Source organism: Paramormyrops kingsleyae, chromosome 10, assembly GCF_048594095.1.
Source record: "Paramormyrops kingsleyae isolate MSU_618 chromosome 10, PKINGS_0.4, whole genome shotgun sequence".
Taxonomy (NCBI): Eukaryota; Metazoa; Chordata; class Actinopteri; order Osteoglossiformes; family Mormyridae; genus Paramormyrops; species Paramormyrops kingsleyae.
In genome coordinates, this window is record NC_132806.1 from 5333444 (window position 1) to 5405532 (window position 72089).

Genomic DNA, 72089 nt, shown 5'->3' on the forward strand with positions numbered 1-72089 from the left:
CCATTGTTGTTTTTAAGAAAAACATAGAACAAAGCGGGCATTTATACAGATTTTCATATTCAAATATACATAATTATGGGCGGGTCGGGGGGGTGGCTGTGAGCTCGTTCACGTACGTAAAATTTCATGCTCATTGGGATTTATAAAGGGAATGTGCGTAGATCTGTGCTTACGCACAGTTTTATGCATCTGGATTTTGTCTTGCTTACGCACATTCCTAGTTTTGTCCGTACGCCATGTTTTAGTGTGAATTCTCTGGCAGAAAGGCTCTGGATGTTGCGGGGCTGTCTTGGTTGACACGCATCTGCGGCATTGCGTGGACATCGGGGGCGGTGCCTCTGGATTGGCAGACCGGGGTGGTGGTCCCCATCTTTAAGATGGGATACCGGAGGGTGTGTTCCAACTATAGGGGGATCACACTCCTCAGCCTCCCTGGTAAGGTCTATTCGGGGGTGCTGGAGAGGAGGGTCCGTCGGATAGTCGAACCTCGGATTCAGGAGGAGCAGTGTGGTTTTCGCCCTGGCCGTGGAACAGTGGACCAGCTCTATACTCTCGGCAGGGTCCTGGAGGGTGCGTGGGAGTTTGCCCAACCAGTCTACATGTGCTTTGTGGACTTGGAGAAGGCATTCGACCGCATCCCTCGGGGAGTCCTGTGGGGAGTGCTCCGGGAGTACGGGGTGCCGGACTGCCTTATAAGGGCTGTTCGGTCCCTGTACGACCGGTGTCAGAGCTTGGTCCGCATTGCCGGCAGTAAGTCGGACTCGTTCCCGGTGAGGGTTGGACTCCGCCAGGGCTGCCCTTTATCACCGATTCTGTTCATAACCTTTATGGACAGAATTTCTAGGCGCAGCCAGGGTGTTGAGGGTGTCCGGTTTGGTGACCTCAGGATTAGGTCTCTGCTTTTTGCAGATGATGTGGTTCTGTTGGCCTCATCAGACCGTGACCTTTGGCTCTCACTGGAACAGTTCGCAGCCGAGTGTGAAGCGGCTGGAATGAAAATCAGCACCTCCAAATCCGAGACCAGGGTCCTCAGCCGGAAAAGGGTGGAGTGCTCTCTCCAGGTCGGGGAGGAGGTCCTTTAAGTATCTCGGGGTCTTGTTCACGAGTGAGGGAAGGATGGAGCGGGAGATCGACAGGCGGATCAGTGCGGCGTCAGCAGTGATGCGGGCGCTGCATCGGTCTGTCGTGGTGAAGAAGGAGCTGAGCCAAAGGGCAAAGCTCTCGATTTACTGGTTGATCTATGTTCCTACCCTCACCTATGGTCATGAGCTGTGGGTAGTGACCGAAAGAACGAGATCGCGATTGCAAGCGGCCGAAATGAGTTTTCTCCGCAGGGTGGCTGGACTCTCCCTTAGAGATAGGGTGAGGAGCTCGGTCATTCGGGAGAGACTCAGAGTAGAGCCGCTGCTCCTCCACATTGAGAGGAGCCAGATGAGGTGGCTCGGGCATCTGCTTAGGATGCCTCCTGGATGCCTCCCTGGTGAGGTGTTCCGGGCATGTCCCACTGGGAGGAGGCCCCGGGGAACACCCAGGACACGCTGGAGGGACTATGTCTCTCTGCTGGCCTGGGAATGCCTCGGGATCCCCCCAGAGGAGCTGGAGGAAGTGGCCGAAGAGAGGGAAGTCTGGGTTTCCCTGCTGAGACTGCTGCCCCCGCGACCCAACCTCGGATAAGCAGAAGTAAATGGATGGATGGATGGATGGTTATAAGGGTGGCACACAAAACACTAAGATTGTCTATGGACACATACAAACATAACCTGTCTGTATATTGAGACTAGTTATCGTGAGTAAATCAATATACAGGGTATACAAAATCCAAACTTAAATGAACTTCCTTTAGGGTGTTCGTCTGTTGGGTGAGTGATATGTATGGCAAGATGTATGGGGAGGGGGTTGTGTGCCAAGTCGAGGGACCCTTGTCCATTAGGTCCACTCTGCTGTCTGTAGGTTCCTAAATCTTTAGGCAATAAAAGTTGGAGTGCTGGCCTCCCTTGTTATCTGTGTGTGTTTGTGTGTGTTTATGTGTGTAACCCCCCTTTGGTGCCTCTCGTACCAGGCTCGGCCTTGTCTCAGGCCACCTGGAATTTAGGCCCTGTGATATGTACATGTGTGATCCTACATATCCCCCCTTTCGGCTGATGATGGCATTGCCATCATTCAGGCGACGAAAGTTGAAACAGGATCACCACCATGCAACGAGGCATTGTTGACATCCCATTTTTTGGCACTCTGGGTGGCACAGTGACAAGATGGACAGGGAGGAGGCGCAGGGGCTGGCGCCTGGCTTCTGGGACCACGAGGAGTGGTGAACCCTATGTCGAACAGGGTGCCAACAGCTGCTGCAGCTCCCAGCAGGGTGCTCAGGAGCCTCTTAGGCCGTCAATTGGACTCAGCTTCGGTCTGCTCCAACCTGTGGGTAGTGTCTGTGGCAGCATGATGCAGGGCATCCAGGGTCCATCAGACACCTGTCCCACTAGTTTGGGGTCTCTCATGCAGGTAATGGGCTCGGTTGATGTCGTCAGACGAATTCTCTCTCTGTGTGGGTACAACAGTTGGTAATCAAGAGACCGGGCTGTCCCCGGAAGGCGGTGCCGGGTGGAGGCCCAGGGAATGCCGTGTTGGACTGGGGCCTCACCCCTTCTAGCTAGAGCAAACGCTAGTGGCAGGGGCAGCATCATCCTAGTGGTAGGGGGATAGAAAGTACAGACCAGATTAGGAGCATTATGTTGGGACGAAGTCGTCATTGAGCCACGGAATGCTAGCTCTAGCTTTCAGGGTCCCCTGACGTTTGAATACGTACCCATCTACATAAACGGTGATCATGTCTTGACAGACATTTTCCTCACAGTAGTGGTGTTGCGACAGTTCCATTGGTGTCGGCATGTCCAAAATGCTGGGTGCTGCTGGTTCCTCCTGAGAATGGTTGTGGCAGCTGGGTGGCTGTACTGCATCAGGCTGGGATGTTATGGCATGGATTGTTAGGTGTTAGTCATCCGCAAGCTCCACGTGACATACAGTTCCTTTTGTCACTGGTGACTCTTCTACTTCCATGGTCATTACCACATCTGTGACTTCCATGCCTTGGGGCCACATGCCTTTCCTGATCTTGGGGCAGAAGGATCCCAGGTTAGGGTACTGCCTGCACAGGAAGGAGTCATGATGCTGGCATGGGTCTCTTGCGTCAAGACACTGATCTCCAGCTGCGTTCTCTCCATGGTGTGGAGTGAGGTCTGAGGAGACAGTGAGGGTTTGACATTCCCATGTGGCTGTGTCAGGTGTCCACAGTGGCAGCGCTTCTCTAACTTGAGCCCAAATTTTCTGACGTTGGAAGTCTAACAATGGCTCGAACCGGTTCAGCAAATCTTTCCCAATGAAGAAAGGAATGGACTCAAGTTGGGAAATGTATACAGGGTACATTACATTCATGGGGCCGATGGACAAATTGAGAGGGATCATGTGATCCATCCTGGTGCCCACTGCTGAATATGCCTGCACATCCAAATCATTTCTTTGGCTGGAGGGTTTTGTTTTTCTGGGCGGCTAGGTGCTGCATCTGGTAGAAGAGACTGGCTGACATGAGGGTGATGTCTGCTGCAGTGTCGATGAGGGCCTTGAGGGTGAGAACATCTTCCAGGGTGATGGAGAGGTAGAATTTCTTGGCTACCCCCCTTTCCGCCAGGTCACCCAGGAGCTGTGGCACAGGGGCCTGGCCAGGAATTGGTGAGGTGTTGCCACAGTTGGGTTGGTGCTCTGAGTCAAGGCACACAACCAGGACAGTGCTGTTAGGCACCGGCGGGGGCTCATTCCCTTGATCAAGCTCTGTATTGGTGACGGCAACATCAGATGTTCTTACTGGGCATGAGTCAGTAGCACTTTCTAATTGAGGTGGGACTTCTTCAGTTGTTCCAATATCTCTGGTAGGGAAGGCCGATGACTGTTGAGTGTCATTTGCGGCTGACCTCTGAGGGAGTTTGTAGGCATTGTCTGGTGTGGGTTCAGGTGAGGGTTGTGGGGTCCTGCGTGATTTGTGCTTCTGTCCTAGTCATTTTGGATCTTTCTTCCGAAAGTCCTCTTAACCCTTGAGGGGATGCTGAGTAAAGAAATCATGCAGCAACTGTATTAGATTAGACTGCTCTTCTTCCTTGGTTCGTCCAGACCTCGAGTCTAGATGGTAACCTCTCCTTCTGTTTTGCCAGTTCTGTGGTGGATTCCGTCGGGAACTTGGGGGAGAGCTTGGCTTAGGGAACTGGTTTCCCTGACGGTCTCTCCGCTTGTTCCATGGTTCCATTTGTCTTAGCTTACCCTTGATAAGATAGCGCCATGTCTCCCACCAGTCTGGCTGAGTCTTTGACTGCTGTGGGGGCGCACCAGGGTAACGCTCACTGTGGCTTGCTGCTCTCCAACCTCGGTAGTGGATTGGTGGTTGCGGATGAGGGTACCCACCTTCCAACGCCAGGTTGGGGTCTGTACTGCTAAGGTTCAGCACTGCTGGAGCTTTGGTTGCTTTCTTGGCTGCTGGTCTTTGCTTGTGGTATGCCTTGATTGCCAGGTCTCGCAGTTGTTGACTTGTCATGGTGTGGGGACAAGCCATGAGGCCAAGGTAGTGATTTATGGTTGGGTGGAGATTCCGAAGGAAGAGAGCCTTGAAGGTCGCATCTTCTTCCATGTCTGGCTCATTTCTGGACCCAAAATATGCCCGACGAAGGTGATTGTAGTAGGCTTGGGGAGCTTCTTGTCTGCTCTGTTTGACATCAAAGGCGACAGCGATACCTTGTTCTGACTCAGGATCAGCGAACTCTCGAATCAGGGCTTCGTGTGGCAGCTTGGAGTCGGCCTTGATTCGACTGGGCTGTCGATCCAGGAAGCTGCGGACCTCCGGACTAGATGTGATCCTGATGAGGTAGACTCTGTCCTCGTTAGTCACATCATCCAGTCTTTGGAGGTGGAAGTCGATGTCCTGGAGGTAGGCGTGAATGTCATGGCCTCCTCTGGGATTCAGGGTAAATGTGTTGATATTCCGAGCCACTTTATCAAGCTCCTTTGTGGTAACCCAGTGCTGGTGTAGCGTTCGCTTTGGTAGGTCTGTTCCATCTGGGGTGTCTTCTCTGAGAGAGACCTTCCAGGTGATTGGTTCCTCAAGGTCTGGTGATCAGCAAGGCAGTACCTTGTCCTGATGAGAGGTCCCTTGAGCGCGGTCTGAGTGCCTTGGGGGAGACAGCATTGTTGGAGAGGAAGTCGGTGCCATCGCTGAATTGTAGGAGGCTCCAAATTCTGACTTCACCTCATATGCTTGCTTCAGTTCCCGTCTCACTCGGTCAGTCTCTTCTGCATCGGCCCAATGTTTCGTTCTGCCATCGGTGAGCTGTTCTTGGGAGCTGATCAGTTGGTGATTCAGCTTGTGCAAGCGTCTCTGTGCCTCAGCCAGATGGTTTTCCAGGGCCTGGATCTGACTATTCTTGTCTTTTAGCTCTGTGTGGGCTCTTTCCAAGAGTGTTTCAGCCTGATCCAGTCTGGCTTCGAGGTTTTCTCTGGTGGCTCTGGCTTGCTGTTCTTGCTGGTCAGCTTCAACTCTGAGCTCTTCCAGGGCATGATGAAGTTTTTCCTTTCTTTTAGGCGTCTCACCACCTTCTGTCTCCTCCACCTTATGGGACGGAGACCTTCTCAGTTGAAGTTCTTGCTCCAAGTTCTCAATGCAGTGTTGAGCTTGGGCTTCATCTCATTGTGTCTCAGCCAGAAGTTGTTGGGTGTCTCTCTCCTGCTGTTGGAGTGCTTGCACCATGTGCTGGAGACGGGAAGTTTGCTCTTCATTTATCTTCAGCCTGGCTAGAAGTTTGTGTGCGAGGGAGCTGAGTACTTTGGTTAGCCTTTTACTCCTGCATTTCTGAGTGGGTGGCATATCCATAAGTTCAGCAATGTCGTCCTAAATTTGGTCAGCTTCTTTGGACCATGTGAGATCGACATGACTGGGCAGCAAGTTGGGAGTCACATCTTCAGACCAGATACCAAAATCTTTCCACTGGTCAAGGGGGCTTTCCATGTGGGTCATTGTGACTCGGTCAACTGGAGGGTGGCCGCAGAAATCTGTTACACTCAGGTTGGGTGTTGCCTAGGTGGGTGGCCTGACACCTAAATCTGGGCGAACAAATAAAACCAACAAAATAAAATAAAGTAGAACTGGGGCCTGTCAATGGGTAACTGGAAGGGTGTAGTGAACTACGGGAATAGTTACCCATGACAAAATAAACAAACAAAAATTGTTCTCTGGGAGAAGTTGTTGCAGGTTAGAACAGTTACTCCAGGGCCTGAGATAAAACCTTATCCTGAAAATTGCAGGCCTGTGACTACTGACAGTGTCAGAAGACAACAAGAGAAGTTGGGAACGGGAAATGAGAAATAACAGCTTCAGAAGCAATGGGACTGCATACAAACGTAGCTTGCTGATGCAGATCAGATTACCCCTGGGTTGGGCTCTGTTGTACAACTCCGCTTTGACCAGAAGGGGGACCACTAGTAGGTTCTGCTTTACTTGTCCCTATGTGAGGTGTTGCAGTGTTAAGCTAGTCATGCAGTTGGAGAGGTTTGAATATTGTCAGGTGTCCCTCCTGAACAGGGCCCGTCCCACAAGCTCAATCCCAGCCAAGCAGGCCTGAGTCCGGCTTCCACTCCCCCGATCCCCAGCAATGTCAACTTGGAAGGGGGTGTTATGCACGCACAACTGAGACAACCCAGGTGGGGCTCAGCTTATTGGCTGCACTACCTGAGACCTGACTCAACCAAAGCCGGCAAAATAGCCTTCAGGTGTCACCCACCCTAGTGAGAGTCCAAGCTAGGGCCGTTCTCAGAACTCACCCTAGACGAGGTCCTGCTCAAAAGTTGTAATGACCGCCTGAGGTACATGTCAGGCTTGCCCTTAATGAGTCAGCGGGTGCAGCTGGGCTGGCGCGCTTTTGGGCGTCCAATTGCTGAGAACTCCCCTTCGGTTCTGACAAACTGTACGATCGTAAGCAGTGACAGCAGAGCCACAGGCAAGCTCAACCAACGGAGAGCGAATGGTAAGCACCTAGTACAGGAAGAGCTCAACCAATTATGTCCAAAACCTCAACGGCTCCCTGATGTGATTGCGTATTGTGGTTTACTGTTATTAATAGTGATTTAACGTCTCCTTGTTGGGGGAGAGGGAGTGAATAAAAGCATAAAATGAAATAAAACCTAAAATAAATCAAAAAGGTAAAACAAAAATCAAACCAAATTAATTGTTTCTTATTTAATTGTAAAAATCAATTAGTTATGTAGCAATAACCTAATTAGATGTTAATGTGTTGTGATCAAATTGATTTGGTTCTTGAAGCTCATTCTTGTTTTCAGGCAAGAACCTGTGTGTCCAATTATATGTGTTGGTATTACCGGTGTTGACCACTATAAACCCAACTCAGATGCTCTTATACTACTATGGCTGACCACTAGAGACGCAATTTCAAAATGAAGTGGTAGTCCTATGCCTGACCACTAGAGGCGCAATTTCAAAATGGAGTGGTAGTTCTATACCTGACCACTAGAGGCTAAATGGGGCGTTGCTTTAGTGAGCCTAAGGGGTGGGGTCACTGGTTACCCAGGAGAAACAAATGGCGTCAGGCAGGCCCTCAGGGCTCTGACCTTTAAGTGGTTAGGGTTGCGTTCGCTGACTGCACTCGCAACCAAGGAGGTAGCTAGGTGGTTGCCGATGCTAGATGAGTGACACACACTTTTAATGTATGCCCACGCCGCTTGCGGCTAACTTCTGCCTCTTGCGCAGTTTAAAACCCCTTAAAACAATTACAGAAGCGAGACAGCGCTCGCGTTATGGCGACGGATCTAAATAGCGAGTGCACTATATCTCGTCCAAGCGCACCTGAGCCAACTCATCACCAGGTGGTGATCAGTTGACAGCTCTGCCCCTCTCTTTACCCGAGTGTCCAAGACGGAAGATCAGATAGTGAGGGTATGCTGGGAACGTCTGGCAGAGGCTCCTGTTCACTGGAGCTTTAACTCGTGTCTCCGGCAGAATTCCAACTGCATGCCGGGGGAGGTTGGGGACATTGAGTCTGAATGGACACTGTTCCGGACCTCCATTGTGGAAGCGGCCGTACGGAGCTGTGGCTGCAGGGTGGTAGGTGCCAGTCGTGGCGGTAACCCCCGTACCCGATGGTGAACACCAGAGGTGAGGGGGGCCGTGAAGCTGAAGAAGGAGGCTTACCGGGAATTATTAGCTTGGGGGTCTCCGGAGGCAGCTGATGGGTACCTGCGGGCCAGGCGGAACGCAGCTCAGGCGGTCACAGATGCAAAAACCCGGGCGTGGGAGGAGTTCAGTGAGGCCATGGAAAGTGACTTTCGGTTGGCCTCAAAAAGGTTCTGGCAAACCATCCGGAGTATCAGGAGGGGGAAGCAGCTGTTGACCTCACCTGGGGACATCACCCGGAGGTGGAAGGAGTACTTTGAGGACCTCCTCAACCCTGCCTCAGATACATCTACGCACACTGCCTTTGAGACATCTGAGGGCACAGAGCCCGAGGGTGCTGGGGGGGGCTTGCACATCACTGGGGCTGAGGTGGCCAGGGTGGTTAAAGAGCTCCGTGGTGGCCGGGCCCCGGGGGTGGACGAGATCCGCCCGGAGTACCTGAAGGCTCTGGATGTTGTGGGGCTGTCGTGGCTGACACGCCTTCTCAACAGTGCGTGGAGTTTAGGGACGGTGCCGCTGGATTGGCAGACCGGGGTGGTGGTCCCCTGATTTAAGAAAGGGGACCGGAGGGTGTGTTCCAACTACAGGGGGATCACACTTCTCAGCCTCCCTGGGAAAGTCTATTCCAGGGTACTGGAGAGGAGGGTGAGCTTTATAACCTTGCAAGGGTACTGGAGGGGGCCTAGGAGTTTGCCTATCCAGTCTACATGTGTTTTGTGGATTTGGAAAAGGCTTACGACCGGGTTCCCCGAGGTGCTCTTTGGGGGGTGCTTCGAGAGTATGGGGTCAGGGGTCCGCTGTTGTGGGCGATCCGGTCCCTGTACGAACGGAGCAGAAGCTTGGTCGGCATTGCCGATAATAAGTCGGACGTGTTCCCGGTGCGTGTTGGGCTCCGCCAGGGCTGCCCTTTGTCATCGGTCCTGTTTATAATATTTATGGACAGGATTTCTAGGTGCAGCCAGGGTGTGGAGGGTGTCCAGTTTGGTGGCCTCAGGATTGCCTCGCTGCTTTTTGCAGACGATGTCGTCCTGTTGGCCTCATCTGCTGGGAATCTCCAGCATGCACTGGGGCAGTTCGCAGCCGAGTGCGAAGCGGCAGGGATGAGGATTAGCGCCTCCAAGTCCCAGACCATGGTTCTCAGCCAGAAACGGGTGGTTTGCGCTCTTCGCGTTGGGGATGGCGTACTGCCTCAAGTGGAGGAGTTTAAGTGTTTCGGGGTCTTGTTCACGAGTGAGGGTAGGCGAGATCGGGAGCTGGATAGACGAATCGGAGCGGCGTCTACAGTTTTGCAGGCGCTTAACCGGTCCGTCGTGGCTAAGAAAGAACTGAGCCAAAAAGCAAAGCTCTCGATCTATTGGCCCATCTTTGTCCCTACCCTCACCTATGGTCATGAGCTATGGGTAATGACCGAAAGAATGAGATCGCGAATACAGGCGGCCGAAATGAGGTTTCTCCGCAGGGTGTCTGGGCTCTCCCTTAGGGATAGGGTGAGAAGTTCGGATATCCGGGAGGGCCTCAGAGTAGAACCGCTGCTTCTTCACGTCGAAAGGAGCCAGTTGAGGTGGTTTGGACATCTGGTGCGGATGCCTCCTGGGCGGCTACCCGGAGAGGTTTTCCGTGCATGTCCTACAGGGAGGAGGTCCCGGGGCAGGCCCAGGACTCGCTGGAGGGATTATATCTCTCGGCTGGCCTGGGAACCCCTCAGTGTCCCCCCCGAAGAGCTGGTGGAGGTAGCTGGGGAGAGGGAGGTCTGGGTGCCTCTCCTGAAGCTGCTGCCCCTGCGACCCGAACCCCAGACAAGCGGTAGATGATGGAAGGATGGATGGACTATATCTCGTCGCAAATGGTGCTTAACCACAGCGGGTCTCAAGCACTGGAGACTCCCAATTTCTAAATTACACACACATTTAGCTCACAGCGCAAAGCGGGGTTAGACTTGCTTTGTCTAAAGCAGGCACACACATACGAGTAAGATACTGATAGGTAGCTAAGCTATCGGTCTTATCTCAGAGAGTTTAAGCGCAACAGAATTCAGGTTAGAAGCTCGTAACAAGAATTCCTGTTCGCCAATAGAGAGATCTCTGCCAGGATATATAGAAACGGAGAAACTCGTCCGAATCGATCCTGGAAACAACGCGCTATATCTGAGAATCTCGTCAGATATAGGGTTTAAGTTTACTGCAGTTTAAAACGAAAGAAAACTAAAATAAAATAACCGAAAATAAAACAAAACAAAAGAACTACTATTAATAGAAATAAAAATAACAATAATAAGCCCGTATAATCCCGCTTAAATGCCCTCGGACTGCCGCAAGTGCAATTGATCATCAACCTTTGCAACCAGTTCACAGTAGCGCTTATTCAACTGCACGTTCGGTCATAAAAAGTTTAAATTGTGTGCTCACAAAAAGTTTAAACCTTGTGCCCGCATTCTCCACCAATTATTAGCTCAGGTAAATTTTATTATCTCCACCAATATGTTTGAAATTAATTAAAGTTTAATTAATTATTATTTAATGCTGATTATTAACCAATTGTTATGCCGAATGGTCGGCTCCTCCAAACTCGATTGCGGTATCCCTGTGAGTCTGTTAATGTGAGACTTAAACAGGATTCACTAATTACCAGTATCGCTTAGTAACCTGGGTTAGAAGGCTCCTCCAGCGAGCTGCATCACCAGGTAATGTAAAAGATTGGTAGCGAAGATCTCCTCACGGCCGATGAGAGAAAGTCTCGCGATGTTTCAGGTGAGTTTGAGGTTTCAGAGCATGCAGCAAGATCGCACAGAGGCAGGGACTATTGTGAGCACTCAATGAACGGAGGCTGAAGTTGTGTAAAAGACATGTATTTATTCCTAACACACTACAACTAACATAAGACAGACATTACACTTAAGACAAACAACAAACACGAATTAACGGAATAGAAACAAACAATGTAATTATGGAAATGCAATGACTGGATTTAAATGAGTAACTTTAAAAAGGAAATACTCTTCTGCAAAGCAAGCCCAGTTTGTGGAAACACGACCCTAAAGTCTTATAGCAGGTTAACAGCACAGCTTAGGTTGTTAGAATGAAAGGAAGTTGGTTTACTTGGTTGCAGAGCAGGTGGGGGTCTTGGCAGTTGGTTGCAGAGTTGATGAGCTGGGTTTTATGGTCTAAAGTTCATGAATAGGGATGACCAGGAATTCGACTCCTGGACCAATGGCTAGCCATCCATTTGGCGGGCTTTCGGAAGGGGGTCTGTATCAGTCCTTTTGGGATTTATGGCCCGACTGATTCTCCCTTTACTGATGATGTTCATTAAGCTGTTATAACTTTTGATACATCCACTTTCATGGTAACCACTGACCAGATTAGGAATTGGGAGTGATTGTCTCTCTATGAAATCGGATCCTGGACTTCCTTACTGAGAGACCTCAGTCAGTCCGGATCGGGAGCAGCACTTCCAACACCACCACACTGAGCACTGGAGCCCCCCAGGGCTGTATGGTCAATCCACTGCTGTTAACTCTGATGACTCATGACTGTGCAGCAATATGCAGTTCAAATCACATCATCAATATCAGGCTGATGACAAGACTGTGATGGGTCTCGTCAATAAAAACGACGAGACCAATGCTGACGACTCCTGGGACCAAGTCAATAGAGCAGCTGACGTCATTGTGACTCCCCCTCATCCCAGGATGCCACAGGAGGCCTGCTACTGACCGGAGGGACAGTTTGTGGTGATCACTCCTCCCCGGGAGCTACCCCACCTGATTTAGAAATTTATAATGAATCTCTTTCCTAGTAGCTACTGGAGCCGCTCATTCCCTACTCTGCACAGACCCCAAGAAATATCCGTTAGGTAAAACTGTTATAGCTACTGGTGTATCAGGAACTCCCCCCTCAAAACCATTTACCAAACCACTTTGGGTAACCTGTAAAGAATTAGTGATTGGAGTATTCACTCATCCAGGGCTGGGAATCTAACCCCATCTTTCGAGGGCTGAGGCTGCACAGAACCACTGAGTGACCTATAATGTGATAGGCCTTTTAATATACAGTACCAGCAGAAGTATGGACACACCTACTGAAAATCATTTGTTTTCCAACAGTGACCGTAAGAACACCTCAAGTTTGTGTAGTAAGTACTATCTTGTGAAAAAGCAAAGAGATGGAGTGCAGCGAAACCTCGCTTTAGAAAAAAAACCTTTGTGGTTATTCTAGTTAGGCAGAGGGACTGAGCTGAGGACCTGATGGTTATGTGGTTTTCGCTCACTGAGACGTGTGACACAAACACCCTGTTTTCAGTTGGTCAGTCTTCCTGTAAAATGCAGAGGTGAGACTGCTAGTGGAAAATTACTGACTGCAGTATCAACAACACACTTAAACTGCAGCACAAAGAAAATGTTCCACAAATGCAAGAAATCCGTATGCTACTGACATGCCTTAATGTTTATATAGAGGTTTATTTATAATATGTTGAGGAAAACTGATATCAGCAGTGAAATCTGCTGCCTCCTTTGTTTTAAAGAAATCAGTATTTCATTTTACATTAAAACTCAATTCAATATGTCTACCAGACCTGCTTTTCCAGTGTTGGGAGGGTGGCATTCTTAGTAACACAGCTAGTCATTTATTTTTGTGGGGGGGGGGCATTCAGGGCCCCCTGTTACATCAGCACTGCTTTATATTTTTGCTATTACACTTTGCACACTCCCATTTCCACCAGCCTGCACCTGCTTACAGAGAGGAGGATGTCAGCAGGGTTTTCAGAGGACAGAAGGTGACAAGAGCTGCTGGCCCAGATCAGGTCTGTCCATCCACCATGTAGCAGTGCAGTGAATAACGTGCACAAGCCTTCACTAGCATCTTTAATAGATTGCTGGACATCTGCTCTGTTCCCTCATGCTTTAAATCATCCATCAACATCCCAGTCCCCAAAACACGAAGGTCACGGGAGGGGCCTAGCTTGAATTTCTGGGCCCCCTGACACAATGCCTCTGTCAAGTTGGGGGGGGGGGGGGTTATGGGTCCCCATGAGTTATTATGTATTTTTTGTATTCAGGGCCCCCTATAAAGTGCAGAGCCCCCTGAATCTGCCAGGGCATCCATTCCCCAGGACTTAATGACTACAGGCTAGTTGACCTGACCGCTGTGGTCATGAATGTGTCTGAACATCTGGTCCTAGTCTGTCTGAGCACAATCACAGGCTGCTGAACCCCGTGCAGTTTGGGTATGGAGTGATATGACATGGTATATTCCGGCATCCCAACAGGCCACACACCAGCACCGGAGGTCTGTTTGTGGCCCTTAGCCCTGCCTTCAATGCCATTGTTCCTGATTTGCTGCAGGTTAAACTCTCCCAGCTTGCTGTGCCAGACTCCATCTGCTGGTGGATAACAGACCTCCTGACAAACAGGAGACAGCATGTCTACCTAGATAGACAGTCTAGTGGTAACAGTGTAAACATTCATTTATACATACTTATTCATGGCCTTGAATTGTCTTGCATGTTGCATGTCACACCGGAGACTCACCCATCAAGACAAATTCCTTGTATGTTTAATATCTTTCTGATTCTAACTCCAGACACACAGAGTGGAGGACAGGGCTGGCCCTGCCTATAGGCGACACAGGCGATGGCCTAATGTGACGTTTAATTAAGGGACGCAAAACAGCAAGTAAAAAAAAATTGAAGAAATACCTCTGATTATAGATGTGAGCTCGCTAGTTAGCAGCCAGATTCCCTGTGCTACTGAAATTATTTTTAATGTAAATGAATTGACAAAATTTAAAACTGAAGGTATAACAAACCACTTTTGCCTGCTTGTGAGCTAAGAGGGAAGGTCTGCTCTGAAAATCCTTGCTTAGATGGTCACTTTTAAAGCCTTGCACAATCCACAACTCCAGAGCCGCTCATACCAACTTATCACTCTCCCACCGGTATACAGGAAATGACGCATAACCTACACATATGAAACAGTTAAAATAGAGGCAAAATACTCAAAGGAAACAACCCTTAATCAAATAAAATTCTTTTGCATTCTCAAATGTAAACAATATTAAATATAACTTAATGTTACAAAGGAAATTAATGAACAACAGATTAAATCTATTGAAAATGAAGCACTAGCCAATGGTAATAAAAATGGAACCAAATTACAATTCAAACAAAGTTTTTCAACTGGCAGCACAGATACATAGGTGGTGTTTGGCCTTTGTGATAATGGGGAAACGTGATTCTGCATTTGCCAGCAGGCAAGTGGGTTTTCGCTGGCAGTAATCTCTGCCACGCCCTTGTGCCTCTGCACTTCATGGGAAAGTTTTTCATCAGGTATCTTTCATTTGGTCTCCCCCAGCGTCGCTCCCATTCCTCCCTGCCACACCTGACCCTCTTCTCTCACTTTAATGCTTAAAAGGAGGTTGCCCAAGTCTGTTTTTCGCTGTTTGGCACCTGCTTGTTCTTCAGGATGACTGTACTCCACTGGTGGAGGGAGGAATTTAAAAAGATGTTAAAAGTTCAGTTTGTTTAGGAACTGTTCTTAGTGTTCAGGGATACACACATACACACGTGTGCAAAGGTCATCTTGGAGAGAAGTACCTTCCTGAAACTAAACCGAGATAAATAACCTGACACATAACACACAGAATCTTAATGCTTAGTCCTAAATGACACACTAATGTCCCGTTTGTGCTGTTTCAGCAGTTTTACTGTATTATGTACTTTCTGTTTTTGAAGAAGGGTTATTGTAAATTGTGAAGTCAGGTTTTGCACACACTTTGATAGGTGTTTCATAGGTATTTTCATGCCCTAATAACAAAATTATTACAGTATAAAATGGCCGTACAGTTAAATTTGATGGGTGTTTTAATGCCCTAAGAACATAAATGAAACAGGGAAAAGAATAAGTCTGTGTTGTTGATGTATAAAGTCTGCTTGCTTCTCAAGGAGAAATATCCTTCAACAAAATCCATTTCATTTTTTTATTTTTTTTTCATGTTTGGCAGATTTGCAAGCAGGATGGGAGCTTTATTGTGCCGACACTTTTATTTTGCAAAGTGGAGCTTCGGATTTAAGCTCCTCTTGTTACTTGAGATATACGCTTTAGTCACCTTTTTAGATTATTGCGCCATTAAGCCAGAGCCAACAGAGAAAGTTTACTGAAATAGGAGAGATAAAGAGAGGAAGAGAGGAGGGAGAGAAAGAGGAGAGGGAAAAAGAGAGAAAGAAGAGAGGGAAAAAGAGAGAAAGAGAAGAGCGACAGAACAAAGAAAAAGAAGAAAAAAAAGGGGGGGTCAGATAGAGAGAGAAAAACAGGGAAAGAACAGTAATACATGACAACTTAAGAAAAAGTGGAGCAAAAGGAAAGAGTGACAAAAGGAAGCTTCTGCATCTTAGTGCTGGACACTGTGTCATCACACCAGCTGCTGTATCTGAAAAACAAGATCAAGGTGCATAAAAAGTATACAGACAAAGAAACCAGTGGTACCATTATGACAGAGAATAAGCTTGTGCCAGTATCTGCTTCTGGAATTAAATACATTAATACCAAAGAAAAAACATACATAAGCAGACCAACAGCAACACAGTCTGGATATCGCCATACCAGTGTCTGCATCTGAGAAGAAAGGTTGGAGGCCACACACACACACACACCCCCAGACAAGAAGGGGAGAGAGGGATAGAATAGGGCAAGAAAGCCCTGGGCTTTCTTGTATGTGCGTGTATGTGTGTGTGTGTGTGTGTGTGTATGTGTGTGTGTGCGTGTCTATGTATGTGCGCGTTCTATGTGTATGTGTGTGCGTGTGCATATGTACGTGTGTGTGCATGTGTGTATGTTTGTGTGCTGTGAGTGTGTGTATGAGTGTGCAGGTTAACATGGAATGATTCCCAATGAGTGTGCGAGACCACAACAACGCCGCCCGAGACGGCCAGGAGAGCCCCGAGCGATCATGGACCCAGCCGCCCCACAGCGGACAGGTACCCGGGCCTCCCACCACCGAAGGGCTGCGCGTCCGCCCAAGGAGGCAGAGGGGGGAGGCACCGAGCGCCCCCCACCGGCGAGCACGAGCCAGGAGCCCCACGGCCACAGGCGGCAGCATGCCGGCTCCCCCCTGGGGGCCCCGCCAGCCCCGGGGAGACCTGCACCCCCCCAAGAACCCCCACCCGGGGGACCAGGGGGACGCCCTGAGGGTCACCAGGCACCCCCGCCCCTGGCTACCCCGACCTCCCCCAAGCCCAGACCCCCCCCAACCCTCCCTCCCCCAAATCCCCTCACTATCACCCCTGCACTGCCCCATCATCCACGTGCATCCTCAGATGATGTTCCCCACCCCCCCAGATCGTAGGTGAGCGGGCACCCCACCGGAGGCCAGCAGCACCCCAGAGATGCGATCCTCCCCCACCAGCCCCCACAAGCCCTCAATGTCTAAGGTGGAGTTAAAATAGAGGGGAAGGGAGCCGCGCCGTCCAGCTGTGGGCTGCCAGGGCAGCCGACCCAGGACTTACACAGCTCCCCTTCGCCCGCCAAGGCCCTATGTGAAAGAGTGGTGTGACATGGATGTATGTCTAAAGTGCAATTAAAATAATAAATGGGGGGTGAGTGGCTAGTCACCCTCCCCCTTCCCTCTGTGTGCTGCAGTGTGATGTCGTAGGTGTGGTGCCTAAAGTGGAATTAAAAGAGTTGGGGGGTGACCAGCTGGTCACCCCCCAGTACCTATATGTAGTCTGGTGTAGGTGGGTGTGGGCTGGGGGGGGGGCAGTGGGGAAACGCAGCAGGGCAGCGGGCATCAGGCACGACATGCCCGGATGCGCAGCACCAACACCCACGGGGGCATCACCCCCCCGCCGCATCACCCCCGCCCAAACCCGAGGGGGGTATCCGGAGTCTCATCTGTGCAGGCCTCGCCGATGAGCCACTCTCACACAGACACCCACATTCACCAGACAGACTGACCTGGGACCTGCACCCTCTGTGCCCTGCCCCGGTGCCCACCCCCAAGAGGCCAGCATGCCCAGGGGCTCCCAGAGCGACACCCTAGCCAGTCCCACATGGGAAGGGGTGCCCAGGAGGACACAGGCCCCCCCGGCACAGACGAGGCCCCCACCCCAGCAGCGGGCCACCCGGAACCCCACCCTGCACCTGCGAGGCCCTGGCCACCCGCCCCCCCCCCCCCCCCATGCCCACCAGGTAGACGACCGCAGCCCCCCCACCCCGCCAACCCAGGACCGACCCACAACCCCTAGCTTAGGAACCTCATTGAGAACAAATAGTTAATTTTGGGTAGAACCATCATTTTAATAGTGGCCACCCTCCCCATGAGTGATATGGGCTGGGTTTTCCACCGTATAAGATCGTCTTCTATTGTTTTAAGAAGTGGAGTATAGTTTAATTTTTGCAGGTCTGACAGTCTGGGGGAAATATTTATACCTAAATATTTGATATTTCCTGATTGTAATGTAGTAGTGGGTGCATTTTGAAAATCGCAGTTTATAGGCAGAACTGTGGATTTTGACCAGTTGATGGAATACTCAGAAATTGATGAACATCTTTCTATGACTGAAATTGTATGAGATAGGGAGGATTGAGAGTTAAGGAAGATTAATACATCATCTGCATAAAGACTGATCTTATGAAGCTCATTTTTCATTTCAATACCTTTAATATCTCTGTTTTGTCTGATTTTCTAGTTTAGCTTGATGGCCCGAATGGCCTCCTCTCGTTTGTAAATTTCTTATGTTATTATTTTCTTATAGCGGCTGCTAGAGGTTCAATAAAAATAGCGAAGAGAGAGGGGGAGAGTGGGCAGCCTTGTCTAGTACCCCTCTGGAGAAGAAAGCTTGGTGAAGTTTGGTCGTTTGTCCTGACTGATGCATTAGGAGAGCTGTATAGAATTTTAATCCAGTTAATGAAAGATGATCCAAACCCAAATTTATTTAGTGTTGCTAAAAGAAATTTCCAATTTACCCTGTCGAACGCCTTTTCTGCGTCTAAAGAGATAATTGTAGTTTCTAGTTTAGTGATGGTAAAGTAGGCTATACATGAATATACCCTCTTCTACACTAGTTTATGCATACTATGACAAATGCAGATCCTGTGAATAGCTAAAATAAAATAGAATAATTGTACCTTAAAACAGCAAAAGTTCATATTGTTTTAATACAATAACTCTAAACACACAAAATGAGTAGCTGCTTCCAAAAATATAACCATAAGCTTACAGATTGTAAAACCTTTTTCTCTTTGAACTATATAATTTTGCACACAATTATCCAAAGCAATGAATGATTTCTACCAGTTTACCCACACTTCCGAAATTAAGCTGTTTCATTAACATACACAAAATATAATAGATTATTATTTACAATTCATTCCCTAACATTGATAAATGTATCAATTTAAATGAAAAGTTGCATAGTATATATTACATTAAGTAATGGAAAAACAGAATTATAAAAATAATTTTGAGTATGGTTTGACCCACTTGTTTCATTTCACATGCTTTGAGTGAACTGTCAGGCTTAAAAACCAATGGAAAAGGCATTCCTGAACAGTTTATATGCAGAAAGTATCATTGTATCATTCTTTGTTGCTAAGTAAGAAGTGACAAATTAATAGATAAAACATCACAGACTCTATTCTATTGCTACATGACAGAATTAGTTTAATGGCAGATATTAGATTGTAGAAATCATGCAAATATTTTTTTCAGACTGAACATATTGATTAAAAAGTATTTAAAATTGATTTAAAGTAAAATGTGAAAATTGTCTTTTGCAAGGTATCAGTTTCTACGATAACAGCTTAAGCTGAATGAAAATTCCACCAAAGGAATTTGTAAAGTACACATTGGCTAGGATACCTTGACTGCGCCATAGCAGAGGGTGAATATCAGCAGAGCACAGAGGAGAATTCCAGCTCTTATAATGGAGAGACAGATAAGCACCATCATCTCTGAAGAACAATGGAATCCTGGAGAAAAAAAAAGCCTAATGTAACTGGCATGATGAAACTGAGATGATGTCACACTGCAACGATAATAATGGATTTACACTCTCATTTCTGACTGCTGGATCTTTTTGCATTTGGATTTTTAAATGATTTCATTGACTCTTTTTAATGCTTACCGTCTATATCCAGCTGTGTGCCGTTCCCAAACAGCACCTCCCCACACATGGCCACAGCGCAGTAGTAAGTCCCAGCATCAGAGAAGCTGAGGTTCCTCTTGGGGAGGCTGTAGACACAGCTCCGTGTAGGAGATCCAGCCTCAGGGCTCTTCTCACACTCATCACTCCTGTTTCCGTGGCTGTAAATGACTCCTGGAAGGGATTCTCCTGATCCATGTCTGAACCAGTAAACACTGTGTTCTCCTGCACAGCTCCCAGTCTCTATTGTACACTGCAGGCTCACAGAGTCTCCTGGCTGCACTGTGTCAGACACAGGCTGCTGTACCACAGTCCTGCTGTTGGAGTCTTTACCTGAAAAGCAAAATGTGGATGATGACAGGTTTTTGAGAGAAAGGATGGAAAATACAGATCCTCAAAGATTATTGTTATTGATTTTGTTGAGGTAGTCATCCAACAAATCACCAATTTCTTAGAGAAAAAAAATAATTCTTGTCTTTTTTTCTAATTGTATTACCCTTTATTAATATATATTCTTATCAGGATCATGCAAAATTCAGAATTTATGAACTGTGCCCCATTCCATTCATGAATTGGAATATGAATTGTAAGAAGAACAATTTAATCGTTTCCACTTCAAAAAATTAATTGTCTAAAGTGTAGATTATATTTGCATAATTTTCATGATTCTATCAATATCCATTTGGTTTATGTTGCCCCTTTTCCACAGGAAGGTATTTATTGTTTTTGCATATTTAGCTGTTGATGTGTGTTAGTATTTTTGAGGATTCTGCTCTAGTACCTGCATGGTTTGATTCAAGAGCCAAATGTATTATCTTTGCTTGTTACTGTTTCCTGATTAATAGTTTGTCTCTTTTTTTAACATTAAATAAAAAGTATACATAGCAAAAGGAATTACTTGGTTTCATGTAGTTCCTCCTATTTATTTTCTATGCGTAGAAAAGTAAGTTTTTCTGTTCAACCATAGCATTACAGCAAAAAGTCATTATTCCAATACATATGCCTGATTTTTCATTATTATTTTATTTAGTCAGCATAATATCTGCAAAGGATTTACAATTTAATTTGCAATATTCTGTCCTGAAATCTTTTCCTGCTACACTGAAGACTCTCTCAGCATGTGCAGAGGAAGCTGCAGCCAAAGGGTTGGCATCCTCTGATAAACATGGTTGGCTCAGGTAACACTGACATTATGTGAAGCTTTCATGACAGGAACAGGGACTAGTTTGACTTTTGAAGCAGTAAAAGAGTTTGGGACGTTTCTTAGGTTAGAAACTGCAGTCACTGCAGCCAACACTAACGTTTGAGGAGAGACACTCAGCTTTTCCTATGAGCAGATCAACCATGGTACACAAAATGACAGTTTAATTTTTATTTTAGGTGACACTTCAAATGTTGCATTATTTCATCCTGAACAAGATATTTTTATAACAATGATACATAACAATGTTAATGTGCTTATGTGTAATTCATATTTAAATAATAGACTGTATAGTTAAAAGCTACACCTACAGTACATATATGAACTTATTTGAATCCAAATCCTTTTTCATTCTGCTTCCTTAAATTCAAATATGAATTGCAATGCCACATGCTGTTTTCAACCACAATTCAAATTTAATTGAGATTAACAAAATAAACTGAAATTTAAGGGCCATTCTCGAATATGATCTGAATGGTGCACAGTCCTGATTCCTGTGTTAAATCATGTTCTTTTCTGAGCGAATATACACTGTCTGCTCAGACAAATAATGTCAAAAATAATTTTCTGTTGTTGCTGAAGACTTTTTCACAGTCCTATATATAGCAACTCAAACATTTTTTATTACATCTTTTTTAAAGAGGCTGCAATGTGTAACATTAACATCTGTATAAAGAGAAGGTTAGGCTTTTGGCTGAAGAACAAACTGTGTAATAATAATAATAATAATAATAATAAAGATTTTGTTTAATGTTGCTTTGAAAAACATTTATGAAGCAAAGCAGACAATCAGGTATCTTTGCTAATTTTATATTGACACAAAACTCAACTGTCAAAAATATTTTACAGGGAATAATCTTACTGACAGTATAGTAAAGCAAATATGAAAATACCTGGAATCTCATTTACCTGTGATTATGACAAAGGTTCCATTCCCAAAGGTGACCTCATGAAGAAACACAGTAGCACAATAATACACTGCAGAATCTGATGGCTCCACATTGGAAATGGTGAGGTTAAAACTCCCCTTTGCATTCTGTAAGGAGTAACGTTTTATATTTTTATATTCCTTGAAAAATTCACCAGATAAAAGATCAACTGCCTTCGCCATGAGCTGGGGCTTCTGACCAACAGCTTGCTTAAACCAAACAGCAAAAGAACCATCTTCTGGACAGAAGCATGTCAGGGTCACATTGTCTCCAAGCTCAACCCTCATCAGGAGACTGGGCTGAACAACATCCACAGCCAGTGCAGTGTCTGGAAAAACAGAAAAACACAAATAAACGTGACATACATCATAATAGTAAGCAAAATAACCATTAACTATGATGGAGATTAAATGACCACTTATTGCACTGATCACATCGTACAGGATATATCAAAATATTAAAATCCAAAAATAATTTATAATTTAGGATCCTACTAATAAAAATGAGAAGACCAAAGAGTCTGAACATCTTTGTGGTTCCACTTGTTTAGAATAAACTGCTCTGCTGCTAAGTGAGAGGTCATGGTCGTGGTCGGGATGAAAGGGCAGGAAACAGAGAGGTACAAGATACACATCAGGCTGATCTGATTGGCTGTTCACACAGGAATTTAAATAATAGTGAAAAGGCATTCTAACCTACACTTACATGATGTTTATTAATTTACTCCTTAACTGGCAGTTAAAATGAGAACAATTGTGTAGGGACAGAACAGAACCAGAGGAAGGAAAAATAAAACAAAATCAGAATAAGGCACAAGGAACTGGAACCAGAACCGCTCCACCTCTCAGACGAAGAATATCTCACACCGGTAAATGTTCCCTGAAGCTAAAACTGGGAGAAGCAATTAACTGCATGGGCAACAGCTGCGAAGAGGCGAGACCGAAAATAGAAAACACCGGTGAACTAATAATGAGGACCGAACCAGACTGGCTGGGATTTACAGGCGGGGATTCCCTGGAAGGCGTGGCTAATGTGACGCAGATTTTTAACTCAGAACTGGGGCAGGTGTGGGTTGTTACAGACAAGAGACTAGGGGCAATAATTAGTAGGTGAGGTCAAGTAATAGATACAGAAGCTTCAAACACTAAGGGAAAGTAAAACAAGGAACACTGAACATACTACAAATGGAGCAAAAACAAGGAACTGTAACTGAAATACACAAACACATTATAAAAACCACAAAATAAATGTTAAATTACAACTAGTTCAAGCTGGTTTCTGGTCAGCTACAAATTCACAATAAAAGGGGAGTCTGCATGATGGCTGACCGCCGAGCCCGTTAAGTCACACAGCAGCCAGGGGAACAGGAAACACTGGGAGTGAAGGACATGGGATGGCAAGCGACACCTGCTGGTCAAATAGGGAACAGACATACCGAAGGGACAGGACAAGCACTGATCCTGACAATTACATGAAATAAATGGTTTACTTAAAAGTAGTGGTTGTTTCTAATGTGATATATGCCATAAACCGCCGGGACAAAGGAGGTGGGCTATTGTTTTGGCGTATCGGTGTAGTTTCTTATGAAATTATGTGTGAAGTTTAACCTACGAGCTATTTGCTATCTCCCATACTTATTTTGATTACTAACATGTCTAGTGAGAATAGGGAACTTTTTCATAATAAAAAGGATTACTTTTCTATTAATGTCCAATATGTGTGCGAAAAGTATATCAGCATAGGCTATGGACAAAGCAGGGAAGGATTTTAGTCAGATAATGCTGATTCAAGACGAGCGAGGTGTGGTCTTTAGTGAGTATCAGTGACACAATTTACACAAAGTGCTACAGGGCTGACATCATTGTGTAACTTTTGTTAATGCAAGTAGATTCACCAGATTTGTGCCTGTGCTTACATGTCACCAATGTGTTGGACTAGGGCTAAGTGATATGATAAAATTTCTCCAAGTTGAATATAGCCGGTGGGGGGGGGGGAGTAATGTGCCTGCCAACTGGCCTGCACACTACTTCCTTCCCTTTCCCTTTCCTTGTGCAGTTCTTGTACCACCTCAAACTGGAACCAGAACCGCTCCACCTCTCAGACGAAGAATATCTCACACCGGTAAATGTTCCCTGAAGCTAAAACTGGGAGAAGCAACTGGCCTGCACACTACTTCCTTCCCTTTCCCTTTCCTTGTGCAGTTCTTGTACCACCTCAAACTTGTTCTTCACCTGAAGTCCAAACTCTTCCCTGACACTGGAGATCTTTAGACGGCAGACATCTTACTTCACTCTACACTGTGTTGTTTCTTTCCAGTTATTCTTCAACTTCAGCTGCATGCTAGCTACTACTAGGTGGTGGTCGGAAGCCACATCTGCTCCTCTTCTAACTCTAACGTCCTGAAGGGATCTTCTAAACTTCTTGCTAATGCAGATGTGGTCAATCTGGTTCTCTGTCAAGCTGTCCGGTGATACCCAGGTGTTTTTGTGGATCCGCTTGTGAGGAAAGATGCTGCCTCCGATGACCAGTTTGTTGAGTGCACACAGTTCCGTACATCTCTCTCCATTATCGTTCATCACTCCCAGCCCGTGTATCCCCATGACTTGTTCATATCCTGTGTTGTCGGGTCCAATCTTGGCGTTGAAGTCTCCGATAAGGATGACGATGTCTCTGGCTCGAAATGTCTCTACGATTTTCTGCAGTCTGCTGTAGAACTGGTCCTTGTCTTCTTCATCAGAGTCGTTGGTTGGAGCGTAACTCTGGATGACGTTGAGTTTTATCTTCTTGTGTTTGGTTCTGAAGGATGCTGTGATGATTCTGGGGCCGTGCACCTCCCATCCAATCAGTGCCCTCTGTGCTTGTTTGGACAACATGAAGCCTACTCCCTGCGTATGGGATGCGTTACTCTCTTCATGCACGGAGTACAGTAACAGCTCTCCTGTCGTCAGTTTTCTCTGTTCGACTTGTGTCCATCTGGTTTCACTGATGCCCAGAATGGTCAGGTTGTTCTTTTTCATGGCGGCAGCTACCTGTGCTGTCTTGAAGGTCTCGTACATGGTCCTGACATTCCATGTGCCGATGAGGGTTCTCCTGGTCGAAAGAAGGGTGGTCGGCTCGGTGGCTTCCTTTAGGCTTTCACCATGTAGCATCATGCGTCTCCTAGTTGTTGGAGATCCTTTATCTTCCAGGAAGTTAGTCTCTGTTTCTCTTTTTGGCGTTTCTGTAGTGGCTGAGGTTTTACGAGCTGGGGTTGCTAGCCCCACGCCCAACCCTCCTCCTTTTTCATCCGGGCTTGGGACCGGCAATGGCGGACTGAAAATGAAAGCAGCTATAAATCTTCATCTACATAATGTTTCTGCCCTTTTCTTTGCTATTAATATATGGTGCTGCTTCAATTTTGGGGCAATATGTTTCAAAATTGAATCAGTTTTAGTTTGTATGCACAATGCTTTTCTAAAATTAGAAAAAGATCCATCAACCGTTTTCGAGTTGATGTCTTAAAAAGCAAAGCATCTCCTGTGGCAGTGGGAATACCATATGTAATACGCTTTATAGAGATTAACATGTATGTCAAACAAAGTATTTAATGGTACACCAATGACGTCTTAGACATAAAAGCGAATACGACTGGCACCCCCTAGTGGCAAATTGAAGATAGTTCTGTCTGAAGCAGCTCAGCAGGAGACTTGGTGTCAGCTGCTGTTACAAACTTGGTCCTGCTTGGTTTGAAGGCTAAAGGCATAAAAAATTAAAGGGACATCTACTGCACGACCCCCACCCTTGATGATGGTACAAATTATCATGAAACCACCTGGCTGGCCCCAGCAGTACCCCTAAGAAGAAGACAGGACAACTATTAGTCGTGTACTCCACAAATCTGGCCTTTATGGAAGAGTGGCAAGAAGAAAGCCATTGATGAAAGAAAGCCATAAGAAGTCCCGTTTCCAGTTTGCTACAAGCCATGTATGGGACACAGCAAACATGTGGAAGAAGGTGCTCTGGTCAGATAAGACCAAAGTTGTAGTTTGTAGTAAATGCAAAACATTATGTGTGGCGGAAAACTAACACTGCACATCACCCTGAACACACCATCCCACCGTGAAAGATGGTGGTGGCAGCATTATGCTGTGGGGATGCTTTTCTTCAGCAGGGACAGGGAAGCTGGTCAGAGTTGATGGGAAGATGGATGGAGCTAAATACAGGGCAATCCTGGAAGAAAACTTGTTAGAGGCTGCAAAAGACTTAAGACTGGGGCGGATGTTCACCTTCCAGCAGGATAGTGACCCTAAACATACAGCCACAGCTACAATGGAATAGTTTAGATCAAAACATATTTGTGTGTTAGAATGGCCCAGTCAAAGTCCAGACCTAAGTCCCATTGGAAATCTGTGGCAAGACTTGCTGTCTTGCTGTTCACAGACACTCTCCATCCAATCTGACTCAGCTTGAGCTATTTTGCAAAGAAAAATGGGCAAAAATTGCAGTCTCTGTGTGTGCAAAGCTGGCAGAGACATACCCCAAAAGACTAGCAGCTGTAATTGCAGCGAAAGGTGGTTCTACTAAATATTGACTCAGGGGGGTTGAATACAAATGCACACCATACTTTTCAGATTTTTGTTTGTAAGAAATTTTGAAAACCATGTATCATTGTCTTTCCACTTCACAATTGTGCACTACTTTATGTTGGTCTGTCACATAAAATCCCAATAAAATACATTTAAGTTTGTGGTTGTAACATGACAAAATGTGGAAAAGTTCAAGGGGTACAATATGAATACTTTTTCAAGGCACTGTAGATTATTCTGTGTGAGCCTCATTAAACAGTCTGGTTTGTAGAACGTGGTTTGTGCAGTGACCGTGACATATGAATCAGTGGCACAAGACGTCCAGCCATCAGGTGTTACTGCAGCTCTTTAGGCAATGACTCGGCTATCTGTGTCTCACTTTGTCATACAGAACAGGGATTCATTTCTCGGTGACCAGCTTCCTATTTGCAGAGGTGGAGCTTTCAGGTCCAGAGAGTACAAATCCAGACCAAGATTTTGTTTCAACCAACCAGTTGAGTACTCTGTGACTGCAACTCTTTATACTCAACTGGATTTGTACTCTCTGGAACTGAAATCTTGTACTCTCTGGAACTGAAACCTCTGCCTATTTGGTATGTGATACCTTACTCCATGATTTGGAATAAGTATTGGAAGTCCTCAACACTATAAGGCTGGATATCTTTACAAATAAAGACAGCAATGGCATTGGTTATTGCCTTAGAACGTGCAGAGCTGTTAGCCACCAGGGTGTGAAAAAAGTCTTCTTGTTAGGGATACCGCTAGTACTTAACTCCCTGGGGTCGGCGGTCCCGCAGGCGGGATCTGACAGAAATTTCGCCAAATCGTTTAAATAACTCTGCGAGTTTTTGTCATACTGTATACATATTTTAAAAACACCCTCAGAAACCTTGGATGGTCTACTTTTCAAATATATATAGGTAGAAACTAAATATATTTTACAGCTTCGTGATACGAATAGAAAGAACAAGAGTGACTGACTTAACCCTCCCACACCCTTTAAAAGCGATAGGTGAAAACACGCGGTATAGAAAGACCATATAAATAATCATTTTTTTTTTAATATAGCTTGAGCCTTAGTGTTCATTGTGCCCCAGCAGGCTTTCTGTGCTGGAGACGCTACTAATGGTGGTGTTTTGAAAGAAAGTGGGGCTGGACGAGATCTTAATCTTGGATCTGGAACAAGCAACCACATTACAGATGGCTATTTTATCCATCCATCCATCCATCCATCCCTCATCCAGCTGCATGCATAAATATTGTGAATAACAGTATTAATTGTTAAAATAATAATTATTTAGAATTTCAGCCTAATTCCTCAGCCAAATCGCCATTTAAACCAAAAATAATTTCTATAACTTTGATAGAATCATTAAATACTTTGTTTGACATACATGTTAATCTCTATAGAGTGTATTACACATGGTATTCCCCGGACCCCACTACCACAGCAGATGCTTTGCTTGTTAAGACATTAACTCAAAAACGGTTGATGGATCTCTTTCAAATTTTAGAAAAACATCCCACGTACAAATTAAAACTGATTAAATTTTGAATCATACCACCCCAAAATTGAAGCAGCACCATATATTATTAGCAAAGAAAATGGCAGTTTTTACACTTTAAATATCATTCATTTTTAATCTATATTAATCGCATTTCATTTTGCATGAGCAAACAGACTCAAGAAAAAAGGGAATATATATGCTTTACATATAAAACTTTGTAGCAACACGTCCACAGATAAGTTGGACGGTATAGTGTGTGCGACCGATTTAATGAGCCACAAATGAGAAGTAGTGCTTAAACAGTATAAAACTACAATTTTCCCTTCTGTTGATAAAGGGGCGCAGCCATCTTGGATTCTGAACTCGGGATCCTCTGTGCTGCTCCAAGATATTTCTCGGATCTCCGAGAAACAGGAGCATGCATGTCGTCACTTCCGGCTTCAAAACTGGAATCCGACTCGAGGGCAAATGGAACGCACCAAAACTGCCCGAAATGGGTTGACAGAGACATTTCAGGGATTTTGAGTCATGCAGATGGGTTAATTGCGTTAAAAATTTTAATCAGATTAATCATGATGATGGATTAATCTGCGTTAACCCGTTCATTTTGACAGCCCTAATTTAAATGCATTTCTGTGAATGTTTCCCCAGTCTGGTCATTAACATCATTACTTCATTTCTTTCTGTTATTCCATGTCCCGGAGTGTATCCACCCCGAATAAACCCCGTGTTCACCCAACTCCCTGGACTCCTGTGCCTGCTTCCCTGCTCTGTGCCTCCGAGAACGTGACAGGTATTGTACGAATGCTGATTTAGAAAACATTACATTCTGAGACAGACGCCCCCAAAACTGAAGCGATGCAGTAAGTTAAAATATATTTGGTGGATCTTATTAATACTTCACAGAAATATTTTGTGGATGAAGATTTATAGCTGGTTTCATTTTCAGACAAATGGTCAGAAAATGAAGCAGCAGTACTGTGTGACTGCAAAGAAAGTAAATGGCAGCTGTGGAAGACACTTGGTCTTGTGAACACAATAACTCTAAAAGTATTTTACAGATCTATTTCAAACTATGCAGGTACATTTTAAGTGTAAAAGACAGATTTCCTCAGGACTGAAGCAGCACCTCATAGTGATAGCAAAAAAGGGCAGCTTCAGACATTTGAGCCCGTTAGTGTGATAACCCAAAAAGCATTTTACTTTTTCAACCATGTCAGACATGTTGTAATGGTGAAGATCTGGACTGATTCAAATTTTGAGATTTACTGCACCAAAATTGAAGCAAGAGTGCATAATTCAGCAGCACCGGTAAACTGCTGAAGACCTTGGTCTGTAATGATATACCTTCAGATTTTGTAATTTAAGTAACTTTTTATTTTCAGAATTAAAACCAGTTTTATCCAAATTACCAAGAATCGTGAGGTGCAACATCAGGCCGGGGGACCTGGGGAACATTGCTGCTGGCCGCAACACCTGGCGACAGCTGTGCTCAGAGGGGACCCAAACACTGGAGGAGGAAAGGATGGCTAGGAGACAACAGAGGAGGCTGAGGAGGGGTAACACATCCATGGCTACCAGCAACACCACCACCACTTTCACATGTCCCTCCTGCAATAGGACCTGTGGATCCAGGATAGGGCTATACAGCCATCAGAGAACTCCCCGCTGAAGGTCAGAAGTGGACGTCATCATCGGATTCGATGGACAGCCACAAGCAAGCATATTTTACTTAGAAACAAAATGTTCATGATTCTTACCAAATCTGGCCTTCAAATCGATCTTTCATTTTCCACAGAATAATAAAAACGGTCACCACCGGTACCGGCAATATTAGACAAAAATACATCTGATTTTCTGATGCAGAAATATGAATATGCAAGCAAAAATGTATCAGCTGATGCATTAAATTTTGGGTACAACAATAATTTTGTCTGCTCAGTTTTTGCTCTGCTACATCTCATTTTCTATACTTCCGCGTAACTTCCCCATTGGCGCCAGTGCTTGTGTTCAACCAATCAACCAGCTATCGCGGTGTGAAAGCACTTATTTCTGCAGACTCTTATCTAGATCCAATCTTCTCCAGATTGATCCCCCTGATCCGGTTTATTTCCGGTTTTGTTCGGTTATATTGTATCTTCGAAATAAATTATTGTCCACAACCTTGAAATACCTTTAACAACTTTTACTGGTAGAATCCATACACACGCTACAAGATCTCCGGCACGGCAACTGGATTCTTCCTAACCACAAAAATCTCCCTCTCTGCTCTACGTCTACGTCACTGCCGGCCCACTGTTTACCATGCATTGACAATGTAGGAGTGCCATCTGCTAGACAGTATATTTCTTACACTTAACTGTTAAAGCACACAAGAACTCCATGTTAACAGGTATGATATCACAGGTTCAATAAATCCTCTTTTGTTTCTTTCCTACACCTGCTCCCCAAGTCTTTTGTCCCAGCGGTTTATGGAACATATTACATTAGAAACATCCAGTAATTTTAAATAAAGCATTACTTTCATGTAATGGTCAGGATCGGTCCTTGTCCTGTCCCTTCGGTATATCTGTTCCCTATTTGGCCAGCAGGTGTCGCTTGCCATCCCATGTCCTTCACTCCTAGTGTTTCCTGTTCCCCTGGCTGCTGTGTGACTTAACGGGCTCGGCGGTCGGCCATCATGCAGACTCCCCTTTTGTTGTGGATTCGAGGCTGGTCAGAAACCAGCTTGAACTAGTTGTTATTTCACATTTATTTTGTGGTTTTTCATGGCTTATAATTTGTTTGTGTATTTCAGTTACAGTCCCCTGTTTTTGCTCTATTTGTAGTATGTTCAGTTTTCCTAGTTTTATTTTCCCTTACTTTCCCTGATCACCATGCGTGATCCGCATCTGAGTCCTTTTTCCCGCACCCTATCCTCACAATTAGCTGATTAGAATACTTGCAAAATATCAACTCTGCATTATAGTAGGTTACACTGTCTTGGACGCTATGGGTGCGAGGCTTGGGAACAACCCAGGATGCCATCGCAGGGCACATACACCATTCACACCTACAATGGCATAAAACGTCTCTTTAATTGCCTGCACTCGCAAGTGCCTGGGGAAAACAATTGCGAATTGCCTGGCAAACTGTACTCTATATATTTTCTGCATCACCTACAGAATACAAAAAAGTGCCGCTTGCAAAAGGTGATGCACATTGTCTGTGTGGCTGTGAGAGCCAGACTTCACCTAGTTGGACTTCTACTATATAGAGCTAATAAATCTTTAAGATATAATATTCCATCTCGGCTGAAGCGGCATCTTTCGAAAAGAATATCATCCAGCAACAATAAAGAATCTTGCCGATCTCGCAAAACCCTCTGAATTTGAAATTCCCTTCTTATTATTTGTGCACCGATTGCAATTAGCCGCTCATCTAGGAACGGCGAGCCCATGACTGATTGGCTTTCCATGCACGGACACTGATTATGTGTGCGAGCTAATCCTTGCTTACACAAAACAAACCTGCTCTGAGCAGGTTTGACGATTAGGATGTGACTGTTATGACAATACACCCAGCAAGAGTTTCGAAAAACCGACAGATCCAGGATCATGCCAAATCGTCAATAATTACAGTACATCTGGCTAAACGAGTAATCCACGTATGAAAAATACCGCCCTGGTGTTTATTTCTGTAGCCCCATCTTATTTTCCTTTTGTCCCTTTTGGTAGGATGTTATCCCTGTAGCTGGTGGGGAAAGGTAGTTTCCAATTAAAGGGGTTGGGACAAGGCTTTATAAGATGGTGGTAGGGGTTAGTTTTTTTGGCCCATCTACCTGTGCACTCTAGGAGTTGGAGATCCTCAGATGTGTGAGGACTAGAGGCCACAGTTTTTTTTTTTTTTTCCCCCTTGTCGTGTCCGGCAGTTTAGCAAGCAGGATGTTAGTCTGGGTGCTTTATTGTGCCAACACTTTTATTTTGCCAAGTGGAGCTTCGGATTTAAGCTCCTCTTGTTACTTGAGGTATACTCTTTATTAATCGGTTATATGTCATTGCGCCACAAAGCCGGAGCTGACAGGGGGGGTTAGTGGGAAAAAAATAGAGAGAGAAAGTGAGAAAGGAGAGAAAGGGGTGAGAGACAGAGGAAGTAGAAAAATAAATAAATGCATAATAAAAATAAAATAAGGAGGGGGGTCAGAGAGAGAGACAGGGAAAGAGAAATATACATAAACAGTAGAACAAAAAAGAAAGAGTAATAAAAGGACAGCTTCTGCATCTTACTGCTGGACACTATCATCACACCAGCTGCTGTATCTGAAAGATAAGATCCAGGGACACACACAAACAGTGTACACACAAAGAAACCAGTGGTACTATTATTACATGGGAATATGCTTGTGTCAGTATCTGCTCCTGGAATTAAATACGTTAATACCAGCGGGAAAAAAATAAAATAAAATATATATATATATATATATATATATATATATATATATATACACACATACATACACACACACACACACACACATATATATATGCATACATACATATGCACAAGCAGACCACCAGGAACACTGTCTAAATATTGTCGTACCCGTATCTGCATCTAAGAGGAGGGAGTGGAAGCCACATATCAACTTTCACACATACTCTCACACACACACCCAGAAAAAAGGGGTGAAATAGGGGATGAGAGCCCTAGGCTCTCCTGTGTGTGTGTGTGCGTTCTACAGTAAGTGTATGTGTGTTGATATGAAAGTGTGTGTATGTGTGTGCGTGTGCATATGTACATGTATGTGTGTACGCATACGTGCATGTGTGCGTGTACGCATACGTGTACGTGTGTGTGTACGCATATGTGCACGCGTGTATGCCTGTGTGGTGTGAGTGCATGTATGAGTGTGCAGGTTAACATGGAATGATTCCCAATGAGTGTGCGAGGCCACAACAACGCCGCCCCGGGGCCCCCAGACGGCCGGGAGAGCCCCGACGGGTCATGGACCCAACTGCCCCACAGCGGCCAGGTACCCGGGCCCCCCGCCACCGGAAGGCTGCGCGCCCACCCAAGGCAGGCAGGGAAGGAGGCACCGGGCGCCCCCCACCGGCGAGCACGAGGCAGGAACCCCACGGCCACAGGCCGGGGGCCGGCCACGCAGGCACGGATAGAGCCCGGAGCCCGGAGCACCCGCCACAGTTAAGTCTGATTGTTGCACGTGCTTCCTTTTGCTTAATAGTTATTTATATCAGTTCTCTTTCAAGGTTTTCTTGTTTTTTCCCTTTTTCTTTGTTTCTTGTGTGCTTAATGGGAGGAGTCAGAGCTTAAGATGGCGTAAAAATAAATCACCAATCCCAGATTTTTTGGATGTCTTTTGTTGTCTTTTGCCCGATCCTGAGGCCTCTTCACACTTTATCCTTCAACACAGATTGATAACAAAAGACTGAGACTGTGCTGAGCTTGTCTGAGAGAGATGATTAGCGAAGCCCTCGCACAGTGTCTCAGCACTCCATACAAAGATCTTTATATGCTCAGTATCTGTTCCTGTTTATCTAATTGTTCTCATTTTAAATGGAAGTTAAGGAGTAAATTAATAAACATCATGTAAATGGACTGCATTTATATAGCGATTTTCTACTCCTACGAGTACTCAAAGCGCTTTACAATTTATGCCTCACATTCACCCATCCACACTCACATTCACACACCAGTGACAGAGGCTGCCATGCAAGGTGCCAACCTGCACACCGGGAGCAATTTGGGGTTCAGTGTCTTGCTCAAGGACACTTTGATGGGGTCAGGAGGACCTGGGGCTCGAACCTGCAACCTTCCAGTTACCGAACGATAGCACTACCTCCTGCACCACCACACCACATGTAAGTGTAGGTTAGAATGCCTTTTCACTATTACTTAAATTCCTGTGTGAACAGCCAATCAGATCAGCCTGATGTGTATCTTGTACCTCTCTGTTTCCTGCCCTTTCATCCCGACCACGACCATGACCTCTCACTTACTGTAGCAGCAGAGCAGTTTATTCTAAACAAGTGGAACCACAAAGATGTTCAGACTCTTCGGTCTTCTCATTTTCATTAGTAGGATCCTAAAATATTAAATTATAAATGATTATACTATCATATATCCTGTATGATGTGATCAGTGTAATAAGTATTTGAATTTAATCTTGCTTACTATAGCTTTTTTCTGTTTTTCCAGACACTGCACTGGCTGTGGATGTTGTTCAGCCCAGTCTCCTGATGAGGGTTCAGCTTGGAGACAGTGTGACACTGACATGCTTCTGTCCAGAAGAAACAACTTTTGTTGCTTGGTTGAAGCAAGCTGTTGGTCAGAAGCCTCAGCTCATGGCGAAGGCAATTAACTTTTTGCCTGGTGAATTTTTCAAGGAATATAAAAATATAAAACGTTACTCCTTACAGAATGCAGAGGGGAGTTTTAACGTCACTATTTGCAACACGGAGCCGTCAGATTCTGCAGTGTATTATTGTGCTGCTGTGTTTCTTCATGAGGTCACCTTTGGAAATGGAACCTTTGTCATAATCACAGGTAAATGAGATTCCAGGTATTTTCATATTTGCTTTATTATACTATCACTAAGATAGTTCCCTGTAAAATATTTTTGATAACTGAGCTGTGTATAAAAATAGTAAAGAAACCTCATGTAAAGCGTTTGCTTTGCTCCATAAATGTTTTTCTAAACAACATTAAACAAAAATCATTTTAAAACATTTTGCTGTTGGAATGACAATGTCTTTAGTGTTATTACAGACAGAAATAGCTGAAATATGTAAAAATAAGTATACAAGAATACAAATTAATAGGAGCCATTAAGTATCATTTTACTTATGTGATGTGGATTTTAGTTATGAGTGTGATGTTAAATATAATAATTATTAAACATAAATATATGATATACATACATATACAAAACCTAGAGAAGACTGCGGCATAATGTGACATGTGCCTTTATTTATGAAAACACTGCACAGTAACTGTACTGATGAAACAGCGGGATCCAGGGGTTATGTCAGTGTCTGGCTCAGTGTGGTAACGGCCCTGGGAGAGAAGCTGTTCCCGCCATAAATAGTCCTGTAGCGCCTTCCTGATGGCAGCAGCGCAAAGAGATGGTGGCGGGACTGTGATGGACCCCTCCTGATGCTACCCTAATACATTTATACATGAACATGCACTGCATCACATTAGTATACAGTTTGTTACATCTTGCTTGCTGTCAGTAATCTTCAGCCAAAAGCCTAAACTTCTCTTTATACAGATGTTAATGTTACACATTGCAGTCTCTTTAAAAGAAAAGAAATACAAAAATGTTTGAGACTAAATTTGACCTGCTCACCACTCATTCGACTGAGTACTTACTTCTAAAAAATAAATCTATGTTTTATATACATGGTGACAAATCAGATAAAATGTTGGCTAATCTACTCAAGGGCCCCGAAGCAAACCAGAATATTCCTAAAATTGCAATGTCGAATGGGGTAATGACTTCGGACCATTCACAAATCATTGAAACATTTAGGGACTTTTATTCCATGCTTTATACTTCAGAGACCCATACTGACCACAATGCAATTACAGATTTCTTTAGTAGACTTGACATTCCTAATATTTCATCAGATATAGTGAGGAAATTGGAGGAGCCCATCTCCTAAGAGGAGGTGGCACTTGCCATTTCCATAATGCAGTCCGGCAAGTGTCCAGGTCCTGATGGTTTTCCGGTAGAATTTTTTAAGAAGTGTGGTAGAAAAATTATAAATCAAGCACTTAGAATAAAAGTCTGGACCTCTTAGTTTGGTGAGTAAGGAAAATCTCTTTTATTCCAGCAAGTTCAGCAAAGCGCTCCCATCACACTCTGGCACTTGGTACCAAGTCACACCCGGCACACAGAGCAACCAGTAGATAAACCATAACTACCAGGACTTCTAAGTCCTGATTGGTCACAAAACATCAACAAACTAAGCTGAAACGTATAACAAACACAATTCTCCTGCTCCATTGGTTCACCTTGGTAGCAAGGTAAAGTCCACCCATTCTCTTACTTACTGGAGACAGCCTCGGCTTCTAGACTCTACATGAGATATGTATATAGATATTAATTATATGACATTGAATCACTGTTAATGTTTGGGTGTTCCATTGATTAATGATTAACACATTGACGTATTTTCCCTGAAAATACATGGTTAACATATGATTAGTATGATTAACATAAGTATGATTAACATGATGCGATCAATTGCGTAACATATTATATATTGACTACTACAACTATTTTATTAAGCTATAACTCTTTGTGCACCAGTTGGGGCAGCTTCGAGTCTCTTCCTGCAGGTGGTTTCTCCCCCCCTTTGCTCCACTGTCTGCCTCTCCAAGGTCCGAGCTTCTGCGAAGCCAACTGCAGGCAGCTATCACAAAGCGAGGTAACACAGTATTCAAAACAATCTCTTCTGGCCTAAGGCCTAAGACATAACAGACCCAATATGACTCCCTTCCCGGGCCTACTAATGTCCAATTTTACTTCCACACTCCCCCCTTTTGAACACGCGAAATCCGCGCTGTTCACACAGAATCAGAGTCCACAGCATAGTAATACTCCGGACAAAAGTGCAGCAGGGCGATGGGCGCAAGTGGCGGTTGGATGGACCACGAGTTGGCGTTGTTGGTCATACTAATGACGACTTGGGGCTGTGGGTCGTAGAGCCAGGCAGGGTGGAGAGGATCACCCCCGTATGGATAAGGGGAAGCCCGCTGGAACATGACCGAGTTCGCCTGGGAAGACAGAACACTAGAACAACACCTAAACAGCAAAATGATTAGCAGCAACACTACAAGCAAAATCAATATACCAAAACCTAAAGGTTTAAACACCCCAGATAAACCCGGAATCAGTGAGGAGAACCAATTGTCCCAGGTGATAATTACCTGGGCCGAACAAACCCATCCCTCACCTGTACTATTTACACCTACCAGCAAATGAACTGTAGTGAAACCCCAGTGATTGGACTCACCAGCCTGAGTCAGATAGAAGATTGGATTGATCCCAGCAAATACTTGTTGTAATTGGTCATGTGAGGCCTTAAGGGCCTCATCCACTGCCCGCGACTTAACAGTGATACCGGAAATGCGAAATATAGGTGGTGGCTTGGTCGAGGACAACGACCCTAGCTCGCGGGTCAACAGCCCAGCCATAACAGATATAAGGTCAGAGCATGTCCGATTTAGGACTGCCATATCCTGATAGGTGTATGGAACCCCGAAAAAGGCCACGCCGCAGAAGTGTGGGGCATATAATGACAGACCCAACAGTCAGAAACATTCAGCTCAGCAGTCACTCCTCGGGACAAAAGCTCCACAGCATTGGCATCCATCACCTCCCTTTTCCCTCGATCCAGAACCTGTGGTGGGTTTGGCACTGTCGGAGTACAGTGGGTGACACAGCTAGAAAAAGCGGTTCTCCAAAACATTATAGCATCAATCCCAAATATAACTGTCACAATAAAAACTGTTATAAAAAGGCAACACAGTTGTGACCCTCTCAGGGGCCAGTCTTGAAAGAACCACCAGGGTCGGACACGCGTCTGCAGTGGACCCGATGGACCCAGGCATCGATTCCCTCCACTTTCACTGCGTGAGGGGTCACCATCAGCACCTAGTGTGGTCCCCTCCATCTCGGCGTGTTCCATCTCTTTCTCCTCAGGTCACGAACCAACACCCAGCTCCCTGGGTCAAGTGGTGTCACAGCTCGTAGTGGTTCTCCCTCTGGAGTCCTCCAATTGGCACAAACCCGGTCCCAGGCTGCACCTATCGCTTGCCGCAATCCTGTAAGATAAGTCAGCAAATCCCCATCCACAGTTTCCAGTGTGACATATCGCGAGGGAGAAAAAACACGCATTGGCCTCCCAGTCAACACTTCAAAAGGAGCCAACCCTGTTTGGTGGTGTGTCCTGGCTCGCATGAATAACAAAGCCAGGGGCAGAGCATCAACCCAGGGCAGGCCAGTCGTCTCTGAAATTTTTGCCAATTTCAGTTTCAGTGTTTGATTCGTCCTCTCCACTCGAGGGGTGATAGGCGCAATAATGTTTCAAATCAATTTGCATCCAATGGGACAATTTAGCCAGGGTCTCTGCGACAAACGCAGGACCATTGTCTGTGGTAATTTTAGATGGAATGCCCCATCGAGAAATCACCTCCTTTAGCAGACGTTTAGCCTCTCTGTACCTACACCACTCACTCACTTTCTCAGACTCTCCGACCCAGGGTCCTAAATCCTTCCATTCTAATGACCCCTTTTTCTCATATGATACATGGGGGACCGAACCTCCCACGTACCACTGTTCCTGGCCGGCCGACAAACGGACCGATGCAGCAGACCTGTCTTCTGCCACATAGACCATTTTCCCTGCTTTCTAGCATTGTTTCACAACATTCTATTTCCGGTATGTTTAGAGTGCCCTCCTTTGGCCATCTACCCCCAGTCTGACGATTCCAATTTCTAAAAGCCTTCTTTAGTCTCAGGCCAGTAACCTGTTCCATTATCTGCCTTGGGGACGGTTTCCCCATTTCCCCTTTATTACACTGTCTCATTAACTCTCCCTCTATCTCTGAGTCCCTTTCAGGAGGGTGTGAATGTTTACTTGACGGACTCCCCATATCTACCCTTTAACAAATGGCGTTGAACACAAGACCTATGAAATATCTGTTCTGACCCTGATATCCTACAAACTCCCCTTCTCAAGGCAGCTGCTGTCTGTACAAAGCACGCAGCTGCTAGGTGGTCACTAAACTAAACAAGATACCTTGTTACTGGGTAACGAAAGAATCATAAAGAACTAAGTGTTATTCCAAACATTTAGTGTCCTAAAAGCAAATTAACAAGCTTATCCCAGTATACCAGTACATATGGAAGCCCGTTTCTACGGAGCCCCTAAGGTGACAAGAGAGCAGAAAAAAAAACGGCAGAAGAAAAAAAAAAAAGTAATGTTTTGCGTTATAACCCAAAACTTTTGCGATATAACCCAAAACCTTTGCGTTATAACTCAAAACTTTTGCGATATAACCCAAAACTTTTCCGTAGTAATGCAACAATAAGATCAGGTGACTAGCGTACTTTTGGTCATTCGAGTGCAACTTCCAAAGCCGCAGTTTGCATGACGTGGTTGATCCCCGCTTCGCTTATTAATCTAATTTAACGGTTAAAAAAACTTGAGTTCAGTGTGGTAAGATTTGATTGTGTAATTCATAATTAGTCATTTGTAAAGCAAGCCTTGGTAATGTACGTTTCAGTAACATTGCTAATTAATGCTAATCTGATGAGGTTGATTTAAGCCTAAAGAATTGTTCATTTTTTGTTGTTGTTTCATGTTTATAATAAATTAATATAAATCAAATGCTTTTTTCTCACATGAAGTCCATTTATTCTGCATTTTGCATACATCCATCGATAACCATGAAGCTGCCCAGAGTGCAAAAGCTGCTCACAAATAAAGTTAATTACATCACCCAAGTCGGAGTAGTTTTTCCGTTGGAATAATACCCTTTCACATAAAATCCTATTAATCTGCCTCAGACTTATGTGAACATCATGCCTAGATCCGAGAACAAACTGAATGTCCATATATTGTAGACCAAGATCAAAGTAAAATTCGATTAAACTATAGCCCTATGTTTTCCTATCAATTATGTTCCTTACACTGACTGATTACTCATATTTCCACTTCAAAGTCACAACAGTTTTGCCTTATGCCGCAAAAGTTTTGAGTTATAACGCAAAGGTTTTGGGTTATAACGCAAAGGTTTTGGGTTATATCGCAATGGTTTTGGGTTATAATGCAAAGGTTTCGGGTTATATCGCAAAAGTTTTGGGTTATAACGCAAAGGTTTTGGGTTATATCGCAATGGCTTTGGGTTATAATGCAAAAGTTTTTGACTTTTTTTTTTTTTTCTTCTGCCATTTTTTCTCTCCTCCTTTGTCCCCTTAGGGGCTCCGTACCTTAGGGGCTCCGTACATTTCTGCCACCTGAGAAAAAAATTATATAAAATTTAAGTCGAAATTTCGACTTAGTTAGGCCTATCTCGTTATTTCGAGATAGTATCTCGAAATTTCGACTTAGTATCTCGAAATAATGAGATAACTATCTCGAAATTTTGACTTATTATCTCGAAATAACGAGATAACTATCTCGAAATTTCGACTTAAGACACAGACAACAGGTGAGAGAAAGCTCAGCGTACACAAATGGATGCCCTAATTGAAGAGTACTTCAGACGTGGCTTCACAAATTGTGAAATTGTAGTGGTTTTGAAGGAATCACATGACATCACGCTAAGCCTCCAAACACTAGAGAGAAAGCTACAAAAGAACCAGCTTTGGCGGAGACGAAACAAGACAGGTGAAGATGAAGTGGCATCTTTCATTGAGCAACAGCTACAAACATCCGGCAGACAGCACGGCTACAGATGGATGCACCAGAAATGTTGGATGGCCGGGATCATTACCGACAGAGAAACTGTGCGTCAGTTGATGCGACTGATGGACAGGAATGGGGTAGATCTGCGCGCGCGCAACCGTTTGAGATGCCGTGCGTATGTCAGCCGTGGTCCAAATTATGTTTGGCACGTACTGTAGATGGGTAGGATAAATTAAAGCCTTATAAAATACAATACAGGCAGGGGCGCCGCCAGGGGGGGAAAGGTTAGAACGATTCCAGGGGCCCAGCACTGACATGGGGCCCTGTTAGGGGCTTTACCTTTTCGCAAAAAGGGGGGGGCAAAATTGTAATCTTTCATGGGGCCCAAGATTTCTGGCGGCGCCCCTGAATACATAAACCTATTTCTCATGCTGTGGCTATAGTGTTCCAGGCTCTGAATAAACTAATATAACTTACCTTGCAAACTTACATATTCTATATGTCTATAATCTCTATATGTATATACATATTATACACTCACCTAAAGGATTATTAGGAACACCTGTTCAATTTCTCATTAATGCAATTATCTAATCAACCAATCACATGGAAGTTGCTTCAATGCATTTAGGGGTGTGGTCCTGGTCAAGACAATCTCCTGAACTTCAAACTGAATGTCATAATGGGAAAGAAAGGTGATTTAAGCAATTTTGAGCGTGGCATGCTTGTTGGTGTCAGACGGGTTGGTCTGAGTATTTCACAATCTGCTCAGTTACTGGGATTTTCACGCACAACCATTTCTAGGGTTTACAAAGAATGGTGTGCAAAGGGGAAAACATCCAGTATGCGGCAGTCCTGTGGGCGAAAATGCCTTGTTGATGCTAGAGGTCAGAGGAGAATGGGCCGACTGATTCAAGCTGATAGAAGAGCAACTTTGACTGAAATAACCACTCGCTACAACCGAGGTATGCGGCAAAGCATTTGTGAAGCCACAACACGCACAACCTTGAGGCAGATGGGCTACAACAGCAGAAGACCCCACCAGGTACCACTCATCTCCACTACAAATAGGAAAAAGAGGCTACAATTTGCACGAGCTCACCAAAATTGGGCAGTTGAAGACTGGAAAAATGTTGCCTGGTCTGATGAGTCTCGATTTCTGTTGAGACATTCAAATGGTAGAGTCAGAATTTGGCGTAAATAGAATGAGAACATGGATCCATCATGCCTTGTTACCACTGTGCAGGCTCGTGGTGGTGGTGTAATGGTGTGGGGGATGTTTTCTTGGCACACTTTAGGCCCCTTAGTGCCAATTGGGCATCGTTTAAATGCCACGGCCTACCTGAGCATTGTTTCTGACCATGTCCATCCCTTTATGACCACCATGTACCCATCCTCTGATGGCTACTTCCAGCAGGATAATGCACCATGTCACAAAGCTCAAATCATTTCAAATTGGTTTCTTGAACGTGACAATGAGTTCACTGTACTAAAATGGCCCCCACAGTCACCAGATCTCAACCCAATAGAGGATCTTTGGGATGTGGTGGAACGGGAGCTTCGTGCCCTGGATATGCATCCCACAAATCTCCATCAACTGCAAGATGCTATCCTATCAATATGGGCCAACATTTCTAAAGAATGCTTTCAGCACCTTGTTGAATCAATGCCACGTAGAATTAAGGCAGTTCTGAAGGCAAAAGGGGGTCAAACACCGTATTAGTATGGTGTTCCTAATAATCCTTTAGGTGAGTGTACATGTCCATGCATATTGTCCTGCCCCGATCGTCCGCTCCTTCCGTGTGCCACGCCCCCTCATTAACCCTGCGTGGATTCCCAGTGTTTACCAGCTGTATCTGATCGTTGTCATTAACCCAATGTATTTAGTCCGCGTTTCCGTTTGTTTCCTGAGTCCGGTCATTGTAACGTCAGCCTGCGTTTCTGCCTGTTTCCTGTGTTTCCGCTTCAATTAGGCTATACCCCGTATTTGCCCCCGACTCCTGGCATGCTGCGCTTTTGTCTGCGCTCCGGGCGCTCTCCGATGTGACACATATAAAAATATGCTTAAGGTGAAGCAATGCAACAGTTAAAACAATTAGATCATGTCTCAGTTTGCATAAATTCTATTGGCTGGCTGTGCTCACGGAAGTTTAGTCCATTCAAACGCGAGCAATTCGCTCGGCTGAACTGCTGTCAGTAACATATCTTAATATGTAGCCTAATATTGTTTGCCTGTTTATAGAGCATGTAAAATTATGAACGGTGCCATTTTGCATAAACTTTGTGAATTAGTAATACTGATGTTTAGACCCTAACAGTGATCTCAAACTATTGGAAAATGAATGAATGAAAAAATTATTCTGAGCTGCCAGACTGCTTGGAATGTATAACATATATTGCTTTACATCAGGCTATTCTTTTTGAATAGGCTACAGTCTAAGCTTTAGGTATAGTCTATAGATCTACACGATTCCCCTAAGCGCAACGCTCACCGCTGCATGTGAAAGTTGACAGCGCGAGCAGTCAGTGTACAACGCGTGTGAACAGGTTTTAAAGATCTTCTATGCTATTTTACGATGATCAGGATTATACACGCTCTTGTAATAGTGAAAGCACATTCGACTTTTTTAAATAGCATCTTTTGTAATATATTTTGGTAGTCGTGTAGCTTTGCTGTCCTTTTTAGGAACTGATTACTTAAAGTTTCCGAATTTTTAAAAAATGGTCCGAGAAGGACTTATTCAATGGACAGACAGATACATGATGAGCAGAAACTCCATAAGTAATAATAAAGTCTAGTGTATGCTTGTGAACATGTGTTGGTCCTGTTATGTGTTGGTGACATTCAACAGAGTCTAGGAGGGACAAGACACTTTTGCTGAAGGCATCAGTCTCTATGTCCACATGTATATTGAAGTCTCCAAGTATTTCAATATTCGCTAAGTTAATCACTAAGGTTGCCCCCACGCCCAGAACCACATGGTTTCTGTATAAAACTAAAACCATCAGGTGAGGCTTCAACAAGAGGTATAGTATCTGTAGGTCTGAGCCAGGTTTCAGACCTAAGTGAAATATATTGCCGCAAAGTAGGCCTATTCGCTGTGGCCCATTGTAACCTTGCTGCACACCCTGTTTCTCTCTGATCAGTTTTCTAACCAACATTTTTCACACTTTTACATTTTTTTATGTAGGAGGAGCTTGACGAAATTTCAGCTGTATGGAATGACCATCGTATAAGATGTTCCAACAACCCTTGCACTCCAAATGGTCGCCCTTCCATAATGCATGCTGTTCCCAGCCTTTATGGGGCTCGACATTTCTTGCAGCCAGCTGACCATATGAAGACAGCCATATGTCAAGAGGAATGTTGCTATAAGGACTACCCTTGTGACGAGGATGTGTTTCAATTATGCGTGGAACTTATGGCTGAGCACAACCTGGCAATGTCTGATGATGTGTATAAAATTACTGACCTTTATGTAAAACTTCGTCAGATTATTATTGATGGCATTGAGGAATACATTTTTGGCTATTACAGAAAAAGCATCAGTTTGAGTCACGATACTAAGCAAATATGATCTAAGGTGTTTATTGTGTACATTGTGTGTAAATAGCCTTTATATTGTTGCTGTTTTTGTTAATGGTTATATTTCCTTATTGTTGCGCGTGTGTTTATCTGTGTCTTGTGTGTACCTGGTCTGATCCTCGTGTGTTATTAGCTTATGTAAATATCCCACCGTGTATGCGTCTAAGAGTTCAGCGTCTGACAACCCTGTGTTTCCTACATGTAATTGGATTCGGTGCTCGTTGGGTGCTTACTGTATTCGTTTTCAGGACTACCAAAAAAGCGCGTGTTCTACCCGGCAAGTGAGTCTCTTTCTCTACTCCCGCAATGCCTCGCTCTGCCCAACCCCCATAATACATTTGTTATGTTGCATGCTAAACAATTTCACAGGTACACACAGAGCCACGCTGACGCAGACTTACATACTGGAACGTTTTTGGCTCCTAGCCTCTTTATTGCAGTTAAATGAACTGAGCTTTCCTTGACTTTGCTTCAATGCAAGCCATCCTTCTTAAATTATATGTTAATGTAGTTAATCGGATTTTTTTTTTCTTGTTTGGCACTTAATAAAGTTATTTAACAAACAGAATTTCTTTTTAACATTTTTTGTTAAACATGTCTTGAGTTTTTTTAATCTTTTACTACTGGATGACTGACATTCAATTTCCTTATATGCAATAGGCCTAGTTATTATATAATCAAGAAATACAGAATTTTTTCCAAATAACATAAATGTGCACACATAACCGGCAACATACAGTAACATCTGTAAAATGGGCACAACTTACATGTTAACAGAACAGTACTAATAGTACAAGAATATAACAGTTGTAATGGTAACAAGCAGTATGGTGATATACCAATTTCTCCTAACAGAACCATTTTTCAGGACTTCTCAGCTTCCAAAGATTTTTTAAAGGATTCTTGCACATATTCCCTTATGCCATATCTGTATGCTACTGTGTCAACAAATAAGACTATTTGGTATCTAAACTGTTAAAGAACATATTTTTGATGGTCCTGATTCTCCCAGAATAAAAGAATCTTCAGCAGTTATAGAAATAATTATTAACAAATGAGATGTTTACACCATAACTAAGGCTTAACTTAAGGCTTGTATTTGTTAAATAAAAATCAGTTTACCCTGACTTCCACTTGAGTGATACTATGATACTATGACTATCACTTTCCAAAAATTTTGTAACTGCGTGATTAGCATAAACACTCCCTGGTTAAATTGTGTCCATTACCCACACATTAGATTCTAACACCTTGTTAATCTCTGAGCTGAAGTCAGGGTTGCTGTCATAACAGACTGACAGTTCCAGCACACAGCCACATGTATGTGCTACAGGTCTCCTCTGAAAACCTTGAATTTGGGTAAAGCCAATGATGATTTTCTTCTCTAGGAATAGATCTGACCCTGTGCAGAACCTGAGGAACAAACTTACTGTAGATGCTGGGTATCAGCATTCTTCAAGTATGTGGTTAGGTGCTTCTGAATGGCCTTTTGGTGGACATTCATGTCCTCTGGGAAAGTGAGGGACTTTACAATCTTTCGCACAGTTGGTTGCAGGGTTTCATATACCTTTGTAAGGTCGTGAAAGCTGTGCCTGGCAGTGTTGAGTATTTTAGTCCACTGTTCAATTACATAGGCAGGTTCTTGGACAAGAGTTTTGTGGGCAATCTCCAGGAGGATTTCATTGGAATTGCTGGCAGTTGGCATCCTTCTGAACTGGTGATTATCTAGGATGTCAATTAATTCTTCTTGGTCAACATTGTTAAAATCTGATTGCCATGATTCGAACAGTATACGCTCAGATTCAGGCATGTATTTGAGGAAATTCTCCACTATATCGCTCTTCACATATCCTAAGCCTGCTTGCTCTAATATGGCAGGTGCAATCTTCACAGGAAGATATTTCTCCCTCTCCCATCCAAAAGCAATTATTCGCCCTACACTCTCCCATTGCTGTTGTCCAAAATCATGCCTTAGGAAAGGCACTTTATAGGCATTACCAGTTGTGCACTGTTCGTAGAATTCATTCCGGAACTCTGAGAGACAGTCTCTCACAACTCCTCCATCATCATATCCACTCTCAGGTTTTCCATCTGGCAGTACAAGCTGGATTTTGATGTCAGTCTCTTGAATTCCATCATCACAGAAATGTGCTATGAGCTCTGGTAGTACCTGCCCTCTGTGAACAACCAGTATTCTCTTCACTCTCTCACTGGATGGCATAGTTTGCGGTGAAACAGGCAGTGTATTGTCCATATTCTGTGGCTCACTTTCAGAAAAGTCTCCTAAAAAGACAATGTTGCTGTCTTCACTGGCAATCTCTGTGGAATACAGTGACATGTCAAAATTGTCATCACTTGTAGTACTATTAATAAATATTACTTCAGAGCTGACTGTTTCAAATTCAGCTGATGCTGCAGCCGTAGCACCAATGAGAGGAGAGGTGGAAGACTCATTGCGAGAGCTTTCTTGTCTCTCCACAGATGGAGCCAAAGTTGCACTGTGACTGTGTGGATTGTCAATCATGTTTTTCTTTGTAGTCAAATAAAACCTAAGAATAGAGAGTTTTGTGTCAGTGTACAACTGCCCAATTGTGATTACATCATCAACTGTCACCTCTTGATAATCATTGAGATCTACTTTAAAGTCTGTTAAGGGCCCCAGTCTATTTCTCACATTTGGAAAAAACAGGTCAGTCACTAACAGCATCACATTCCTTTTAACTCTCACTTGCTTGAAAGCCTCTTTTTCATCATCATAGTGCATCCATCCATTTTCTATCTTTCTCTTTTTCTTCAAGGCGTTTTTTCTCTGACCTGTTTGGGAATGCTCTCCTTGCTTTGTGCTGCTACCTCCTTCATCAGAGTGCTTTTTTTTGGGCCATTTTGTTTTCAGGCGTTCAAAAAGCTGTGATTTGTGAGTGCTGTGGTGGGTTTCCTTTCTATTACAAAACCCTAATACGGCAAGGCGATCACCATATGATGGCAAATAAGTCTTTAATTCTTCATCTGTCATCAAGGGCATTGTGCTTGCATCAATCTAAACAGGGACAATGGAACAGGAAACAATGCTAATTAGGTAACTTAATCATTGCATTCTATAGTTTAATTAAACAATACAAGAAAAAAATTATGTGTTTATGTGTCTGAAGACCAATAAGCAATAAAAGTCTTCCTGACAAGTACAGTTGTTTCATATACAGTACAGGCCAAAAGTTTGGACACACCTTCTCATTCAATGTGTTGTCTTTATTTTCATGACCATTTACATTGGTAGATTCTCACTGAAGGCATCAAAACTATGAATGAACACATGTGGAGTTATGTACTTAACAAAAAAAAGGTGAAATAACTGAAAACATGTTTTATATTCTAGTTTCTTCAAAATAGCCACCCTTTGCTGAGATTACTGTTTTGCACACTCTTGGCATTCTCTCGATGAGTTTCAAGAAGTAGTCACCTGAAATGGTTTTCCAACAGTCTTGAAGGAGTTCCCAGAGGTGTTTAGCAAAGAAAAGCAGTAATCAGAGCAAAGGGTGGCTATTTTGAAGAAACTAGAATATAAAACATGTTTTCAGTTATTTCATATTTTTTGTTAAGTACATAACTCCACATGTGTTCATTCATAGTTTTGATGCCTTCAGTGAGAATCTACCAATGTAAATGGTCATGAAAATAAAGACAACACATTGAATGAGAAGGTGTGTCCAAACTTTTGGCCTGTACTGTATACTACTTTTGCAGTTAAGAACCTTCTCATTCAAGGTCTCTATTGTTTCCTCAGGAATATTTCTCTGTCTCAAGAAGTAATTTAGGTCATCCATCCTGGGAGAATGCATTACAGGAAGTTATTGTTATACATCCATCATACATAAACAACAATCTTAAACTACCACCATAGTGCACACACATCATTTATGCAAACACTCACACAGGCAATTTAGAGTCACCAGTTCACCTAGCGTACATGCTTTTGGATTGTGGCAAGAAACCCAAGCAACCCAAGCATGCTTCTATACATATATCAGATTACATAAGAATAATCAGAGGAGATAGCATTTCACAATGATTACAGTTACCCTGTCAATGAGACATTAACATTTTAATTTATTTAAGATTTAAAAACAAACCAATACCCAATGCTGTGTTTGATTCATTTGTATTCAGTGACTAATTATAGTTATAGCTGTTCCAGGCGAGGGGCATCTATACTTTTTACCCGAGGTTATAAGAGCTATATACGTTATATATAAGAGCTACACTCACCTAAAGGATTATTAGGAACACTTGTTCAATTTCTCATTAATGCAATTATCTAATCAACCAATCACATGGCAGTTGCTCCAATGCATTTAGGGGTGTGGTCCTGGTCAAGACAATCTCCTGAACTCCAAACTGAATGTCAGAATGGGAAAGAAAGGTGATTTGAGCAATTTTGAGCGTGGCATGGTTGTTGGTGCCAGACGGGCCAGTCTGAGTATTTCACAATCTGCTCAGTTACTGGGATTTTCACGCACAACCATTTCTAGGGTTTACAAAGAATGGTGTGCAAAGGGAAAAACATCCAGTATGCGGCAGTCCTGTGGGCGAAAATGCCTTGTTGATGCTAGAGGTCAGAGGAGAATGGGCCGACTGATTCAAGCTGATAGAAGAGCAACTTTGACTGAAATAACCACTCGTTACAACCGAGGTATGCAGCAAAGCATTTGTGAAGCCACAACACGCACAACCTTGAGGCGGATGGGCTACAACAGCGGAAGACCCCACCGGGTACCACTCATCTCCACTACGAATAGGAAAAAGAGGCTACAATTTGCACAAGCTCACCAAAAATGGACAGTTGAAGACTGGAAAAATGTTGCCTGGTCTGATGAGTCTCGATTTCTGTTGAGACATTCAAATGGTAGAGTCAGAATTTGGCGTAAACAGAATGAGAACATGGATCCATCATGCCTTGTTACCACTGTGCAGGCTGGTGGTGGTGGTGTAATGGTGTGGGGGATGTTTTCTTGGCACACTTTAGTCCCCTTAGTGCCAATTGGGCATCGTTTAAATGCCACGGCCTACCTGAGCATTGTTTCTGACCATGTCCATCCCTTTATGACCACCATGTACCCATCCTCTGATGGCTACTTCCAGCAGGATAATGCACCATGTCACAAAGCTCGAATCATTTCAAATTGGTTTCTTGAACATGACAATTAGTTCACTGTACTAAAATGGCCCCCACAGTCACCAGATCTCAACCCAATAGAGCATCTTTGGGATGTGGTGGAACGGGAGCTTCGTGCCCTGAATGTGCATCCCACAAATCTCCATCAACTGCAAGATGCTATCCTATCAATATGGGCCAACATTTCTAAAGAATGCTTTCAGCACCTTGTTGAATCAATGCCACGTAGAATTAAGGCAGTTCTGAAGGCGAAAGGGGGTCAAACACCGTATTAGTATGGTGTTCCTAATAATCCTTTAGGTGAGTGTATATATAACGTTCGGAAAAACCTCCCAGTTCCATGCTAACGTTAAAAACAAGGGAGGTCGTTCAACCATAGAATGCATGCTACTCTTAACATTATGTGCGTAACAAAGCGTTTACAGCTGTTTTAGTGCAATTTGTCATGTATATGCACAATACCTTAGCAAAATTTATCAGTAGCTCGCTCAGTACTCCAGTCTTTTGCGGGAAAGCCGCTTAACGCATGCGCACGTGACTGCGAGTTTCTCATTATTTCAAGATAGTTATCTCATTATTTCGAGATAGTTATCTCGTTATTTCGAGATAATAAGTCGAAATTTCGAGATATTTCTCATTATTTCGAGTTGAAATTTCGAGATAACTAAGTTGAAATTTCAACTTAAATTTTATATTATTTTTTTCTCAGGTGGCGGAAACGGGCTTCCATAGTACATGATTCCCCAGCACTTTTTTGCTATATTAGCCCACAGGGCTATTCCACTATTACATTTAATGTTAGCACCTGCATGCGACAGTGTGGAGCAAATTCACCTCGATGTATCGTTTATTCCACTGAGGATACTGCACCTGGGAGACCCCACACCCTATCAACATACACCTTTATACTCCCGTGTGACAGAGAGTGGGCCAAACCCCCAACAGTGCCTCAGCCCAGTGCCAGGGGTCTACGAAAGCGCCTGTCTTAGGTTGTTCCTGTCCTCACACAGGAATCTTACCCGTCCTTGGCCTGCAATGCATTCACTGTCCAGCCTTCACCATACAATGCCGCACCACGCAGAGCACTGCCCTGCCCTCTGCCCCTGCTGCACCAAGCCTTATCACCGTCGTGTCTGGACCCCCTGCGGGTGACGGCTTCCTTGCCGCCTGACGGCTTCCCTGCCGCCTTGTGCCCCGTCGCACAATATACAAGGTCTCGTGCATCCACCTCTTCCACGTAATAGGTCACTCAGGTCTCCACTTGGACAGCACCCTTTCCCTATCACAGGTGGATAAGCGATCTCCCACCGGCCTTCCTAACCATGGTCAGCGCTTCCCCGTGCTTGGATCCCCTCAGTCATGGCGGACTTTCACATAACACACTCAAACACTACCAAACACATAACCTTCAGCAACAAGCAAAGCAGCAGCAAGAATGAATAAACAGAGAAGCCTTTATCTCACCAAAACAGGTCTGGCCAAATCAGTCTCAGGAATGTTCAGGTCTGGGACAGCATGGTCTCCATTGTTCCTCAACGAGGGACTGGGCCAATCCTTAATCTCATCTGGATCTGGTCCCATCAGGCTCTATGCCTTACCTACTTGAATCGCAGGACCCTATCGTCTGGAACAAACATAGAACTCAGCTGCCCCACGTTGGGCGCCAAACTGTGATAGAAAAATTATAAATCAAGCACTTAGAATAAAAGTCTGGACCTCTTAGTTTGGTGAGTAAGGAAAATCTCTTTTATTCCAGCAAGTTCAGCAAAGCACTCCCATCACACTCTGGCCCTTGGTACCAGGTCACACCCAGCACACACAGCAACCAGTAGATAAACCATAACTCCCAGGACTTCTAAGTCCTGATTGGTCACAAAACATCAACAAACTAAGCTGAAACGTATAACAAACACAATTCTCCTGCTCCATTGGTTCACTTTGGTAGCAAGGTAAAGTTCACCCATTGTACGCAACTTACTGGAGACAGCCTCGGCTTCTAGACTCTACTTGAGATATGTATATAGATATTAATTATATGACATTGAATCACTGTTAATGTTTTGGTGTTCCATTGATTAATGATTAACACATTGACGTATTGTCACTGAATCACTGAAAATACATGGTTAACATATGATTAGTATGATTAACATAAGTATGATTAATATAAGCTACCATCAAGTAGTCAAACCAAAGCAGCAGGCGTGCCAAGCAACAGCCAATGACATTTTAACATCATAGAAGACGTCTGAAAATTTTTTATGTGTTTAATAATTAGGGTTGTGATCTAGAGACCTGCGCGGGACAAATTTTTCAGTCCCGCTCCCGCAAGATTCTGTCCAGCTCCCGCCCGCAGTATTCAAGTTTTGTCCCACTCCCGCCCGCAAAATCCCGCAGGTAAACATATAAGTAGTTTTATTTTTACCACTTCTTCCCGCTACTCTGTTATTTGTTTCACTTGCTTCCCTTTTGAGTGTATATAAAAAAGAAATGGAAAATAAACAAATATGTTTCGTTTTATTTGAGTTTAATTAAATGGAATGATGAACATGGACACAAACGAGGAGCTTTTCAGAACATAGGAATACACTCAGAACAGTTAGAAATAGGCTAATAATATTGCAATGAAACAAAATAATAATTAATGTTGATTTCTCAAGTGGTCAAACAGAAAAGCATTTGACCTAATACTGCTTCAGAGCGTTAGCCTTTAACACTAGAAGCGCCGAGCGCCGGTCATTTGACCGCTACGACCAAAAAAAAAAAAAAAACTTTGCACTCGATCAAACTCCAGGGCCCTCCTTTCATGACTTTTCCTAGAATTGTGTGTTGTATCACCCAACACCCTTAAATTTTCAAAATCGCAACGGTACAAGCTAGTTCAAAGCTATTTTGCTTATACTTGTGCGAAATTGCGGGTAGCGGCGCGTTCGGTCATGCTGTTTCCTGCTTCCAAAGCTGCCATTCTCTTCTCTTTCAGCAGATGGCGCAAGGATCATCTATACACGTGTTTTGTGTGTGTGTGCGAATGATTACTACGATCACGTAATGACATGCCAATATTATACAGAAGCAATGGTAAATGCTAACGTTTTGAAAAGTGGATAATTAATATACACATTTATGTACATAACTAATATCATTCTGATAGTTTGTGTGTAGACTATGGTAAGCTCAGTATCCGATCATTCGTTTTCCTGTATGCACCAAAAATTTAAAACAGGGCTCATTTCAGCATGCATTTTTGAGGATACCCTGACATGCTCTTACTTTTCTGTATATTTCAGCAACACATTTTGTAAATACTTCTTTTTAAAACATGCTAGAATAATGTAAAGAATCACAAATTGGTCAATAGCCAGTATACTTTGAAACAAAGACACAAGTGGCACAAGTGTTGGCTATATAAATGTATTAAAGTCATTCACAAATTCCTTTCAGTTTAATAAATAGAGAGCTATTAATTATTTCTTATTGGCACATCAATTGCGAGTCGCGCTTGAGGGCGTGTCGATCGGTAGAACGCGATCAAGAAACGTATAAGCTGATTATTTTAATTATTTCATATAAAAGCGGACGTTTGTGTTTGTTGAGAGCGGGTATATTTAAAAAAGACAATAAGGTTTGTAATGATATTTTCCTTAAGTGTGTCTGACTTATTTTATAACTGAGTTATTTATGTTGTCGCGCACTTCAGAAAATCTGCCTTCGGAGAGAAAAAATAAAGTAGCATGTTGTGACTTATTGTGTTATTTGTGAAATGTTATTTTTAAATTAGTTTATTTATTTTACGCATTTTTAAGTGGACAGATAAAAAAATCCGACTATGATTTTCGAGCATGTGCAACAAGCACTGACAGAAATATTGATGTTAGTTTCACGCATTCAAAAACATTTTCTAAGTCATTTCTAATATCTAACTAACATCTTCTAACATCATTTGAGGGCAATTGGCAAGTGATAATGGGCAGGTGATAATGACAGCATGGGCGGAGCTGTTGAATAACAGACGAGGAATGCTCCCATGTACACAGGCACAGTCTGAAAGATTTTCCACCAAGGTGCTGAAGGCTGGAAAAGTCACACTAACAATATACTAGGCAAAACCAAAGAAAAATGTATGCTTTTCCTGAAACTCCTTCCCCGTCTGCGAGAAGGAGACAGTGTCAAATTGGCAGATGTTCAGGGAACAAAACTTGTTACATCTGCCAGAAATGTAAGAGATTTGTCTGTGGCAAATGCTCCAAGAATGCATCTCCCTGAGCAAAATTTACTATTTTGAAGGGAACTTGACTGGAGTTAGTCAGCAAATCAAGCTGCAAGAAAGTACTTCTCCACTGTATCAAGTCGGCAGATAGTCAGGGAACAAAACTTATGACATCTGCCAGAAATGTAAGCCAAATAAAAAATAAGCCTTTGAAAGACGATAAAGCCACTTGTAAAACATCAGCCTACGTTGAAGGGAACTTCTGCATTCCTGAGTCATTCAAATTAACAATAGACTGTGTCACTCTGTTGAGTGGGGGTTGGGAGGTGTTACACGTCGGCTATTCGGCAGACTAGGTGTTGAGCCTTGATTGTACTTTCCCCTTCCATGAGTGCCACAAGGGCACCAACTGCGCATGCACGGGGAAGCCAAAATGTTACCTTATGTACTGTTTTAAAATTCGAATTAAGGAAAATATTAAGGAAGTATAAACTAAAAAAAATACTGTGTTTTACACAGTCTTCACTTTCTTCAGTAGGAAACAATCGGACGTTCACAAACAGCTCACAAACAGCTGTTTATTAGTAAATTCACCACGCAAATGTCACAAGCAATGTAGCCTACTGAAATTTTTGGTCCCGTTTTCCTTGAGCAGCCACACACACCACTTTCCTGCTTTCCACACCAAACTTATGCTTGGAATGCTGCCTCGTTAGGAGGGGGTTGGGATCACACCTAGGCTGCTGTTCTGGGCTGTCGGTCGAATGTCTCTCCAGACGAAATGGAAACACAAAACGGCGAGGCGGAGGCACAACACTCCCTGCTTGGGCAGGCCGTGTAAAGGTGTAACTGCATCTAGACACACAGGATATTTATTTTCTGACGAATTTACTGTAAATACACACTCCATACAGCTGTTGATTTACCAAAAAGAGGTTTTGTGGTTTTCGTGCTGTGATTCACTTGGTAAAAATACAGATCCTGCGCTGTTCACTGTGAAAGAGTACACTTCCACACGGCTTTTGACAAAAATCCATCGCAGCATACATCGTTTTTATAAAATGCAATGCATATTAATTCATTAACAATGTGCGCCTACATTTTTTGTTTACATTGTGGAATTAGTTTCAGCTAAGACTCATAATATAGATGGTGGAAGGCTACTCGTTATGTGAATTGGTTTCGGCTAAATCATTCAAACTAACAATAGACTGTGTCACTCTGTTGAGAGGGGGTTGGGAGGTGTTCGATGTTGGATATTTCGCAGGCTAGGTGTTGAGCCTTGATTGTACTTTCCGCGTCCGTGATTATGACGCTATGCTGCGAGGGCACCAACTACCCATGCACTGGGAAACCTGTTAGCTTATGTACTGTTTTTAAAAATCGAAAACCGTATGAATGTATAAACCAAAAAAAGAATTACTATGTTTTACATATTCTCTGAGGTCTTCAATGGAAAACAATCAGTTATCAATCACAAGCAACTGTTAGGACATTCATTACGCAAATGTCTCAAGCAACGCAGTTACTGAATATTTTTGAATGCGTGAACTAACGTCAATATCTCAGTCAGTGCTTGTTGCAAAAAGACATAAATAAAATCTCACAACACAATAAATCACAACACGCTGAAATTTTTGATCCTGTTCTTATCGAGCGGCCGCACGCACCACTTTCTTGCTTTCCGCGCTTTTAATGTTTTAATGTTTAATGTTAATGCTTTAACGTTGTCAGTATGAACGAACGAACCGATGTAGTTTTCTCATACCGTCAAATAGAGTGCAAAGCCTTCATATATTATAGATCATATAGATTATTCAGTATAATGCCTAAATAAATTTCTTCATCCAATTTCCTCAAAGTTCTCTGAAGTGGGTGAATCTGAATACAAAAGAAAGTTCTGACAAACCTTCACATTATCCAAGACATAAAATAAAGACTAAAAACAAATACTATGAAACTAGACTTTTTCAGATTATTTTCTCATTCGACTCGGAGACTATCAACATAGAAATGAATGACTCACTGGCCGAACGCACCCTGATCTTATAACCAAATTATTTTCTTAGTGCAAGAGGCGCCATCTAGCGATCATTATGTGTCAGTAACAGTGTCCCTGTCTGAAGACTTAGCGGTCATTTGACCGCCCAACCGCGCTTTAAGTAGGTCAAACCAGGGCGGCGCTTCTAGTGTTAATTTAGTCCTTCTTGTTGCTTTTGTGCAGTAGATAAAGAGTACTTGTTTTTAATAAATTAATTTTAAGATAATTCCATTTTGCGGGAGTCCCGCGATTAATTCTATTCTCCCGCAATCCACACATACATGAGGACCTTACCGCCCGCACCCGCATTCACCCATCAAATCTTGTCCCGCGCTGCACTCGGTGCGTTGGGTCCCGCGGGAGTGCAGGTCTCTATTGTGATCATCGTCAGCGTGCCACCTGAAATTCCTCTTACAGACCTTTTTCACTTCTAAATGTAGATGCTAAAATCCTAGCTAAGGTCCTAGCCAATAGACTTGAGGATTTCGCATTGGAGTGCAACATCCGATGGCTAAAATAGCATCCCTTAATTGGAAATAACCTGCAGCAGCTTGCTGTAGGTGGCTGCACTAAAACCAGAGAAACCAGACAACCTGGTATAGCAGTGCGAAACCGCAAGCTGACAGCCTGTTTAAACGGAGAAAGGTGGATCAAGTAATCCCAGGAGGCATGGTCTTCCTGACGTCAGTTGGGGATCCCCAGGGTTGACCCGTGACAGCACCCCCCACCCCCGACGAGTGGGCCCGCTGGAAATCCGCGATGAGAGAAGGGTCCAATATGGATAAGCCGGCACCCAAGACCATTATTCAGGCCCGTAACCCTCCCAATCCACCAGGTATTGCAATCCACGACCCCGGCGACGGACGGCCAGCAGACGGCAGACCGTAAAAACTTTACCCCCAACTATCATCCTTGGTGGCGTAGGAGGAAGAGCAGGAGATGCCAAGGGACTAACAGCATGTGGTTTCAGCAGGGAGATATTAAATGTGGGGTGTATCCTACGTATAGCGGCAGGGAGCCCGAAGTGTATTGTGGAGGGATTGACAATCTTTGTAATAGGAAAAGGTCCCACGAAACGAGGAGCCAACTTGAAACCACATGTAGGGGAAGGTCCCTGGTGTTCAGCTAGACCCATTGTCCAACCCGCAAGGGAGGTGCTCGGGGCCGATGTTGGTTAGCGTACCTCTCCATCTGGGCTCTGGAGCGCAGAAAAGAAGTCCTGGTGATCCTCCAGGTGCGATGGCAACGGCGTAAAAACTGGTAAACAGAAGGTACCGTGACCTCTGTCTCCAAGGATGGGAAGGGGTGGTTGGTACCCCAGGCAGCATTGGAAGGGAGAAAAACCTGTAGATGAGACTGGTAACGAGTTATGGGCGTATTCAGCCCAGGTCAGGTAGGAACTCCATGTTGCAGGTGAGTGGGAGGCCAGACAACGCAGCATCGTTCCAGGGACCTCATGTATAAACAGTGCGTACGCACGAAAAGCGCTCACGTCGAGATGCATAAAAATGAAACTTGGCGTACCGCTACGCACATTCTCACAGCAAAACTTGGTTTTGTAAATGGACAGCATCCAGTGGCAAGTCATTGCTACTGTGGTTTCCCCTTTTAAACTCACAATCATGACGCTGACTTTATCCAATACACCGGCATTAATTATATGTTGTTTACAATTGTACGGCACCTGATTTTAATTTGTAACAATGAAACGGTGCAGAAAATGACCGAACTATTACAACTACCATGGCAGCTCTTGCATTATTGGAAGACATAGCTTATGGAAGCATTAGAAAAGAGCACGTATTCAGGGATCATAGTGATCTCTTAGCAATGATGATGACTGGCTTCTAAGTCAATTCAGATTTCCAAGAGCAATCCTTTTTGAGCTGTGTGCTGAACTGGGACCAGCATTACAAAGGCAGACGATAAGGAATTGTGCTATACCTGTTCCTTTACAAGTTCTGTCCACTCTCGGTTTCTTAGCCACAGGTGCTTTTCAGCGAGAACTTGCGGACCGATCGGGTATTTCTCAGTCAACACCAAGTCGTGCTATGCCAGCTGTATGGGACGGCATAATCTGTTTGTCGCTCAGATATATAAAATTTCCTTACACTGTGGCTGAACAGGCAAACATTAAAGCACAATTTGCAGCGATGTCCGGTTTTCCCAATGTAATCGGAGCCGTCGACTGCACGCACTAAAGGCACCTTCAGAGAATGAATTTGCTTATGTAAATAGAAAGCACTTTCACTCTATTAGTGTACAAATTATGTGTGATTCAAACATGTGTCTCATTAATGCATGGGCGTCGCCGCCATTAAATCTGAGGGGGACGTGTCCCCCTCACATTTCATAATTATTCGTTTGGATCCCCCGACATTTAACATAAAATATTAGTTTTATGCCAGTGTGCCCCCCCCCCCCCCCCCCATTCAAAATGCTTCTGACGTCCCTGCATTAATGTTGTGACTAAATGGCCTGGCTCAACCCATGATTCGTTCATTCTCAGAAACTTGAAAATGGGGTGGTACGTGATGACTGGCTGCTCGGTAAGAAGATTTTTCCCGTTTTATAATTTGGCCCAATATTGTAAGCTTTGTTTGATTTAACCATTTGACAATTCCTTAGGGGACAGTGGGTACCCACTGAAGTCATGGCTTCTCACGCTGCTCACAAACCCACAGAACAAACAGGAGCGGCGTTATATGCCCATTCTCGGGCTCGGGCGGTGGTGGAGTGCACTGTAGGGCAGCTTTAAGGCTGTTGGCGCTGCCTGGACCAGACCAGTGGGGTGCTGCTATACAGTCTGCAAAAAGTGTCGCATTGTACACACATGTAGCGTGTTGCATAATCTGGCACAAAATCGTGGCTTGCCGGTATCTGAAGAGCTTAGGCAAGATCTTTAGATGTTTTAATTCATTGGCAACATCTTACAGCATTCACAATTTCTATTTGTGACTGCAGCACAACTTCAGTCAGCACACGGCCGGATGGTCACCCCCTGGTTTCTGAGGCACGGGAATGTGTGCAGCCAGCGCCCAAAGATGTGCTCGGCACAGCAGCACCATCACTGCCTGTGTCGTCCTCAGCACTGGGGGCACCTCTTGTACTATTGTCTGTAAGAATAAACAAACAGAATAAACAAAAGTAACACCGTATCTGCGCCCTGCTTGTTATCCATAAACATGCAAGTAATTCAAACAAGTATGGTACGAGAAAAACTCACCCGCACTGACATCGGCATCCCCCTCATCGGATAAAAGTGTGTCCCTGATCATCGCAGCAGCTTGTTACTCAAGATCTACCGTCACATGAGACCAGGGATGTCTAGGGATGGGAAGAGGTATCATGGACCCAGTTGGAGCTCGTGAGGGGTTCATATTCCGGGTACAGGTCTCGCATGCGGCCACAAAACTACGGATATCCTGGAGTATGGAAGGTCACCAAAACCTCTGCTCAAGTACAGCCCGTGTACAGTGAACCCCTGGATGGTAGGCCAGGAGGGAAGAATGTCCCCACTGAAGGACCTGGGAGCGAAAGAACTCCGGCACAAATAAACACTAAGATGGGCACCCCTCTGGTGATCTGAGAGGTTGGACCACCCAAACCGCCTCCTCGATTCCCCATGTGACTCCCCCAATAAAACATGTGGTTGGCAGAACAAAACTGGGCTTCTCCTCCACCTCACCCACATCATGTTGATGGGACAGGGCATCTGGCTTGCCATTCTTGGAGCCAGGCCTGTATGAGATCAGATAGTTAAAACGGTTAAAATGGATCACCTAGCCTGGCGAGCATTGAGCCATCGAGCAGACCAGAAGTATTCCAAGTTCTTATGGTCGGTCAGGATTCAAAAAGGATCAGGGGTGCCCTCTAACCACTGTCTCCACTCTTCCAAGGCAAGTTTAATTGTAAGCAACTCCTGGTCCCCTATGTTGTTCCTCTCAGCAGGAGTGAGTTTCCGGGAAAAGAAAGCACAGGGATGTTGTTTGTTGTCAGACGAGGAGCGTTGGGATAACACCACCCCAACCCCAATTCCTGAGGCATCGACCTCCACTAAGAATTGCCGTGATGGGTTGGGGACCTGTAGGACTGGGGCAAAGGTGAAACGGTTGCAGAGGTCAGAAAAAGCCCTCTGGGCTGCATCTGTCCATTGTAATAAGACCTTAGTAGAGGTCAAAGCAGTAAGAGGTGCAGCTACTAGGCTATACCCACGGATAAAATGCCCGTAAAAATTTGCAAAACCAAGAAAGCATTATAATTCCTTCCACTCAGCCATGGCCCTGACTTTCTCTGGATCCATCTGGATGAAACCCTCTGAGAGGATGAAACCCAGGAAGGAAATGGTACGTCTATGGAACTCACACTTCTCGGCCTTTAGAAACAATCTATGGGACAGCAGGCACTGAAGAACTGCCCGAACATGCTGAACGTGCTCCTGCTCATTCTGTGAGAATATCAAGATGTTGTCTAGATACACAAATACATACTTATTCCGCATATCCCGAAGGACATCGTTAATTAAGGCCTGGAACACTGCTGGAGCATTAGTTAGCCCGAAAGGCATCACCAGATACTCGAAGTGACCAGTAGGGGTGTTGAAGGCTGTCTTCCATTCATCTCCCTCCTGGATCCTCACCAAGTGGTAGGCATTACGAAGATCCAATTTAGTAAAAACTTTGGTTCCCTGGAGAAGGTCTAGGACAGAGGACAAAAGGCAGAGGTAGCGATTCTTAATGGTGATTTCATTCAGACCCCTATAGTCAATGCATGGACAAAGAGAGCCATCCTGCTTATCCATAAAAAAGAAACCTGCCCCAGCAGAAGAAGAAGAAGGGCGGATAATGCCTGCTGCCAAAGCCCCATTAACACTAGAAGCGCCGAGCGCCGGTCATTTGACCGCTACGACCAAAAAAAAAAAAAATCTTTACACTCGATCAAACTCCAGGGCCCTCCTTTCTTGACTTTTCCTAGAATTGTGTGTTGTATCACCCAACACCCTTAAATTTTCAAAATCGCACTGGTACAAGCTAGTTTAAAGCTATTTTGCTCATACTTGTGCGAAATTGCGGGTAGCGGCGCGTTCGGTCATGCTGTTTCCTGCTTCCAAAGCTGCCATTCTCTTCTCTTTCAGCAGATGGCGCAAGGATCATCTATACACGTGTTTTGTGTGTGTGTGCAAATTATTACTACGATCACTTCATGACATGCCAATATTATACAGAAGCAATGGTAAATGCTAACGTTTTGAAAAGTGGATAATTAATATACACATTTATGTTTCACGCCCATGTACATAACTAATATTATTCTGATAGTTTGTGTGTAGACTATGGTAAACTGTATCCGATCATTCGTTTTCCTGTATGCACCAAAAATTGAAAACAGGGCTGATTTCAGCATGCATTCTTGAGGATACCCTGACATGCTCTTACTTTTCTGTATATTTCAGCAACACATTTTGTAAAAACTTATTTTTAAAACATGCTAGAATAATGTAAAAAATCACAAATTGGTCAATAGCCAGGATACTTTGGAACACAGACACAAGTGGCACAAGTGTTGGCTATATACAGTAAATGTATTAAAATAATTCACAAATTAATTTCAGTTTAATAAATAGAGAGCTATTAATTATTTCTTATTGGCACATCAATTGCGAATCGCGCTTGAGGGCGTGTCGATCGGTAGAACGCGATCAAGAAACGTATAAGCTGATTATTTTAGTTATTTCATATAAAAGCAGACGTTTGTGTTTGTTGAGAGCGGGTATATTTCAAAAAAGACACAATAAGGTTTGTAATGATATTTTCCTTAAGTGTGTCTGACTTAAACAATCAGAGTTATTTATGTTGTTGTCCTGCACTTCAGATAATCTGCCTTTGGAGAGAGAGAAGAAATAAAGTAGCATGTTGTGACTTATTGTGTTATTTGCGAGATGTTATTTTTAAATTAATTTATTTATTTTACGCATTTTTAAGTGGACAGATAAAAAATTCCGACTATGATTTTCGAGCATGTGCAACAAGCACTGACAGAAATATTGATGTTAGTTTCACGCATTCAGAAATATCATTTCTAATATCTAACTAACATTTTCTAACATCATTTGAGGGCAATTGGCAGGTGATAATGGGCAGGTGATAATGACAGCATGGGCGGAGCTGTTGAATAACAGACGAGAAATGCTCCCATGTACACAGGCACAGTCTGAAAGAATTTCCACCAAGGTGCTGAAGGCTGGAAAAGTCACACTAACAATATACCAGGCAAAACCAAAGAAAAATGTATGCTTTTCCTGAAACTTCTTCCCTGTCTGCGAGAAGGAGACAGTGTCAAATTGGCAGATGTTCAGGGAACAAAACTTGTTACATCTGCCAGAAATGTAAGAGATTTGTCTGTGGCAAATGCTCCAAGAATGCACCTCCCTGAGCAAAATTTACTATTTTGAAGGGAACTTGACTGGAGTTAGTCAGCAAATCAAGCTGCAAGAAAGTACTTCTCCACTGTATCAAGTCGGCAGAAAGTCAGGGAACAAAACTTATGACATCTGCCAGAAATGTAAGCCAAATAAAAAGTAAGCGCATTGAAAGACGATAAAGCCACTTGTAAAACATCAGCCTACGTTGAAGGGAACTGAGTCATTCAAATTAACAATAGACTGTGTCACTCTGTTGAGTGGGGGTTGGGAGGTGTTACACGTCGGCTATTCGGCAGACTAGGTGTGGAGCCTTGATTGTACTTTCCCCCACAAGGGCATCAACTGCGCATGCACTGGGAAACAAAAATGTTACCTTATGTACTGTTTTAAAATTCTAATTAAGGAAATATTAAGGAAGTATAAACTAAAAAAAAAAATACTGTGTTTTACACAGTCTTCACTTTCTTCAGTGGGAAACAATCGGACGTTCACAAACAGCTCACAAACAGCTGTTTATTAGTAAATTCACCACGCAAATGTCACAAGCAATGTAGTTAGCCTACTGAAATTTTTGGTCTCGTTTTCCTTGAGCAGCCACACACACCACTTTCCTGCTTTCCACACCAAACTTATGCTTGGAATGCTGCCTCGTTAGGAGGGGGTTAGGATCACACTTAGGCTGTTGTTCTGGACTGTCGGTCGAATGTCTCTCCAGACGAAATGGAAACACAAAACGGCGTGGCGGAGGCACAACACTCCCTGCTTCGGCAGGCTGTGTAAAGGTGTAACTGCATCTCGACACGCAGGATATTTATTTTCTGACGAATTTACTGTAAATACACACTCCATACAGCTGTTGATTTACCAAAAAGAGGTTTTGTGTTTTTCGAGCTGTGATTCACTTGGTAAAAATACAGATCCTACGCTGTTTACTGTAAAAGCGTACACTTCCACATGGCTTTGTTGACAAAAATCCATCGCAGCATACATCGTTTTTATAAGATGCAATGCATATTCATTCATTAACAATGTGCGCCTACATTTTTTGTTTACATTGTGGAATTAGTTTCAGATAAGACTCATAATATAGATGGTGGAAGGCTACTCGTTATATGAATTGGTTTCGGCTAAATCATTCAAACTAACAATAGACTGTGTCACTCTGTTGAGAGGGGGTTGGGAGGTGTTAGATATTTGGATATTTCGCAGGCTAGGTGTTGAGCCTTGATTGTACTTTCCGCGTCCGTGATTATGACGCTATGCTGCGAGGGCACCATCTATATACCCATGCACTGGGAAACCTGTTAGCTTATGTACTGTTTTAAAAAATCGAAAACCTTATGAATGTATAAACCAAAAAAAGAATGACTATGTTTTACATATTCTCTGTTCTGTAAAGGATAGTTGTGTTGTATTGATGTTGCAATGAGGACCCATTAGGAGGGGACATATGGGGCGGGGGTCCGGGAGGAACCGGAAGACAGTAAAAAGCGTATGAACGTGATGCTGCTCTCCGTCTGTTTCTTTCATGATATATAATTACCCGGTACTTACCCGTTGATGTTAACATAACATAACATGGTGTCAGAAGTGGGATAGTAGAACGACGGTAAAACGACATATGAAAAAAAAAAAAAAAAAAGTAAAGAAGAAGGCGAAAGAAATATGGATGACCGAGCACCGCAGCAACAACAGGTGGTACAGCCACAGTTAGCTGCGCAATATCTCCCGCCAGGCAAGTTTGACTTCTCGAACACTAATGATTGGCCAAGATGGATAAAGCGGTTTGAACGCTATAGAGTCGCATCAGGGCTGGACAAACAGTCAGAGGAGTTTCAAGTGAATGCCTTTATGTACGCGGCGGGCGATGAAGCCGAAGACATCTTCAGTGTTTTACCTCTGACCGACGGACAGAAAAAGTCATACAAGTTGGTCACGGAGGCGTTAGAAAAACACTGCATTAGCAAGCGGAATGTTATCTACGAAAGAGCATGCTTCAATCGTCGGAATCAGCAGCCGGGTGAGAGTGTTGAGTCTTTCATAACTGCTATTCATACGCTAGCAGAACAATGTCAATTCGGTGTTCTGAGAGAAGAATTGATAAGGGACAGAATAGTGGTCGGAATACAAGATGCTAAGCTGTCAGAAAGTTTACAGTTAGACCCAGAATTGACACTAGCAAAAGCAATGACCAAAGTCAGACAAAGTGCAGCAGTAAAGAAGCAACAGTCAGTGCTGAGGGGAGCCGAGCCAGCAGGGCAAGTTGAGGCAATATACAAAAAACAACAAAAAGGGAAAAAAGTTTTAGGTGAGAAACCAGACAGCCAGTTGGCAGGATGTGGCAAATGTGGTAATGTTAAGAGACACCTCTGGAAAGACTGTCCAGCCCGGGAGGCGGAATGTAGGAAATGCCATAAAAAGGGACATTTCGCTAGAAAATGCAGGTCAGCAAAGTCTGTACATGACATTTCACAGGGGTACAAGAACAGTGAAGATGAGGCATTTGCTTTTTTGGGAGAAGTGAGTTCAAAAGGAGAAGAGGAATGGATTGGAGTGCTGCGGTTGAACGGGGAGGACACCGCGTTCAAACTGGATACGGGAGCCGCAGTTACTGCAATCCCAAGCTGCAATTACTCCAGTAAAATACATGGAGCACTGAGACCATCTAGTTTGGTGTTGTATGGACCAGGGTATCACAGACTGGATGTCGAAGGGTGTTTTGAAGGGAACCTGACCAGTAAAGTAAGAGCAACTAAACAAAATGTGTATGTTGTTAACGGACTGTCAAAGCCTCTTTTAGGTCTCCCAGCAATAATGGCGCTCAAGTTGCTGAGACGCGTCCATATAGTGGAAGCCCAGCAGGAAGACTTCAAAGCTCAGTTCCCCACTGTATTCTCAGGGCTGGGGGAATTAAAGGAGCGCTACACAATTGTGCTAGAACCAGATGCTGTCCCATATGCCCTGTCTTCTCCACGGCGTGTGCCTCTCCCTCTGCGTGACAAAGTAAGAACAGAGCTGGACCGTATGGTTAGTATGGGAGTCATCTCCAAGGTGACACAACCTACACCATGGTGTGCAGGCTTGGTTGTAGTGCCCAAGCCTAACAGAAAGATACGGCTGTGTGTGGACTTAACCCACTTAAATAAGTGGGTTCTGAGGGAAAGACACATCCTCCCAGCAGTAGACCATACATTGGGAATGCTGGCAGGGGCAAAAGTCTTCACAAAGCTGGATGCCACCTCCGGCTTCTGGCAAATCCCATTGGCAGAAGACAGCAAGCTGCTAACAACTTTTATTACCCCGTTTGGGCGGTATGCCTTTAATCGCTTGCCTTTTGGAATTTCCTCCGCGCCAGAACACTTTCAGCGCCGCATGTTTCAGATGTTGGAAGGATGTGCCGGCGCCGTGTGTCATGCTGATGACATTCTGGTATATGGGGAGAACAAGGCTCAGCACGATGAGAGACTGCGTCAGGTCTTAAAGAAACTCCAGGAAGCGGGTCTGACATTAAATGGTGAGAAATGTGAGTTTGCAAAAGACTGCATAACATTCCTGGGCCATCGTGTCACTGTGGATGGTGTGACGCCTGACCCTGGGAAGGTTAGAGCAATACAAGAGATGCCGGCACCAACGAATGTCGAAGGGGTGAAGAGATTGATGGTAATGGCAAACTATCTCAGTAAGTTTTTGCCACATCTCGCATCTTATACACGCCCAATCAAAGACTTGCTCTGTGGAAAGAATGAGTGGTGTTGGGAAGCACCACAGAAGGAGGCATTCCAAAGACTGAAGATGGAACTGAGTTCCACACAGGTGTTGGCCGCTTACTCTCCAACAGCTGAAACGTGTGTTTCTGCTGACGCCTCATCGTTTGGACTGGGGGGCGTTCTAACCCAGCAGCAGTCAGATGGAACGTGGAAACCCATTGTCTTCATCTCAAGAGGTATGTCAGACACTGAAAGGCATTATGCTCAGATAGAGAAAGAAGCTCTGGCAACTACGTGGGTGTGTGAGCATCTGTCATCCTATCTCCTGGGACTGAAATTCAGATTGGAAACGGACCACAAACCACTAGTGCCATTGTTAAGCACGAAGGCTCTCGACGAACTTCCCCCAAGAGTGCTGAGATTCAGGCTGAGGCTGCTACGGTTCACTTTTGATGTTGTACATGTGCCCGGTAAACGCCTGATAACCGCAGACACTTTATCAAGGGCCCCGGTGGAACATACTTTCACACAGGAGGAGAAAGAGAACGAGGCAGAGGTCAAAGTGTTCCTGGACGCAGTCACTCAGAGCTTTCCAGCCACCGAGGCCAGATTACAAGAAATCATAGAGAAACAGATAGCTGACCCGGTCTGTGCAAAGTTAGTCAGGTATTGCGAGACTGAGTGGCCAGAAAGACACGCGCTCCCCCCAGTACTGGCCTGCTTCTGGCCTGAAAAAGATAACCTCACTTTGAATGGACAGCTGCTTCTCAGAGGTCAAAGGATTGTGATTCCACGAGACATGAGACGGGAGATCCTTCACAAGCTTCACAGTGGACACCAAGGGGTCGTTAAATGCAGAGCAAGGGCTCGTCAGTCAGTCTGGTGGCCAGGACTGTCAGTGAATATCAGCCAAATGGTGGAAAACTGCAACACATGCTCTCGGCATAGGGCAGAACAGAGAGAACCCTTGCTGACGACGCCTGTGCAAGATAGACCCTGGCAAAGAGTTGGCTCAGATTTATTCTTCTGGGAGAATAGGTCATACCTTCTAGTAGTGGACTACTTTTCGCGCTACATAGAGGTAGCTCACCTCAAGATAGCTTCTGCTGAGACTGTAGTGGCTGCTCTCAAGGATGTGTTCAGTCGCCACGGGACACCAGAGACTGTCATGTCCGACAATGGGCCGCAATACAGTGGTTCAATGTTCAGGACCTTTGCCAGGGAGTATGGATTTACCCATGTCACGAGCAGCCCTAGATACCCGCAGGCCAATGGGGAAGCGGAGCGGGCCGTTGCCACAGTTAAAAACCTGTGGAAAGGAGGAGGCGACAAAGCAAAGGCGCTACAGACTTACCGCGCCACACCTCTGGAGGGTGGCTACTCCCCAGCGCAGCTCCTCATGGGGAGACAAATTCGCTCCGATATTCCACAACTTCCAGCAGCACTGCATCCTCAGTGGCCGAACATCAAAAGCTTCCGGAAGAAAGAAAGGCAGGCTAAGGAGTACCAGCAACGCCGCTACAATCTGAGTCACAGAGTTCGCTCCCTGCCACAGCTGCAGACAGGTCAAGTTGTATGGCTGCCAAGAGAGAACAAACAAGGGACGGTTGTGCAGAAAGCGACAACACCTAGGTCTTACATCATTCACACTAACGAAGGACCAGTCAGGCGTAACCGTACTCATATGCGGTCAGTACATAATACACAGCTCCAGACATCTAGGCCTGACACAACAGACACACCTGATGTAACCCCAGTACCAGGTGACACAGAGACACACATTCACACCACTAAAGAAACAGATAGCCACACACATTCAGATGCAACTAACACATATATGTGACATCTTCAGGGCGTGTGTCACGTCCTCCCAGTCGTCTGGATTTATAGGTGACTGTGGTGAAGAAAGAAAGGAAAAAAAAACAGTAATATCATTTAGGTTTATGCGTTTGGGATACCTGTTAGAGAGTGTCACCTGTAAACCCTGTTTTGATGTTTAAAGGGATTTCTTACTTAAGGGGGAGGTGTTCTGTAAAGGATAGTTGTGTTGTATTGATGTTGCAATGAGGACCCATTAGGAGGGGACATATGGGGCGGGGGTCCGGGAGGAACCGGAAGACAGTAAAAAGCGTATGAACGTGATGCTGCTCTCCGTCTGTTTCTTTCGTGATATATAATTACCCGGTACTTACCCGTTGATGTTAACATAACATAACATTCTCTGAGGTCTTCAATGGAAAACAATCAGTTATCAATCACAAGCAACTGTTTATTAGGAAATTCATTACGCAAATGTCTCAAGCAACGCAATTACTGAATATTTTTGAATGCGTGAACTAACGTCAATATCTCAGTCAGTGCTTGTTGCAAAAATACATAAATAAAATCTCACAAATAACACAATAAATCACAACACGCTGAAATTTTTGATCCTGTTCTCATCGAGCGGCCGCACGCACCACTTTCTTGCTTTCCGCGCTTTTAATGTTTTAATGTTTAATGTTAATGCTTTAACGTTGTCAGTATGAACGAACGAACGAATCGATGTAATTTTCTCATACCGTCAAATAGAGTGCAAAGCCTTCATATATTATAGATCATATAGATTATTCAGTATAATGCCTAAATAAATTTCTTCATCCAATTTCCTCATCCAAGTTCTCTGAAGTGGGTGAATCTGAATACAAAAGAAAGTTCTGACAAACCTTCACATTATCCAAGACATAAAATAAAGACTAAAAACAAATACTATGAAACTAGTCTTTTTCAGATTATTTTCTCATTCGACTCGGAGACTATCAACATAGAAATGAATGACTCACTGGCCGAACGCACTCTCACCAAATTATTTTCTTAGTGCAAGAGGCGCCATCTAGCGATCATTATGTGTCAGTAACAGTGTCCCTGTCTAAAGACTTAGCGGTCATTTGACCGCCCAACCGCGCTTTAAGTAGGTCAAACCAGTGCGGCGCTTCTAGTGTTAACATACTCCTCCATGGCCCTTCTTTCGGGGCCCAAAAGAGAATAGAGACGGCCCCTGGGAGGGGAGGTTCCTGGTAGCAGATCTATTGCACAGTCATACTGTACGGACGATGCGGCGGAAGGCCATTCTCTGTCCATCCAGAGCATGAGCTGTCCGTGTAGCCTGGACATGGGTGGTGGGGATACCCTATTGTTGAGTCAGCATGGAATCTATGAAACTCTTGTCAGCCCCGGAATCAATAAGGAGGACTAGGGACTGCCGGGAGGCAGTTAATTAATACTGCTAGGAGAAAAGTATGCTGCACCGAAGAGGGATTTACCGGAACCACACCCACCAGTACCCTCTTCCCTACTCATGGGTGCGCCCTTTTACTGGGCACTGGGCAATAAAATGATCAGCCTGTCCACAGTACAGGCACACCATGGCACTAAAGCACCGTTGTAGTTCGGCTGGAGAAAGGCGGGTCCAATCAACCTGCATTGGCTCTGGTCCGGCGTCTGAGGGGTTAACCCTCTGGAGTCTAGGGGTAGGGGACACACTTTCACTGACTGGGGCATGGTCACACATTTCATTCAATATAATAAACTTAATTCATGGCAAATAAATTATTTCTTATATATTTGGTTTGGCAACAAACTCATCTTAATGTTAGTGTACTTTGTAAATATGTCAGATTTATGTGAAGTTTGTAATTTGACATCAAATTACAGACATTGCAAAATGCAGTTTGGAACACTTGCAGAAACATTATAAAAGTACATAGTAAGCAATGCTAGCAGTTTGTTTTGATCCCAGATATCTGGTCACCAAAGTCTTGGCTACATGAAGATGACTAAATAGTGTATCCAATTTATTATTATTATTATTATTTTTAATTTAATTTTATATTAAATTCAAGAGTAAATAGTGTGGTCGCTCCGAACTCACCAATTTATTATTGGATAAATAAATAAGAAAAACCTAACTCATGTCACTATTTCTTGCTCCTTTCATTGAATATGTAGCAACTTTAATATGTATGAATGAGCCATTGACACCTGGTCACATCCCTCCCCCCCTTTTATGGCGCTGAAGGGGATGTATCTACATTGCGTTTCACCGTTGCGTTGTTCATCAAATTACCATGCGAATGTGATTTGAATACATGCTATTGCGGCTATTTAGAATGTGAATAGCGATCTTCGGGTGACAGTGGCACTACACGCCCCCAATGCAGGTAAAACAAAGGTAGGTGACATGGTTTGCTTTTTTGCCGATTTAACCTAATTTTAAAAACTTTAATACTTCGACTATGGACGTTTTGAAAAGAAGACATTACGGAATTAGTCAGCATTTTTTTCATGTTTCTATAATAAGATTTCAGCGAGTTATGAACTGAAATACACAAGAAAGATACCTGTACACTCCAGAGGGTTAACTGTGCTCAGATACAGGATGCGGGGTACTACGCTCTTTGCTGCGCTGTCGAATCCGCATGTCCACCCTTAGAGCCACGTCAGTAAGTGCAGACAGAGATTCAGGAAGTTCCCGTGTGGTTAGTTCGTCCTTAATCTCCTTAGCCAGCCCGTTATAATAGGCATCATACAAGGCTTGAGAATCCCATCCGTAGGACATCGCGAGGGTTTGGAACTGTATGGTATATTCTGATACCATGCGATGACCCTGGTGAAGCTGCATAATCTCTCGTGCTGCCTCTCTTCCGTGCTTCGAGCAATCGAAGACACGCTTCATCTCTTCTTGAAACCGGGCATGAGAATTGCAGAACGAAGCACCAGAGTCCCAGGCAGCAGTCACCCACTCCCTCGCAGAGCTGGTCAGAGCCATGATAATATAAGCCACTTTAGAGCATTCCAAAGGGAACGTGGAGGGCTGAAACTAAAAGTCGAGGGAACACTGTGACAGGAATGCTCTACACGAACCTGGTTCCCCATTATATTGGCCAGGGGGCTGAATACGAAGCTCGCTAGAAGCGATCGGCGAAGCGGCGGGTCGCGTCTCCTGAATGCGCTACACCTCCATTGCCAGCGCTGTTAATCCCGCATAGAGGGAATCCAAGGATTCTCCCACAGCACCGATGTCTGTCTGCTGATGACTCAGGAGGGTGCCTTGTCTACAGTAGCTAAGGCGTCAGCCAGCTGCTGGATGCTCACCTGATCCGCTGGGTCCATCTTCCTCTGGCGAGATCTTTCTGGAAGGTTTTGTAGGGGAAAATAGGATGCTGTCGCGGAATGAGATGTAAAGAAACTCCTTTAATTACGAAAAAAGGCAGTTTGTTGTTCAGGTAGTACAACGGAGAACAAAGAACACCAAAAACCCAAGAAGCTGACAGGATCATTGTCGTGGGGAAGACTGGGGTCGGGTGATGTGCGGAGTCGATCTTGGGGCTTGGCAAATCTCGTGGTCAGGGTACAGGCAGGGGTCAGGCGATTCATGTCAGACATCAATGGGGCTGAACAGAAACTCGGGGTCTATAAGGCAGAACACAGGTCAGAAAATTCAGAGAGGCGGAAATCGGAAAACGCTCGAACTCAGAAGAAACTCTACAAGATCTCGCATCGGAGTGCAAGATCCGATGGCTAAAATAGTCTCCCTTAATTGGAAATAACCTGCAACAGCTTGCGGTAGGTGACTGCACTGAAACCGGAGAAACCGGACAACCTGGTATAGCAGCGCAAAACTGCAAGCTGACAGCTTGTTTAAATGGAGAATGGTGGATCAAGGAATCCCTGGAGGCGTGGTCTTCCTGACGTCAGTTGGGGATCCCCGGGGTTGATCTGTGACAAGGCCACTGCTTCGCAGCCCCCCCTCCATCCCATCCAGCCCCAGGACACAAGCCTGAACCACCTGTATGTTCCCTAACGCCAGGAGCCACCCCATAGTTTCCTCATCAAACGCTTTTTTCCACTTTTCGGCTCCGTCTACCAGAACCGGGAGTCTGAGAAGCAGGCCCTCCAGATCCTGTCCTGCCCACGGCACGTACTGTGTCTGTGCTCCTTATACAATTAGCAGGAGCATGGAATACCCTTTTGGGGGCCTCACCGACCTCCTGCTTCACATAACTTTTTGCTCTGCCTCCTACTCTTCCTCTATTTCTTCCTCACTCTGTTTTTCTGACACTTTCCTCTGTATGGAGGGTTAGGGGTGTCCAGCAGATGCATCAGCCCTTCTGCATTACCACCAATCACACCTTGCAGCTTGCTGTTTCTTTCTGTTCCCAGGTCACTTCATCCTTCCGTATCACCTCCCCCAGAACTCTACCTTCCCTTCTATCACTGGAAACTGGCCCTGGTATGAAGGGGGGGGGGGCTTCCACTAATGAGTACTGGCTTTGTTATGACGGCAGCCGTATCTCTTTCTGTTTTGTTTCACTTTTCTCTCCGACCTGCTTCTCATTTAAAACCCTTTCCATCGCTTTCTGCTCCCTTTGCCTTAGATAACCCCAGAACCTCCATTTCCTTACTCCTTCTCTTTTTACATCTTTCTGTATTTTTATTAGCCTTTTGATACTTTATCGGCGTCTTCATCTCTTCACATGCCGCCACATCCCATGTGCCCCCTTTAGGTCACTTAGTATCCAGTACCTTTGTGTAGGAATTATTAGCTCAGGTAAATTTTAATATCTCCACCAAAATGTTTTGAAATTAATAAAAGTTTAATGAGGACCCCTTGAATTGGTGGCAGGTACATGAGGTCACATTTAGCCTCCTCTCTTGGCTGTCAAAACGATACTTATGTATCCATGGCACAAGCATATCTACAAAGCATGTTTTCTCCACTGCAGGAGATGTCATCACTGCGAAAAGATCCACTATCAAACCAGAGCATGTAGATCAACTGATGTTCTTGCACAAAAACCTAGAAATTCCCAAATGCTAAAACCAGTGCTTGTGATGTTTTTCATGTCATTCAAATGGTGTTCTTATTTACAAGTCCCAAATGCTGAGCATTGACTAATCTTTATAATGTTTTGCACTTTCAGGAAGTGCCCTGTGTCCAGT

At 44.2% G+C, this 72089-nt stretch overlaps 1 protein-coding gene across 1 annotated transcript; it reads right to left on the reverse strand.

Moving 5' to 3' along the window:
• Window positions 1–18395: 18395 nt before the first annotated feature.
• Window positions 18396–21666, reverse strand: LOC111832698 (basement membrane-specific heparan sulfate proteoglycan core protein-like). The gene is made up of 3 exons (XM_072717096.1): window positions 21465–21666; window positions 19337–19687; window positions 18396–19181 (listed from the first exon to the last, which is right to left on the reverse strand). Exons 1-3 carry the CDS (start codon window positions 21664–21666, stop codon window positions 19063–19065), a joined length of 672 nt encoding a protein of 223 aa, XP_072573197.1. The 3' UTR covers window positions 18396–19062.
• Window positions 21667–72089: the final 50423 nt, after the last annotated feature.

What these genes read in the sequence shown, in the direction of transcription:
- LOC111832698 (XM_072717096.1), bottom strand. Translation starts at nt 21,666, where the DNA reads ATGGCGAAGGCAGTTGATCTTTTATCTGGTGAATTTTTCAAGGAATAT. An exon ending in AACCTTTGTCATAATCACAG is followed by an intron (nt 19,688 to 21,464) that starts GTAAATGAGATT and finishes TTTGCTTTTCAG; the next exon opens with GTAAAGACTCCAACAGCAGG. An exon ending in CACACAGCTGGATATAGACG is followed by an intron (nt 19,182 to 19,336) that starts GTAAGCATTAAA and finishes TTTTTTCTCCAG; the next exon opens with GATTCCATTGTTCTTCAGAG.